The 72089-nt window shown below is 40.4% G+C and overlaps 3 protein-coding genes, 1 long non-coding RNA gene and 2 pseudogenes across 4 annotated transcripts; 5 read left to right on the top strand and 1 right to left on the bottom strand.

The window, feature by feature from the left end:
- Window positions 1-13403: 13403 nt before the first annotated feature.
- Window positions 13404-15789, bottom strand: LOC127753116 (uncharacterized). The gene is made up of 2 exons (XM_052278585.1): window positions 15079-15789; window positions 13404-14306 (listed from the first exon to the last, which is right to left on the bottom strand). The coding sequence occupies exons 1-2, from the start codon at window positions 15299-15301 to the stop codon at window positions 13780-13782; spliced, it is 750 nt and encodes a 249-aa protein (XP_052134545.1). The 5' UTR covers window positions 15302-15789; the 3' UTR covers window positions 13404-13779.
- Window positions 15790-16532: 743 nt separating this feature from the next.
- Window positions 16533-20537, top strand: LOC127752712 (wall-associated receptor kinase 2-like). The gene is made up of 4 exons (XM_052278109.1): window positions 16533-16689; window positions 16766-17467; window positions 19730-19894; window positions 20533-20537. Exons 1-4 carry the CDS (start codon window positions 16533-16535, stop codon window positions 20535-20537), a joined length of 1029 nt encoding a protein of 342 aa, XP_052134069.1.
- A 4088-nt stretch (window positions 20538-24625) lies between these two features.
- Window positions 24626-39313, top strand: LOC127752711 (wall-associated receptor kinase 1-like; annotated as a pseudogene).
- A 2412-nt stretch (window positions 39314-41725) lies between these two features.
- On the top strand, window positions 41726-45656 carry LOC127753420 (uncharacterized). Its single transcript, XR_008012549.1, has 2 exons — window positions 41726-42547; window positions 45480-45656. It is a non-coding gene; the product is annotated as an uncharacterized LOC127753420 (long non-coding RNA).
- Window positions 45657-53126: 7470 nt separating this feature from the next.
- On the top strand, window positions 53127-59353 carry LOC127752708 (wall-associated receptor kinase 5-like). The gene is made up of 3 exons (XM_052278107.1): window positions 53127-53445; window positions 55528-55710; window positions 58329-59353. Exons 1-3 carry the CDS (start codon window positions 53127-53129, stop codon window positions 59351-59353), a joined length of 1527 nt encoding a protein of 508 aa, XP_052134067.1.
- A 10613-nt stretch (window positions 59354-69966) lies between these two features.
- LOC127753402 (uncharacterized) lies at window positions 69967-70868 on the top strand (annotated as a pseudogene).
- The last annotated feature ends 1221 nt before the right edge of the window (window positions 70869-72089 follow it).

Raw genomic sequence — 72089 nt, 5'->3', positions numbered from 1 at the left:
TCACTAATTGTCCCACCAACGGCACATTAAAATCATATATTACACATTAGCGAAGTTGCTGCAGCCTAGGAGCAATAAAAGGTTAACAAAGTGGAAAGTGGAAAATAGAAATTTCACCTTGATAGGCTAGCCAAGATTTGACATGACATATAGCAGTAGGATCAATGTTTTCAGTGGCAACAGTGGCAGCAGAAGTAGATTTTGGTTTTGATTTCCTTTTCAGTTTTCTACAAGAAAATGAAAATAAGTGAAGTTTGTTGGCAAAGGAAATCAACATGAAGATATGGATATAGAAATCACCTTTGTTTAGCCACTAAAGCATAGGCCTCTTTGGCTTTTGGATCTGCTTTCTTTGCAACTTGTCCATCTATGGCCATAATTTTTGCCCTTCTTATTCCCCTCAACCCCACCTTTGTGACTTAAAGTTTTGGGCCTCCCTGCAGATCTCTTCAATATTGGAGGATAAAGAAAGAAATCACGTTTATTCTTTGGCCACTGGGAAATGTCAGTTAGAGCTAGAATGCGGGCTGCATATGTGGCTTTAAATTTGGCCACACTATAGCATTCATCAACATAATCATGCACCTGCACCCCCCCTAATAGATGTGATGAAGCACAAGGCTTTCCAAACACTTGTCACTCTCTACATGTACATGTCTTCTCTTCAAGATCAACTACATGCCTCTTACCACCTTTTGTGAAAATACAATAATAAGATTATGTCGAACAACATTAATAATGGGAATTGCAAGTATAAAAATTCAATACGACATACAACATAACATTACCTAGGTCTTTATCAGTAACCTTGGCAATGAAATCATCACTTCTATCTAGGTCAAAGTTTAGTCCTCTACTTTTCTCAAGAAGCTCCTTCATGACACAAGGTAGAATTATATTACCTTCCAATTTGGCTGCCACCTTCTTCCTCACACGAAATTTATCCATCACCTTTTTTCTGATCTTATCAACCAATTCGTATGGCATAAGACCTTTATGCTTTCTGATCCAATTGTCGAAGCACTCCACTAAATTATTGGTGATGTAATCAACCTTAGAGTGCGTGGAGAACTTGCTTCGCATCCATAACCTACAAAATAAGCAAAGACAAAATATTAAATTCAGCTTCAGTTCACGTACTGAAAAAACAAGTATTCGACTAAAAAAAGATACCTTTTTTGGCGGGTTTTCAAGTATGCTATAGCTTTAGGCTTTACTTCACCTATTGAAGCCATGTGTTCATCGAACTCTGTAGGAGTCCATGCATATGCTGCTGGCCATAAATGTTCCTCAAAAACTTTGCCATGGACTTGAGCTGGAAATTGGACACAAGGTGTCGCATGCATTCCCTATGCTCTGCATAACCAAATACCTCTTCAATAGCATAGTCAATGCATTTTCCTGCATCTGAACAAATTGATAGTCCAGCTGGTTCACCAATAGCTTCATGCAGTTTCTCTATGAACCAAAGCCATGTCTCACTAGTCTCCGAGTCAATAATACCATAGGCCACTGGGTATAGCCTATTGTGTCCATCAATAGCACATGCAGTTGCTAGCTGACCTCTATACTTTCCTGTCAAGTGTGTACTGTCAATTGCTAAGTATGGCCTAAAACCTCCTAAAAAACCTTGAATGCAAGGGTGTAGTGCCACAAATAGCCGTGTGAATCTCTTCTTGTCCTTGAATGTCATTTGGTCAATGGCGACTATACTTCCTGGGGACCTCTTCTCGATATCTGCCTTCCAACCATATAGCTTGTCAAAGCTACTATTCCAGTCACCATACAATTTACTCATAGCTAATTCCCTCCCAGACTGTACTCTCTTGTAGGGGATGGTTACCTTATGTGTGTCCTTTATCTTCCTTTGCAGTTCCATGGCCCCAACACTAGCATCCTCACGTAGCCACCCCATAACCTTATCACAAACCCACGCTCTCTTTGCATTCCTAACCTTCTCGCTTTTTCTAGTACTAAGACAACCATGGTCCATCTCATGGACCTTAATCTAAAAAAGAAAAAAGATGCAATTAGATAAGAAAATAACAAAATATGCAATGTAACACATTAATGTAACACATACCTGCACTGCTGGACCACCATGAATAGTTGATGCATGAAGCCTCCATCCACATACTTCTTTGATACATCTAGCTCTGAATCTATTAGGATCAGTTTTTTCAACAAAAAACTCAAATTCTTTCTTAATGGAATATTGAGCCACAGCCAATCTAAACACACACATTGAAGGATAAATAGTCTCAACAGTCATGGGTGGGTTTTCTTTGTCATATGCAACTTGTGGGATTACTGGATCTGCCTGAGCATCTCGTGCAATCCACTCTTCATCATCACTATCAGTGATACTCAGATCATCTTCCCCTTCTACCTCAGCCACATTATCAGTTTCAGCAATAGAGTCATCACTCTCGGATGAATAGTCATCAGTGTATTGTTTCTCATCATCTACACCTACATGCTCATAGTGCGGGAATGGATTTTCTAGGTATGCATCACTTTTGGATGCCTGACTAGTGCTGCCTTCCAGGGTAAAAAATGCCTGAGAGGGGACTGAAAGTGATGGAGTGCAAGGCACAATAGCTTGGAACAGATTAATTTGGTTTCCCAGAGTGATTACCACTTTACCCCTTTTACTATGATGAAAGCACTCAAACATTGTTGTCAAGTCCTGATCTTTGCATATTGGAATGAGTTCTTTGCTACTAGCATGAATATAATGCAAAGATACAGTTTCATTTAAACCCCATGGATATTTTTCACAAATATCACCCAGAAAATCTTTGAAGTTTGTTACGTCTGCATCAATAGGCCATTTGAAAGAAAAACCACCCGGAAATTCAGGCATACATGTCTTGCCCATTATTCTCACGTCAAGTAAATAAGTAGAAGATGGGTCCATTATGTTGATGAACACATCATCGATGTGTGAGAAGAAAAATGTAACTGCTCTGACTCCCTAATACAAGTATATTACTCATAGGGCATAAGATGAAAGACATACCCATCCGGAATCCAAGATGAATCCATCCCCTCATGTTCATGCTCCCCTTCACTGTGCTCCAATCCATCTATAATTCCACCACAATATCTCATTCACATCATGTAGTACAAATTCTTCAAATGAAACCAAACAAAAGAAGGAAAATGGAACCACCTGAGAGGGATGTGCCACCTACTGGGACTACTATGCCGCTGCCAGTGACCTCCTCGCCGGCCCCTGCGACCACCGTACCAGCGCATGCAGCCCCCGCACCACCCCCTGTGCCGCCGCTTGCCACCTCCTCGCCTCCCGTCGCCTGAGAGCCTACTGCCGACGCGCCGCTGCTTGGAGCCGTTGTGTCGTCGCCTGGGAGCAACACATTGCAGTCGAGGGCCACCGCACTGCCGCCTGGGAGTCACGCACCGTCGCCTGGAGCCGTCGCGCCGTCGCGGGGGCCACCGCATCATCGCCTGAGGGCCGCACGCCGCAGCCGGGGGCCACCACGCCGTCGCCTGGACCCGCCGCGCCATTGCCTGGACCCACCGCGCCGCCGCCTGAGCGCCGCCACGCTGCCACCGCCGGGGACCCCCGCACTGCCGCCCGGGAGCGCCGCCTCGCCGCCTGCGAGCGCTGCCGCGCCGTCACCTGGGGGCACAGCATCATCGCCGTCGTCGCCCCCCATCGGTTAGGTTAGGGTTCCCTCTTTTTTTTCCCCAATTTCTTTTCTTTTACCGCCTCTAGATAGTAAAATTTGGAGCGAGGGTAATCTAGTCATTCCGATAAAAAAATTTTCTAATGGTGTGGACTAAACGGAAAGTTGACTGTATTGGCATTTCGGGGAGAAAAACGCTTGTATGATGACATTTTGAGGAAGTTGCGCTTGTATGATGACATTTTGAGGAAGTTGCGCTTGTCAATGGCATTTCTGGGATTAGAGTGCTTGTCAATGGCATTTCATGGATTTTCTCTTAATTTATTGCGGAAAATGATGAGAGAGAAAATTTGTTTAGGGAAAATTATGTTATTTTTGAATTTAGAAAAATGTGGATAAATATGTTATAAAAGAGATGACAAAGGAAAAATATAGAAAACTAAGATAAAAGAATAGAAACACTAAGTTAATTAATAAAATAGTTAGAGAAAAGTGCAATACATTGAAGATATGATTAGAAATTTAAAAATAATGAAAACATGAATAATACACGATGGTGTATTGCACACACAGCACGGACATTTAACGTGCTTGATTAAAGAAAGAACATAGGCCAAACGAATAAGAACACTACTGGAGAAACGACTATTAACGACCGGAAATTTGGTCGTTAAAAGTCCAAATGTGGTCGTTAAAGGTCATTAACGACTACAGAAGTGTGGTCGTCAGTGGTCGTTAAAGGCTTTGTCGTTAATAGTATTAACGACCGACCGATTTTTTTCCAGTCGTTAATTTTATTAACGACGGTGTTCTTCTGCCATCGTTGTTTTCATTAACGACGGTGATATCCTGCCATCGTTAATCTCATTAATGACCGTGATAATATGCCATCGTTTTTCATTTTTCTTTTAGCGACCGTGCTTTTCTGTCGTCGCTATTTTTATTAACGACCGTGAAACTATACCATTGTTATTTTATAGACTACCGAGAAACTGTAGCCTCCTAATTTTTTTAGTGACCATGATAATGCATCATATAATTATTCACGATGGCATAATGTGTTACCATTAGCAATACATCAATAACACTCACGGATCAGTTTAAACAACCACACCTTGTAATATATTGATTCCCACATTTGTCTAACAGCACAACGAATATAACATTGAGTTGTCCTGTAGCAGCCACGTGTTTACTCGGTGCAAATACAAAATAATAATGTTCACTGCATCCAACTAGATAAATTATTCAGACAGCACCAACATGATGCCTAATTAAACAATCACTAGAACTTATGGTGAACAAAATTTCAATCTGAAATTGGAATTGCAATGGACTATTCCTTCATGTTTTACGAGGAATCAACCCTTCATCAGCAGGTACCATCTTCATTTGCATCATAGTCATTTCTTTCACTGTGGATCCTGCCATGAGCACATATATATTAGATACGCAAGTTAATGAGTACTATATTTCACATATCATATATGAAAGTCATTTTAGGTGCATGAATTTACCTCTCATGACGTCTTTGTGAGCCAGTGTCACTTCTATTTTCACAGTTAGCATAATAGTCTCTCCTCATCTCAGCCCATTCATTCTGCATTTGATTTACAGACTCAACAACCTGACTATTTTCTTCTCGAAGCATTTTGTTTTCCCTCTCTGTTGCTCGAAGTCTAGCATGCAATTCAGCTTTGCTAAGTGCTGGGCCTCGTACATCTCTTGCTTTGACACCACCACCAAATCCAATTAAATGATCACGCCGCTTATTACCGTTGTAACATTTATCCATAACTTCAACATTGGAGAGATTAGGATCTGAGCTAACTACATCCACAAGTTCTGCCTGAAATGAACCAATAATAGTGTTGGACAAATGCTACTGTCAATACCAACTAGAAACCATAATGAAACTATGCATTATCTAAGAGGCGTTCACAGGATAGTTATTCTGCACAAAACCTGAATCTTACATGCATCCTAGAAGATTCAACATCCACCAAAGTGTCTCCCTTCTTGCGAGTCTCAAAGAATAACTCATCCAAAGTTGGTGGTCTGTTTTCCTTTCCTCCCTATTCGAGCAGAGAAATGTATATAGTAGAAAACAAGTGTGATTTAATGAAAAATTATGTACATAATTCTTTTATTTATACCATATTGTAGATTATCTCTCTGAAGGGTTTGCTTCCAGTGCGATGAGGCATTTTTAAGCCTGCTCTGTTCCGAGAGTTTCTAAGGCTCATTGCCTGTATTTAGTTAACAAACGGACTCATTTTGGGCAAATATAAGTCAAGTAAAATGCATAGAACATACTGGAAAGAGAGGGGACATCATCACTTACAATAAAAGCTTTGCTATAAAAATGTTCCTGGACGAGCCATTGCCAATCAGATGGGTCAAAATCCTTTGGCTTATTTTTTATAGCCTGCTGCATAGTTTTTGCCGGTTTCACAAAATGTCGATGCAAATCTCCACGCCAGTTAATCCAAAGAGACTTGGCATGTTCCATTATCTCATCTTTGTATACATCAATTTTAATATCTGGATCTTCATTTTCAAACTTGTCCTGCAAAATTATAAAAACAAATGATTTAGTGCAAGCATAGTTTTATTGAAAACAAGAGAGAACATTTCATAGGAAGACAGATGCGTACCGTAATCGAGGCAAATATGTGTTCCTGCTCTGTGTTACTAATGTCTGACCATTTCTTCACTTTGACCGGAGTAATGTTCCGATCACGAACAATTCTACCCAGATGACGTGAAAAACTATTCGAAAGAGCACGATTGTTGTAAAACTCAACTTTAATTTTTTGGTTCTCCTTGAGTTTGGCAACTTCCTTACATTTATTCTTGCCACGGCCCTTGTGCTGAACCATTTTAGTACCTAGCAAATTAGATAAACATAAAAATATGAACTCTAGATATGAATTAAACAAATGATAGTTGAATTATCGTGCATACCATTTTGTAAGGTACCATTCAAACTCTGCACCTGGACTCGTTCAATTACATCTTGCTCAGTATCTAACAGATATGTCAAGAAAACAACTACTATAGTAAATTTATTTATTGAATGGAAAAACTTGTATTGAATGTTTTAATATACCTATGTCAAGAAAACAACTACTATAGTAAATTTATTTATTGAATGGAAAAACTTGTATTGAATGTTTTAATATACCTTGTTCTGTATCTTGCAAATTAGGTTGAGTAGAACGTCTTCTCTTTGCAGCAAGGATACTGTTATGTGCATCATCCGAAGCATGGGATCCATTATTGCTATTACTAATATCTACATGACACAACAAATTGATACGAGGACAAAATAAGTAACTTAACAATATTTCATTTTGTTACTAGTTTACTCCTTGAGACGATGCAGTCCTCACATTTGTTTTTGCCACAGCTACTGCACTTAACTGATTGAGAACCTAAAACAATTGAAAAACAAATTATACTAAGTACTTTATGTAGAAAATAAAATAAATTCTTGTCGTACCATCACTTGGAGCACGTGAATTAGTTTGCGGACGAAGTCTTCTTTTAGCAGCTTGATTACTATTATGTACGCCATCCTCTTCGGTAGTATCATCATTTGCATCGCCCATGTCTACAATACATGTTAATGCTGTTGATATAAAAATATATATGGCATAAGTAGAGTAGATATTGAGAGGGGAATATTCTAACTTTTGGAATTGTTATATTCCCTAGCTCTCCGAAGCCATGTGTCTATTGACTCTTCGTCTGAATCATCCTCCTCTCCTAAGAAAACAAGAAATTAGTTTTAATAAGCATACTAGCTAGCTATTTGTTCAATATTATCAGAAAAGAAGCATATTAATTCTATTGTTACTTGGTAAATATTATTTAATTTTGAATATACATTCATAAAGGATAATTACCAGGTTGTGGCACAGCAGTGTGTTTCTGGTACTTTAGATTGCTCTGCCTTACATAGACAGGCTTGCTCTTTCCTTCTTGCACAATAGCTGTAGCTGACACCATGTTCTCTGGTGACCCAAATAAATCATCAGCTATTGAAGGTGCTGTCCGTCTTGCAACTTGTTGCTGAAGCAGTCCAGGACTAATGAACTTCGAGTTGTTGTTCTGCAGTGCAGACACTCTATTTCTTCCATACCTTCCAGAAATCATCACAACAACCTACAAGGCTACACTAGTGTTAAAATAATTAACAATTGTTATCTGATAGCGATCAAAAGATAAAATAAAATGTTGATGTTGTATCAATAAAATTTGAAATGATAAAAGGAAATTATCATTATTATGGATCAATATAATTGTCAGATAAGAACACAGAAGGACTGTGAATGTTCCATCTTTATGCAAACAAGGAATGTAAGGACAAGCATCATCATGGTTTTCTCTTTCTTTTTAGTGATGCTGAGGGAGAATCATCTAGTATGTCTTCTTCATTGCCATCATCTTGCTCAACTTCAGTGCTTTCATCATCTGATTCTCCTGCTGGTACTTGGTAAGTGTCACGTGGTTGCATTTTCTCAATCAAGTGCCAACCTTTGATCTGATTGTCTTTCACAAAAAATACTTGAGCAGCTTGACTAGCTAAAACAAATGGCTCGTCTATTTGAAGCAACCGCTGTAGGTTAACACTAGTAAGCCCATATTTATCTATCCGTATTCCATGGTCTTTATTAAATACATCAACCCAGTTGCAGCGAAATAACGGCACCCTCCTTCCACCTAAGTACTAAATCTCAAGTATTTCTGTCAAAACTCCATAATATTCCACATCATCACCAAGAACCATCACACCACTGTTTTGTGTACACCTACGGCTGTCCCGTCTTTCTGTGCGATATCTGAACCCATTCATGTCATATCCAGTAAAGCATGTTATATTCTTCAGCGGACCACGCGACAATGACAAAAGGTCTTCCATGACCTCACTCTTATCATGCTGGTGCTGCTGATATATCTACAGGGCAAAAAGATTATAAAAAATAACATCAACAAATATACATATTTGAAACGGTTTATTCCATATATGTAATTATATAAATATTACCTTCTCTTTAAACCAGTTGATGAATTTTTTGTTCCATGTTGAGGTAAATTGTACCATTGAAGAACGCTCTGTACTGTTGCAGTACTCACTGCAACATTTTAAATTAGAAATTACATAAGCTTGTGAAATGAATCGTAAGAAACATGACATAAATAAGTGCCATTTTTATCAAGGGATACCTGATATATGCTTGGACTTCATCGCAATTCCGCAGAATATAAATATGAGCTTGTTCTGATTCAAGCATATCAAGATCTCGAGTTTTACGAGAACCAATGGGCCTTCCAGCACAGGAGAAGATTGATAAATTAATTTTGTTACCAATAGATGTGTCATGTATTCTTCCTAGACGATTGTGTTTTGTCTCGACATCATCCAAGTACCTAGAGCTTAATGTCATAAACTCATCTGCAATGTATCCCTCAGCAATTGAACCCTCTGGGCGAGCCATATTCCGAACTAGTGATTTTAGGCAGTGAATTTGTCTCTCAAATAAATACATCCATCGATAGATGGTTGGTCCACCAATTAGAGCTTCTCTAGCCAAATGAACAGGCAAATGCATCATGACATCAAAGAAGGATGGTGGAAATTCCTTTTCAAGCTTACAAAGAACTACTGGTATTTGAGCATCCATTTCTTCAAGCTGTTCAACTGACAATGCCTTCGAATTTAATTTCTTAAAGAACTGGGATAGCTCCACAAGTGGTTCATAAATATTTTCAGGGAGCAGTCCACGCAGAGCAAGAGGGAGTATATGATTTAAAATAACATGACAGTCATGGCTCTTCAATCCTGACATTTTCCGCTCTTTCATATTAACGCAACGACTTATATTTGAAGAAAATCCATCAGGAACTTTCAATTCTTTAAAAAAACTAAGCAGTGCTTTTTTTTGGTCTGGAGATAACGTGTAAGGCGTAGGTGGCAAAACCACCTTTCCTCCATCATCTACTGGATGCAAGTCTGGCCTCAGGTTCATGAGTTTTAAGTCACTACGGGTATTAATATTGTCCTTGGTCTTCCCTTTGACATTCATTAGTGTTCCAATAATGCTATCACATATATTTTTTTCTATATGCATCACATCAAGATTATGACGTAGCAATAGAGTTTTAAAATATGGTAAGTCAAAAAAAATGCTCCTTTTCTTCCAGTTATCTCCCCTATCACTGCGTGATACTTTTGTCTTCTTACTTATATCCTTTGACAATATAATTCCCTGTAAATCCTGCACTTGCTTGAGCACATCATCTCCGGATAACTCCTTTGGTGGTCCTCGGCTCTCTTTTGTACCATCAAAAGAAGTTCTGTCATTTCTCCATCTGTGGCTTCTGCGAAGAAAGCGCCGATGACCCATGTAGCAAAACTTCCGACCTTTCTTAAGCCACATTGAATTTGTTTCTTTATGACAAACTGGACATGCCAACTTTCCCTTTGTTCTATGGCCTGATATATTTCCATAAGCAGGGAAGTCATGCACTGTCCAAAGAAGAGCTGCACGTAGCTTGAAATTTGTCTTGGTTGATGAATCATATGTGTCAACTCCATCTTCCCAAAGTTCTATCAGTTCCTCTATCAATGGTTGCAGATAAACATCGATTGCATCCCCAGGACCATCAGGTCCTGGTAGTAGCATTGACAACATTACATTTTGTTGCTTCATGCACATCCAAGGAGCCAAATTAAGAGGAACAAGGAATACAGGCCAGATGGAATAGGAGGTTCGCATGTTAGCAAACGGCTGAAACCCATCGCTAGCAAGACAAAGCCTCACATTCCGAGGTTCAGATGCAAATGATGAATGGATTTTATCAAACTCCTTCCATGCTTTTCAATCAGCAGGATGTCGCATAACTCCATCATCAACCCTACACTCTTTGTGCCACTTAGCATATGCGGCCGTTTTCCTACACATAAATATCCTCTGCAATCTAGGTTTTATAGGAAAGTACCGCATAGTTTTATGTGGAATCTTCTTCCCAGCTGAAGAGTGCTTAATTTCCCCTGTGTGTTTTTCTTCTTTCCACCTAGATGATCCACATACCTTGCAGGATTCAGCATCTATATCTTCTGTCCAGTACAGCATGCAATCATTCTTGCAAGCATCAATTTTTATGTAACTTAGTCCTAGTTCACGAATAGTTTTTTTTTGCTTCATAATAAGAATTTGGCAGTGTAGAGTCATGAGGTAGAAAGTCCTTGCGCAGCAATTCCAACAATGCGGTGAAGGACTTATTACTCCATTTCCCCAAATTCTTAACATGAAGCAAATTAACTAAGGCAGATAATTTAGAGGTTCTGAACCCTTCATACAGTGGTTGGTTGTATTTGTCAAGCAGAGCATAGAACTTGGCCGCATTAGTGTTTGGCTCCTCTTCAGGTCCCTGATCAGTAGATTCATGTGTCACTTCGTCTCCACCAGGGGTGTTGCACTGAGGAAATAAATCTTCCATCAGGTCTTGCATTCCATTATATCCTTCCCCATTAAATTCCTGTGAATCATACTCATCAACTTCTATGTCATTCTCTTGTTCTGCTAAGACTTCACCATGATGGTACCAAAATGTGTAGCTCCTCAGTATTCCATACGCTTTCAGGTGAGAAGACACTATGTGACGAGGCAAAGAATATGTATTGCAGCACTTGATGCATGGGCAACGTATAACCTGGACACCATCTAATTTACTGAATGCATAATCTATGAACTTCTCTACACCCTCTAAGTACTCGTGATTTAGCCGATCATCCACAAGGCCCATCCATGCCTTGCTTGGAGCCATCCCCTCTAATTGCTAGTTGATATTAAGTTTTATATAACCCTGTATATATAATTAATGTCAAAGAAGAGTTACAATACACTGTTAGGTAAAATGTCAAGACTAGATAGATATCATATAAATTATTATTTGGCAATATGATTAATTGCACTGCATTCTGTTTTTAGTTGACTATAGATGAAATAATTCATACACAAAAAAAGTGACAGCCCAGCGCTATAAAATATGTTTGATTCAAAAAACAACAATTCAGAAATGTCTAACAAATGCGGACATGCAACAGATTGATTAAGGATAGAATCCAAACATCATGGATTGATTAAGGATAGAGGACAGGCACCAGATCAGAAACGACATGATTTCAATGCAAAGGGAGAAGTAGTGACCTGTAGTAGAACTTTCTAGGGTTTGATTGAAGAAGCACTCGGACGGGAACCACCGGACCAGTAGCGCGATGAGGCCGTGCGGCACGGTGCCGCGCTGGAGAAGTAGAGGATCAGCCGATCGGCACCAATGATTAGCGCTCCATCCGTGGTTCTCTCAATCTGGTGAGGGAGGGGATGTGAGAGGGGAGAAGATATTGGGTCTATTATGAATGGAGGAGGAGATATGTACATGGACATATGCCTAAAACTCCTCCTTTGAGCGCCAAAAAAAAAAAGGTATGTAATCACCCGCCATAATTTTTTCCATGCATCTGAAATTTTTTTAAAAAGCCACAACTTATTTTCTTTAATGTCCCTGATGTGAAACTGTACTAATAATTTTTTTAGACTCATTTTTTTCATAATCTCACAATACATTTTCTCTGTTCTTTTTAACTCAAAATTCATTTACAATATATATTATTTTAGTACAATATATTTTATTGTGTTTATTCAAAGTTTTATGCACTATATATAATGGCTGTCTTCTTCTATTGTAATAATCTTGTGGGAACAGTCAATCCTCTAACACCTAATGGCTTCTTGAACTATGCCGATATACCCGATGGCGTTGGATCGGTTATGACCTTGTACGAAGGAGTAAACTTTGTAACTATACTCATTTTTGTCATAATCGGACAATACATTTTCTCTGTTCTTTTTTACCTTAAAATTCATTTATAATATACACTATTTTAGTACAATATATTTGACGGCATATATTTTATTGTCTTTTTTGAAAGAAATATAATGGTTGTTTTCTTCTACTATAATAACTAGTTTGAACGGTCGATCCTCTAACGCCTAATGCCTTGATGAACTATGCCGAATATACACCCGATGGTGTTGGATCGGTTATGACCTTATACGAAATAGTACACTTTTATAACTAGACGACAGTGTTGGATTGGTTGTCTAAACCTCTTAACCCAAGAACAAAGATACGCAGGATAGCGACAAATCCATAAACTATACTAAATTTGGTGTTAACATTGTAATTAATAAAAAATATCTTGTTCACATAGCATGATTTTGGAACATATAGTAGATGTATTTTTTTTTAAAAAAAAACGTATGGAAAGGAAAGTAAAATCATTAGAAAAACTTTTGTTCAGGGGACTCGAACCCAGCACCAGCACCTTTCTAACTTAAGGTACAACACAATATCCAATTGGGAAAAGCTAGTTTGATGTTTATTTTATTGTATTCTACTTTATACATATACTAACTGAAATAAAAGGACGACCAAAAAATCGAACACATCATGTTTAGAGCAGAAAAAAAAGGTAAGATGCATTTTTTGAGCTGTAAAGCATAGCTCATGTACAAAAATATTTCGATGTTATGCTTATAGATTTACAGGCTTACAGCATTAGCATACCCTTGAAATACACATAGCAGTGTACAGGCTGCACTTAAATCATGTACAACTTCCTTGAACAAATCGAGCACCCTTCATCTAGACCTGTACTTGAATACTTTACAACTTTGTTGAACAAATCATATTGCACTGTACAATGGATACAAAGTTTAAAAGGGATAGAACAAACAAATCATTGGCAGAGTCCCAGTCCGTGTGGTGTCCAGCATAACTTAAAGTTCCAGTTGAAGTGAAACTTTCAGACTATATATTGTCCAGCAAAGTACTATCTTACTGCTGCAGAGAATGATACTATAAACTGAAACAATAATGCACACAGTGAACATAGATCAATCAAGTCAGACCCCACAATAAGACAATATATAGTCTTCATTGAAGATACTAAAGTGATAGCAGAGTTACAGATGCATGAGTTATTCTTTGCTAACAAATAACTGGCCATGAACTGGATGCTGATCGAATTTATATATTATCTATCTAACTGAATTTACTTTTTTCTTAGAGTAAAATACAAAGGGACATAAATTTTCAAAAATTCATCTCTAATCTCTTCAAGTGATTTTTCATAACGAGCTTCAGCTTCTTTTCTTTCCAAGGCATTTGCCTCATCTCTAGCGAAGATTAATGCACCCTTTTCATATTCTGCCTTCAAGTATTCATCTTCATCACTCTCTTCCATGGTGTCTGTTACCAAGGAGTCTTCTACAACCTGCTGGTCCATAATGTCTGCTCCTACTTGCTGATCCATGGTGTCCTCAACAACTGAAGCTAAGGAGTACCAACCCATATGGTCATCTTCATTAATCTCTTTCTCTTTCATGGTGTCTTCAACAACGTTTGCCATCAAATTAACCTTGGAGTCTCTAAGTAATTCCTTTGGTTCATCTTCCTTTACAACTTGGTACATCTTGTCCTCGACAGCATCACCCATAGTGTCCTCAACAACTGAAACAAAGGAGTAGCTATGGTCTTTGGACCCAACTGAATCCAAGGAGAAGCTATGGTCTTCAGACCCTTCAATTGAAGTATGTATAGAGTTAGCTGGATGCAGAACTCAATTTTAAGTAAATAGAAATAACTTGTATTGCTAGCATTATAGCAGAGGTGAAAACAAGAGATTTACACCATTTAAGTAAAGCACTGCTGATACTATAATTATTTCAAATTACAATTAAAATCAACAAACTAGTAGTACCATCATGAAAAACAGTCTAGGAGAAGAATATATGTCAAATTAGGAAGAACTAATGCACATGTAACTATAATTGTTAATTGCACAGAAGTCACACCTAATGTTTCTGTTTATAAAATATAATTATGAATTCATTCTATGAATAAAGCTAGAACACTTGCTGTTCTTGCCTACAAACAAACAAATTGCCTACATTCCTCTATTACTAAGGCTGTGTTTAGATCCAAAATTTGGATCCAAACTTCAGTCCTTTTCCATCACATCAACATGTCATACACACAACTTTTCAGTCACATCATCTCCAATTTCAACCAAAATCCAAACTTTGGATCCAACTAAACACAGTCTAATGCTAATGAAAGTGCCATAGCTACCACAAAAATAAATTGTCAGGACCATATCAAACATTTCAGGTTGAGGGCAGCATAGAAATAATCAGTATCCACCTAGCAAACTTTGCAGCTTTTATTAGTTTCGAAGAGGACAATACAACCAACACTTTAACCTGGCAAGATTTAACATTTAACCTAGCACATAATTCAATATGTTTCACAAATCATATGCAAATGTTTACATTAGGAGATTGGAGAATACCTGTTGTGACTATTTTCGTCGATTGATGAGTCCCAAGTGAACTGGAACAAATAACAGAGTGGCTGGGCAGATCAGGTGGAGAGATGTACTTATGGAGGAGCTTGGCATCAAGATGTTCAGTGGTGGGGAGGATTGACATTCGGGAGCACTGAGGAGACCATGTAGGCCATTCGATGCAGCCCCTAGTTGTCACCTCCGGTGATAAACTGCGGCTGTGAGACATGGCGGTGAATCAACACTCCTCTCATCTCTCAACCTCATGATTTATACTCATTTGGGGCGAAATATGTGGGGGTAGCAGAGGGGATCTCGGATTTGGAATCAAAAACTGTTGATTCATATTGATTTGGGGCGAAATATGTTTGGGGAAAAGAGGGGATTTCGGAATTGGAAGGGAGCAGCGGATTGGAGGGGATCTGATAGACTTTTCCTATGCCAATGATGGGGATTCTTCCTCCCGCTGTGCCGCTACCTCCTTTGTGTGGCAAAGAGCAGCAAAGAGCAAAGTTATAGGGAGCATCGGCAGCAGCTGCAGGCTTGCAGCTGTGGAGCGAATCGAAGGCGGTGGCCGAAGCCGAGGGCGGCGGCGGCGGCAGTGGCCGGAGAGCTGAGGACACAGGTCGCTGAGTAATAACGACCATTTGCAATTGCCCATCTAACCTGAGTAAATAACAACAACGACCGCAGCCCACTACGCATTAGCGACCACAAAAAACTAGCGTCGTCGGATACCAGAAATCGGCCCAAAGCAGTATGAACGACCAAGATTATGCAGCCGTCGTTAGTTTTTGGTCGTTGACATTCACTATTCTAGTAGTGGAAGATGGTTAAATAATAAGCGCATGTCAGATTAGGGAACCATAGAATGTCATGGTTGCTATACAGTATTGCTCTGACCAAGCATAGAATGTTATGGTTGCTATACAGTATTGCGGTTGACCTAGCTATAGCTCCTATCTGCGTTGACGTTCGATTAACTTGCAGTCAACATGTAGTATATATTCACACTTAATTTAGCGAAGCCATGATGCCAATGGGCATTTTGATCTGGAAGAGAAAAAAAAAAAGATATATTCCTCTTGTCTTGCTTCCAAAGATGTCCCGACAAATTCATAGTTTTTTGTTCGTTTGCATCGAAATACTGTGGGCACACAGAGGGTACGGTTAAGTTTGTATCAACTATGGGCCGGATGGAACTTCACTCCAAAAAATATGTTGTCGCTCGGCCTGATAAGTGATAACTCACTTGCACACACAAAATTATAATAATAATAAATGTGCAAAATGATGATGTCTCAGCGCCTGCAAAGACATGTATATATATATAAGAGAGGTGAGAGAGGGTTTCATAACATATATACGAGAAGACATTAACACACACCCATCCCCTATAGATGGCCTGCAGTATGATCCTGGTATTACTGATGCTCCTCAGCCTAGGCTGCATAGCAGCCATGGCCGAGCAGCAACCGGCGGCACTCCCGGGGTGTCCGGACAAGTGCGGCGACATCACCATACCCTATCCCTTCGGCATCAAACCTGGCTGCTACCTCGCCGGCTTCGAGGTCATCTGCAACCAAACGTTCAACCCGCCGCGCGCCTTCCTCGCAGGCGACCCGCCATTGTTCGGCGACAAGTGGCCGCCGGACATTCATGTTGACGGGCAACTTCTACTACTCCGGCACAGACGCAGGCATGCCCAGCAAAATCGTCAACTACACCCGAGCGCCGCTCGAGCTCCTCGATGTGTTGGTTAATCAGAGCAAGGTACGTGTTTACGCGGCCATCAGCTCCGACTGCAGTACGAACGGAACAAACCACGTCCTTTTTGAGCAGTCAATCAAGCTTCAGCCGTCAGGTCCATTCACCCTGTCGGCGAATGAGAATACCCTTGTTGGCGTCGGCCAGAACGTTGTCGCAACGTTCGCGGGTTCCTTCACCGGAGAAGAATACTCCAACATCTGCCTGTCTTTCCTCAGTTCAGTGTCCAAGGCGAGGAATGGATCGTGCGAGGATGCCACGGGGCTTGGTTGCTGCCAGCAGACACTGCCTCCCGGCATCAACACGACTCTTGTGACATTCCAGCACAAGAACAACAGCAAATGGGAAACCTATCCATGCTCCTACGCCATGCTGGTGGAGAAGTCATGGTACAATTTCTCTACGGAAGATCTGTACGGGCACCTTGGCTTGCCCAAGAAGTACAATAGGGGTGTACCTCTTGTGCTTGACTTTGCTATCAGGAATGGGTCTTGCCCACAGGAAAATGGTAGCCATGCTTGTGTCAACGGCAACAGAACCTGCGTCAACGCAGGAAACGACCAAGGGTATAAATGCAATTGCATGGAAGGCTACGACGGCAATCCTTACATTGTTAATGGATGCCAAGGTATGCATACAACTACCCTACACTCTTCTAATTAATACCTTAATTACCCGTGACAGCTAACTCATGAGATGCATGGTTATTTTTAAAAACCATATGTACTTAAGGCATCGTTCAAGAAAATTACTAGACGATACACCGCACTTTGCTGTGGAATGAATGGATGAATATATGTAAATATTACATATAGAAATGATGAATGTTGAAATATTGTGAAAATGATACGAGGAACATGATTTGACATATTTATAGGAAACTATTTTAATCCCTCGAAGGGATATCCCCTCGTTCTTTGCATGTCACTCAAATGGTTGTGAAAAAAATTGCAAAAAAATTGAGAAGGACTATTAACATGTGATGTAACACTCCACAAACATGCAAGTTCAAATTCAATTTCGACATCTCGAAATGAAAAAAACGAATTAAACCGCATCTAGTTAACGTATATTCAGAGTCAAATTTGTTTTTTTCGTTGCAAGATGTAGAAGTTAATTTTTTTACTTGCATATTTGTGGAGTGATATATCACATGTTAATACAACTTTTCAATTTTTTTCAATTTTTTCATAACCATTTGAGTGACATGCAAAGAACGATCAAAATCCTCTTCCCATATTTATACGCTGAACTCTACAATATTATATTCTAGATGATGTGTTATGCTTGGCTGTCATTTAAGATGTTCTACAATAGTAATTGCTATTAGGTAATGTAGTATACTTGCTTGTTGAGCTTTAGCATCTAATAATTGCTAGTGGGTAGATGTGTTATGCTTACATGTGATTTAAGTTGCTCTATGGTATTAACCTTCTATATACTTCCCAGATTTAAGTTGCTGATTATATAGAAGGTTAATCGTATATGATAATCTGGCATGTCTATTGACACTGCATTTATTTAAACCATCTGTGATGGACATTCTTCACAGATTGTTTTTGCAAACCATTTATGATGGATCACATACGATTCAAAATTAAAACAGTCTATAGTACTTGCTCGTAGGTGTTTTTTACCTTGAGCTTTAAGATATAGTAATATTTTTAGCCTTCTTTGTTTCTTCAAACACGCAAAAAGAATTCCATTTAAGATACAGTACTCCCTCCGTTTCTAAATATTTGACACCGTTGACTTTTTAGCATATCTTTAACCATTTGTCTTATTCAAAAACTTTTGTGAAATATGTAAAACTATATGTATACATAAAAGTATATTTAACAATTAATCAAATGATAGGAAAAGAATTAATAATTACTTAATTTTTTTTAATAAGACAAACGATCAAATATGTTTAAAAAAATCAACGGCGTGAAATATTTAGAAACGAAGGGAGCAATATTTTTAGCTTTCTTTGTTTCTTCAAACACGCAAAAAGAATTCCATGTCATTCCATTGGGCAAGAGTTTGCACGAACACACAACCAGCAGGGACGCCTGTCAGGGGTAGGTGGGATCGAGGGATGCTACTATTAGTTTATTGATATAATTCCCAAAGGAAGAAGGAGAAAGAAAGCTATGGCCGTGTTTAGTTCATTGTCAAAATTTGGACTACCAAATATAAAGATTACTCACCATGCCAAATATCAATTGCGTGCATCTCACAGAATTTGCCTTTGAAATAGATGCCAGAAGCCATGGCCTCTTCTCGCTCTCATAACCTAAGTAATTAATCTCGTCTTCTCTCAAACCACAACTTACTCAGTCGTCTCTCGGTAAGCATGGCTGTCTTGCCCTGTGGCTGTTAGCGGCTTCCTGACTTCAATGTCGTCTTAATTAATTTGCTTCTGGAAGCGCAACGCGCAATGACCTCATGCCAGACGGCTGGTGGTGACAGAAATCGTATCGCGAGCCCTATAGAGGCCGATATATATACACTTCTCATAATAACCAAAACAAAAAAAATATATCTCCTAGTATATCGTACGTGTTATTACACACAGGATTAATCCTAATTAACCATATACTCTAGAATTCCTCGCAGTCTAATGGTGAGCAACGTTAATAATTAGATGCTATTAGCTAGTGATAAGTACGCACTAACAAAGATACTGCAATGAAGTAAGCTTGATTGATGTTTTTGAACTTTCTGAATTTCATGGGTTTATTCGGTAGTAGTAGTGAGAATAGCTTAATTAGCCACATTAGAGGTTAAATGATATCTTCAAAAACCAAAGAACATATTATTCGATTGGTTCCTTTTTCAAAAAAAATTAAATTGTCCGTTTCATATGATTCATTTTATACTAATAAGTTTAGATCAAACTTTGCAGATATAGATGAGTGTGCTCTCCGGAGTAAGAATAATTGCTCCAGCAATAGCGTATGCATCAACACCGCAGGGAGCTATAATTGTCGTTGCAAACGAGGAATGACAGGCGATGGCAAAATAGGACCATGCACTGAGAAGTTCCCCCCGGCAGCAAAAGCCGCTGTAGGTAAGCTACCTGGCAGCCTGCCACGCATTTAATTAAATTTGTATTGAGCTAATAATAAGTCATCAACACATTCCTTCCTAGGCTACAATTGTTTTATAATACTATGTCGAAATCTAGCACGTTACCGACATAATTTAATATGATAACAATAAGTAAGAATAATATATAAAACATCTATACAATATTAGCTTATATAAGTTGACGTGGTTTCTGATAATTTAAATTTAAATATTATATAGAGTGATGATTTAAATGTGAAAGTAAGGTGATTCGGCTTTATAAGAGAAAAAAATGAGAAGATAATTTGGAACATAGATTAGTTATTAAGAGCTAAAAATAATTGAGATGATATGGCTTAATAGAAGAAAGGAAATGAGATAATTTGGACCATACATTAATCATCTAAGAACTTCAAATAGTTGATGTGACATGGCTTAATGATAAAAGAGAAAAATAATATTAACTAAGTGAGGATGAACTATATAGGTATATAAATAAAGAGATATATTAAAATATTGTGTGAATTATGTGGGATAATGATTTAACATTCTTGCATTTCAAAAATTTAATAAATTATAAAATTATAGATAATATAGCATGCTTTGTATGATGTTTAAATGTAATAATTGTTAATGCAGGATGATATGTCATATTTGGATGTTGAACTTTAGAATTTAGTAGGTTAACTTTATAGTAAGATATGATTTGTTTGCTCCAATTCATAGTTAAAAAATGGTGATATCAAATTCGGATGATGATTAATTGTTATCAGTCTTTTTCCAGATTCCAATCTTGAATTTCAAAATTTTAAATTGTAAGCCAAGACCTAGTCATTATATATTTCCAAACAAATTACCTGTGTGAGGTAATTGACAACTTAACCCTTTCAGCAAACAATTTGGAATTCTTATATATTCTCGTAATATGGACTACGACCCCGATGTGCAATTTAAAATCCTACAGGAAGCAGAAATATATATATAAGTGATGCCTCTTTTATTCCTCATGTGGATTCTAAAAAAAGTTCAACGCAGAGCTAATGTCATGTTGCTATATACGAGTATTATCTTAAACAGACTCATAGATCAAAGAACATTAGAACATAATTGTTCTCCTTTTGCTCCTCTTTTTGTCCCCCTGTACCTCCTGAACTTTTTCTATCCTCTAATGAAATTCCGGCAGAGCTCCTGCCGTCGTTCCCTAAAAAAAAAAAAACTGTTCCTTATCTAGTAAGGATTCCTGAACTGTTAACATAATTGTTTAATTAAAGAGAGAATCTATTATATACCACTGTTATATATCACCGAGTTTATTATATACCACTGTTATATATCACCGAGTTTATCATAGGTCAACGATTTTCGATTGACTTTGCCATGTTTTTTTTTACAATATGTCATCGACTTTTGCTTAACTTCTGGATCTGGAGTCGGTGCCATCGCCATCATTGACGAATGAAGCAGCGGGGGCCAAGGCCATGGTCGGCCGCTGTTGTGTCACCGGTAGAGGCGGGATGCTGCTTTCACATCACCGTGGAGAAGATATGTCACTGTCACATGGCTAGGCCGTCGTTGTCGCGTCACCGGGGAGAGGCAGGCCGCCACCATCATGTTGTTGTGGAGAGGAGGGCCACTGCTGTCGCGTCGTTAGGGGTGGGCTAACCGCCACCTTTTCGTCGCCTGGTGGGCTTGGAGAGGCAAGAGAGATGGGGGAGGAAATAAGGTTAGTGAGAGAGAGAGGAGGGGGGTTAGAAAATATCGTCAGGTGATCAGAGAAGGATAGAAGAGGAGATAAGTTTGGGCCGACTCGGGCACTCTGCAAGTGGGGTCATAGGTTTCTTTATTTGTACCAGTTTATTAAAAACCAATAAAAACGGGTGTTATATGTACAGGTTTTAAATTGAGCCCCATTTTGCAGCTATAGAAGACGAAAAATGCACGTTATATTAACTAACTGGCACATATCATACATCAGCTATTAGCTATTAGGATTCTGATTCTAAGATAGAAACCATGTACTATTAGAAAATGCTTCACGTTCGATGCCCGGTAAATGCATAAAGGTTAGGCACCCTCTCCTCTCGCATCCTCCGCTCTCTGTTTTTTTCTTCTTGGCAAAATTTGCTACATGTCAGCCAAAATTTGTGTAATTTGCTGGTAGATATCGTGAAAACGTGTTGCGGCTGAAAGATACTCTAAAAAAAATAGTAATTTGCTAGAGGACACTTCCGACTCAATCGGAGAGAGAAATTTTTTAAAAAGACAATAATGACCCTAGGGTCAAAAGCTTTTTGGGCCGAGACTAGAGTGAAAATGAAATATGGTGTATGCTAGTGATGCACTTTGGGCTATGGCAAATGTAGGGTTGCATAATTTTCAAATTTTTACTCTAACACCATGTTTGAAGCATGTGGCCAAAGGGGCATTCTCGTCTTTTTTAGGAATCTATCTCTTCAATTGAGCCAAAAGTATCCTCTAGCAAATTACCAGTTTTTTAGAATGTCTTTCAGCCATGACACTTTTTTCGATGTCTATCAGCAAATTACACAAATTTTGAGTGTCCTGTAGCAAAATTTGCCCTTCTTCTATATGCATTACTCGTTTGCATGAATGTTATCATGGACGTTATATTTTTTTCTCTTAAATTACTTATTTAATCTGCGATTCAATTATATCATTGTATTCATTATAATTTACCCTTTACTAATGAGATTATACTATGATGAAATAAGAATATATGTTCGAACCATTAATATTCTAGATTATTGAGTATAAATATGTGTATGTAAGATTATTGATGTATGATCTGTATTGATTATTGTAATATTGGATCTCCCTGTAAGGCTGACTTCAATGTCTGTGGATGCATGAAATCTATAAATGGTTATATTATTTTTTGGGAAGAAATTAAATGGCTTACAGTGCCAGTTCCCTGGCCTATCATGTAGCCCTTCCACGAGGCTGTGCTTGACTGCCTATCACAAAACAGTGCTGATTTAACAATTGCACTGATGGCGCCGTTCCTGGGAGGGGTAGTGTTTATCAATCGTTCTCACTAATCTTATATGTAGTGGAATCTTTCGATATAAAAAGGTTGTCAGTGTTATGTGTTCAATTTTTTTAATTCGTTGAGTTCTTGCCACGTCCCTGATGTACCCTTAATTTTTTTTTTGTCTTAAAGTTATGGTTTCATACTTTCACTCCATTGGTAAACAAGCGCATGTTCTCCAATCTGTCTTGGAGGAACCTTTTTTCAGTTATACATAAGAAACTCCAGATATCCTAGGACAATGCGATTTTTGGCAATGCAGAAGCATGTCTGCTAGACCCAAAAGTCATTTGCTGCCAATGCTACTCCGGCTAGCCGCCGTTGCCATTCTGACCATGGCCGCCGTCGGCGCCAACCAACAGCGGCCGATCACTCTCCCTGGATGCCCAGACAGGTGCGGCAACATCAGCATCCCCTACCCATTCGGCGTCAAGGAAGGCTGCTACTTCGACGGCAGCTTCTCCGTCATCTGCGACGAGCGCACCGCGTTCCAGGCCACCCTCGGCGTGCCGCAGGTGTACAACATGACCGGCTACTACCTCGGCAACAGCGACGACCCGGCGGTGGGCATCGTGACGAACAAGACGTGGTCGACGGTCGACCTCGTCGACATCGACGTCGCGGGCGGCGAGGCCCGGGTGTCCATGCCGGTGAGCTCCGACTGCAGCGCCAACGACACCTACCACGCGCTCAGCATCTTCGTCATGACCGTCAACTTCACCGACACGTTCCTCTTCTCGTCGACGCGGAACGCGCTGGTCGGCGTTGGCCAGAGCGTCCAGGCGCGCAGGGGTGGAGCTAGAGAAATATGAAGGGGGTTCCTAAGAGCAAGCAACACTAGGCTAGCTCTGGCTGGGGCATGCAATTGTGGGGTCCACGCGAGCTGGCGTGATGCAGAAATGGCGGGACGAAACAACAGCAACAAGATTAAAAAATTAGATAGGAAAGCTAGCTAAAGATTAAAAAATTAGATAATAGTCCATGTAAGGCTGATGTGATCATTTTTGCAGCCATTAGCGGGCGGCACTATTGACCTTGCTCTAACTTTCTTTAAGTAATACTAACATGCATAGTTCTAGAACGATATTATACTAAATAGTTGCATACACAATACATATAAGCATCATCTCTCTAATTGAAGGCAATATACAATAAGAAAGTGCATGGAAAAATTAAAAAAATGCGTACCATAAAACCATGCCGGATTGAATTTTACAAGATCATGTGGTTGGCAAGGTCCATTCTCTAAGTACTTTCTTCTTACCTTGTCTTTTTGGTTGGGATGATAATCATCAATTTCTTTCCGTAAGCCTGGATCATATTCGATCGTCTCTTGGCATCATCTAGTCGAAGGGATGAACTCCCTACATTGTTGGTATCATCCAGTGCTTTTCTTTTAAGAAATTTCTCCATAGAAGCAAACAACAAACAATAACCTAATCATTGGTAGACTTGCAAAATTAAAAGAAGGGAGCAGCAGGGTGCAACCACGCAAGACTTACCGGCCGGCCGGCGTTGGAGACTTGGAGTTGGGCTGCTTCTGCTTCACTCACTGCTTGGGCTGGTCGGCAACAGCAAGGTGCCAAGGCTGCAAGGGCAAGGCAGCCACCAGCCGGGCAGGGCTCAGGCTAGGCAGCTGGCCGCCGGCCGGCCGCCAGTGTCCGGCACGGCCGGATTGGCGCAATGCTGTGCCGCAGTGGGCTGGGCAGAACGGGAAGACGGGCAGACGGCGTCACAGCGATAGAACGAGAGGTGAGAAACAATAGCGATTTTTGATTTTTGGAAGAGGAAACGTCGAACTCGAAACGGTGCCGCCCTGTCGCCTTGATTCCCGTCGCCGCGCAGGTTACGTGTGACTTCTCGTATCCTCCTCTCAGTTGGGCCTTGTAGAGTTATAATTTTGGGCCAGAGTTTTGGGCCTTTGAAGGAAGGGGGTTCCTTGGTTTGGGCTTGGGGGTGTCTATATGGTGAAAATATGAGGGTAATAAGCTATTTAGAATTTTGGGCCGGGTTCCTGGACACCCCCCCTGGCCCATTGGGCTCCGCCCCTGCAGGCGCGTGTCGAGGGCGGCCTGACCAGCAACAACTACTCCGCGTCGTGCACCTCGCTCTTCGACTCGCCGTCGGCGGCGCGGAACGGCTCGTGCTCGGGGCTCGGCTGCTGCGAGGCCGACTTCCCGCCGGGGCTCAGCGAACTCGGCGTCGGCGTGAGGCGGCAGAGGAACACCATGTGGGAGACGTTCCCGTGCACCTACGCCATGGCCGTGGACAGGTCGTGGTACAACTTCTCGTTGCAGGACATCTACGGCCAACGCGATTACCACAAGTTTCCACGCGGCGTCCCCATCGTGCTCGACTTCGCCATCAGGAATGATTCGTGTCCGGCGGATGGGAAGACGTTGCCGACGGCTTGCCGCAGCGGCAACAGCCGTTGTGTCAATGCCACCTATGGCCCGGGATACCTCTGCAAGTGCAAGGATGGTTTCGACGGCAACCCTTACCTCCCTGATGGATGCCAAGGTACGAACATGTTATTGAAAAGAATGTGGCGGGAAACTGTTATTGAAAGGAATTATAGCAGGATATCTTTTCTTCAATTTGGTAAAAAATTTACGCTAAAAAAATTCGGTACCTCTTTGTATAGAACGGTAGCGTCTAGTACCTCGTTCCGTCTGAGATGCACCTCGATCTAGTACTCGCTTGGTCCCGTATTAAATTAATCTAGTACGGATATATGTAACATATCAGTACTACGATCTTATCTAAAGAGATTATAACATAATTCACAGTGCTGATATATTATATCTCTTACTAGATTAACTTACATTAGTGGAGAACTGATTTTTAACACCGGTTACGAACCCATTTTAGTACCGGTTGTAGCAAATCTAGTACCGGTTAAAATCGAGATTAAAGCTCAAGATCTTTAGTACCGGTTGAAATAACTAATACTAAAGATGCAAACGAAGTAAAAAAAAATCTGTGGGATGTGGGATTGGAAATCAAGATCTCTCACCTCATTAATTTCTCACATCTAACTTGGATAGATATGCTTTCTGTCGACGTTTGATGTCACGATTCCGGTATTTGCATAGTATGGGGATCGTTGGTACTAGGATATATGTGAGATTGTAGTAAAACAGATGAAGACGAGGATTTTTATACAGGTTCTCGGTGAGTTCAGGGATAACGTTAGACTTCCCTTATCAGCCTCGTGCGGGCACCTATAGGATTTGTCTGAGTCAATCTCCGACGTCAACCAAGAAAGTACAGAGCATACGACTAAGTCTTCCGTCTTGCTGTAATCGAGAATTTGGATTGAAGTCAAGAAAATTTATCTCAACGGGTACACCATCTCTTCATTCCGTATTCCTTGTCGAGATCCACCAACCGTTCTCGAGTGATCGAGAAAGCGCAGAGTCTATGACGGAGCCTTGTTAACATTTGTCGTACTTGCCTTAGTCGATCTTGGTGTAGAACCATAAAGACATGGAGTCTTCGACAATGTCGAATAGAATTTTCCTGAAATCAATACTCAGAAAAGAATATTAGATAGAAATAGCCCCCGAACGAATGCTCAAAGGGTGACATGTTATAATATGTATGGAAAACTGAAAATGAATTAAATTTACAGGCTAATGTTTTGTATATGAGCGTCTTCTCTTTTACCGACTTCGATCAGTTTGTTGAGTCATACACTCTCCCTAGCCCCCAGCCTTGTCGTCGGAGAATCGTTCTCGGAGGATAAGGCTCTTGGACCCTTGACCTGCCTTGGTTGAAAAAGCACTGATCCTAGCCCCCAGCCGTGAAGTTGGAAAACTCAATTTCCGATTACACGGCTTGCTTAATACGCACGGCGAGAACTCTTACATGACCAGATCTTACATGGTCGTTTGTCTCTACATGATCCAACAAGGCCTTATCCACTATGGGCGTCCCCAGCCGAAGTTCCCTTAGGTTTCTCGGAGGCCTTGCCAGGACGGCGTAAAGGGACATAAGGATAGTTTTCAACTCTAGGTGTTGTCGTGGTAAGGGATCTCTAGGTAAAACTCTTGGCGATATTGTGTACCTGATATCAACTTTGTTGGAGTAGAGGTAGTGGGAGAATCGCTACACCACTGGTCGAGGACCAGGTAGTAGTCGTAATTCGACCACTTGAAGAAGAAATAGTGGAAGAATCACTACACCACTGGTTGAGGACCAGGTAGTAGTCATAACTCGACCACTTGAAGTGGAAATAGTGGGAGAATCGCTACACCGCTGGTCTAGAACCAGGTAGTAGTCGTAACTCGACCACTTAAAATGGAAATAGTGGGAAAATCGCTACACCGCTGGTTGAGAACCAGGTGTTGCCTTAACTCGACCACTAGAAGTAAATGTACGAGAGATCGCTACGATTGACTGGTTGAGAACCAGTGAGTAGATGTCTCTCGACCATTTGAAGTTGTGGTACGAGAGCCGCTATGCTACCAGTCGAAGACCAGTCATAGCAGTTCCTCAACCATCTGAAGTCATCTGAAGTCGTGATGCGAGGACCGCTACACTATTGCCGTAGTCGTACCTCAACCATCTGAAGTTAAGGCGCGAGAGATTGCTACGATTTACTGGTTCGAGAACCAGCGAGTAGAATAATCTCTTGAACGCCAATGGAAGTTGTGATGCGAGAAATTGCTACAGTTTACTGGTTCAAGAACCAGCAAGTAGAATTATCTCTTGAACACCAATGGAAGTTGTGGTGCGAGGGATTGCTACGGTTTACTGGTTTGAGAACTAGCGAGCGAGTAGAATTATCTCTCGAACACCAATGGAGGTTGCGGTGCGAGAGATTGCTACAGTTTACTAGTTCGAGAACCAGCGAGTAGAATTATCTCTCGAACACCAATAGAGGTTGCGGTGCGAGAGATTGCTACAGTTTACTGGTTCGAGAACCAGCGAGTAGAATTATCTCTCAAACACCAATGGAAGTTGCGGTGCGAGGGATTGCTACGGTTTACTGGTTAGAGGACCAGCGAGCGAGTAGAATTCTCTCGAACACCAATGGAGGTTGCGGTGCGAGAGATTGCTACAGTTTACTAGTTCGAGAACCAGCGAGTAGAATTATCTCTCGAACACAAATGGAGGTTGCGGTGCGAGAGATTGCTACCGTTTACTGGTTCAAGAACTAGCGAGTAGAATTATCTCTCAAATACCAATGGAAGTTGCAGTGCGAGGGATTGCTACGGTTTACTGGTTCGAGAACCAGCGAGTAGAATTATCTCTCGAACACCAATGGGGGCGCTAGAGTTGGTTTATTACATGTGCATTTCATGTGGCCAGCATGACTCACATACCCAACTTATAGCATATCCGGATGTCCATTCGCAATCATGTCGGGTGATCAAGCCGACGACGTTCGCGAGGAATTATCCGTTAACAACCTTTTCTCGAGTAGTCCAGCCATGGCCGGTGTTATGAGATAGGTCGTCGGTCTTCGTTGGCAGGTTGGGCGCGACGACTCTGCATTTGTGTCAATAATGGGGTGTACTTGACCACAACCTACTCGAGTGCTCAATTGTTCCTGAAAAATATTTTCTAGAAGGCAAGACATATAGCAAATAATATCGAGTCTGTACTCAAAAAATTGCATGGATCTTCTAGTATTATCAGGATATAACGAGCAGATGTAAATATCAGGCATTATGTAGACCGTAAACAAGCATGATTTATACAGAAGAAAATAGAGCGAGTCCCCAGCGTTAGACCGTAGTCGATTTAACATCGGGGACACTCGCGCAATAGATATTGTATAAAAATATGCTCTAGGTAAACATAATGAATTATAGATCTGACAATATCGTATAGATTGGAAAAATAGTTACGATAAATTGTATATAAATTACAGCGTACCTGTGTAGATATATGCCGGATATATCTACGGAATTAGTAGATTAATTAAAAATCAATCTTACTAATTAGCTTAGTCTCCCTGTCTCATGGAAGAATTTTGGAAGCAAGCAGATAGTTGCTTTTGGTACTTTGGGAATCACGATAATCACATAGTGCATGTCCAGAGCAGTGCTATCCGATTCATGTAGCTATGCCGGCTGCTGGTCTCATGATCGATTCGAACTCTAGGTCTCTGCATAAGGTGGTGCTTGGATCCAGGGACTTAACTTTAGTCCCTGTATTTAGACACTAATTTAGAGTATTAAATATAGAGTACTTACAAAACTAATTACATAAATAAAAGCTAATTCGCGAGACAAATTTTTTAAGCCTAATTAATTTATAATTAGAGAATGTTTACTGTAGCATCACATAGGCTAATCATGGATTAATTATGCTCAAAAGATTCGTCTCGCGAATTAGTCCAAGATTATGAATTGGTTTTATTAATAGTCTACGTTTAATATTTATAATTAGTGTCCAAACATCCGATATGATAGGGACATAAAAGTTTTAGTCCCATCTAAACAGGGCCTAACTCCGTGCGCTGTGCAGTCCTCCCGTCATCATGTCCGAGTAGGTAGGATGTGGGAAAGGTGGAGCACAGCTTAGTCAGAGTTTGTAGAGGCGCGCATTGTCTGAGTAGGACTCAGCCGAGAAGGTACGTACGCTGTGTTTAGATCCAAAGTTTGGATCCAAACTTCAGTCCTTTTCCATTATATCAACCTGTCATACACACATAACTTTTTAGTCACATCATCTCCAATTTTAACTAAAATCCAAACTTTACGCTGAACTAAACACAGCCGTAGTACATGCAAAGAAAGGCACATATCGATTACTCTATGATTACCAATCTATAGGAGTAGTAAACAAGAATAATATATTCACAAAAATTTAGGACAGCTAACCTGATGCCGTTGCAGATCGGTACCGCGTTTCATCGTGGTCATCCGGTTTGATCCAGTTAGAATTCCGGCGGAGGAAATCCGGATGTTGTCGGAGAGTCCATCTCTTAAACCCATCTCGTCGAAATCCTTGTTATGAAAATAGATGCACAATGGAGATACGAATTTTACGTGGAAAACCCTTGCGGGAAAAAACCACGGGCATCGACCGGCAATGATCACTATAGAGGAATTGGATACAAACACAGGGGATACATTGGGCTGTCGCACCCTCCTCATGCGGCTTACAAGGGATATATATAGGAGAAAACTAGGAGTCCTAATAGGAAACTAATCCTATAAAGTAGTCCTATTAGATAACTAATCCGAATATACTGTGGGCCCAAAATTCGGATCACATATTTAACAATCTCCACCTTGATACGAATTTCTCTTGTAACATAAAAAATCTTCAATCTCCAAAGAACCTCGTGATGATAAAATCAATGTGTGCCAAATAGTCACTTGGACTATAATCCATAACACCCTTGATCCAGAAGAGGTAGACCATTCTTCAAACTCGCTATTGGGAACAAATCCTGAATCTGCTAGTATGATATTGTGGAACCTAGCAGAGACGTGAAACTGATGCACAAACTTCAAACTCGCCATGGGAATAAAATCCTGAATCTGCTGGCATTAATTTCTGGAATCCAAACAGAAACACGAAAAATTCTTGTGCACAAAACGAAGTACTTAGATCCCCTGATAACCTCCTGGTATGTTAGGTACAATGGTAGCAAAATTCGCAGGACAATTTGATCACCTTGTGATCTAGACAGGAGCGAGGCTCCCTCTCGACAACTTGAATGTACCTTTTTTTTTAATCTCAGGTGCATAACTTATCCTCCTTGATACATGCGCCAACTTGCATCTTCACTTGCCATAACGAGATTGCATCTCAATCCAGGAGCGGTAGATCAAACTTCTAACTCACCTTGGGAATAAAATCCTGAATCTGCTAGTACAATTTGTCAAACCCTAGCAGAAACGCGAAACACTCCAGTTGCATAAAACGAAGTATTTGATCTCCGTAGAAAACCTCCTGGTAAACTGGCACGTGAGCATAGCAAATTGAACGTGAATTTGTATTCCCTGAAGAGAACCAGAACAATGCAAGGCTTGAATCCCTGGTGCGAAGGGCGTGTGCACGCAGCAATTTCCAACCATGAAATAAATTCACGTGAACAGAACCGAGGCTTGGCTGCTGAAGGCTTGGACTTTTTTCCTTCCTCGGGATGCGTGGGGAATAGATCAATGGCTTCAACCATGCTGCTGCTTCTGATTTTCTCTGCATTGCTTGATGGACGTGATTCAGATCGATGTGTTGGAGTACCTGCTTAAATCGATCTGGTCGACACCGCTTCGGGTTTGCTTCACCAGTGATTCAATCTCACCGAATTGATTTCTGCGACGATGACGACGCGTTGCTACTGCGGCCGATTCTCCGCGACGTGCGCTGCTGCTCCTTCCCCGGCGGCATCGACGACGAGGCCAATCATATCGATACTCCGATCCGAAAAATCACACCGGTGGCTGTGTGATTAGTAGATCGATCTCCAATGCTCTGATACCACTTGTTATGAAAATAGATGCACAACGGAGATACGAATTTTACGTGGAAAACCCTTGCGGAAAAAAACCACGGGCGCCGACCGGCAATGAACACTATAAAGGAATTGGATACAAACGCAGGGGATACATTGGGCTGTCGCACCCTCCCCGTGCGGTTTACAAGGGATATATATAGGAGAAAACTAGGAGTCCTAATAGGAAACTAATCCTATAAAGTAGAGTCCTATTAGATAACTAATCCGAATATACTGTAGGCCCAAAATTCGGATCACATATTTAACAATCCTGAAGCACCAAAAAGTCCCCTACCTGGTGCGCCACTGTCGACGTTTGATGTCGCGATTCCGGTATTTGCATAGTATGGGGATCGTTGGTACTAGGATATATGCAAGATTGTAGTAAAACAGATGGAGACGAGGATTTTTATAGAGATTCGGGCCCCTGAATTGTCAGGTTCCTACATCCTGTTGGCCGAAGCCGGTCGTTACTCTTATTCATCATAATCACACCAGTACAATATTTGGGGTAGCCTATCTAACTGTTGTCGATATGGCGGTCTGAAGGTCTGACTCGTAGTCGACAACAGGGTAGCCTTCCTCCTCGAATACGCATCCGGCAAGATCAGAGACAGCGCTATATCTCTCCTGACGGTATCCGTAGTCACCGTAGGGGACTAGCCATGCCTATCTCTGAAGTCGATATCCGGCGTCTTGTCTTGGCGTATGTTGGCTTGTATGTTGTGGCTTTTGTTGTTCCATGTCTCCTCTTCTCCTAGGGGGTCTTGTATTTATACCCATAGATGTCCCCTTGTCCAAGTAGAACTAGGAAAACCAATATGGATACAATTCGAGTAGTTCTTGTTGTTTCCATGTAGAACTCTAGTCATCCTTCCTTATGCGGAACTCCTCCTATATCCGAAGGTTGTTTCCGTATAAGACATGGTATGTGGTGGGTCCTGCCGAGATTTTGTCAACTACTATTAAATATGTGGTATCCATAACCCTGACACTTTCTTTTTTGCGCTAACCCTGGAGACATCTAACAGTAACCGGTACTAAAAATATCTTTTGTCCGGATTAGTGTTACGAACCGATATAAAAACCAACCGGGACTAAAGAACCTCCATCTTTAGTCTCGGTTGGTGTTACCAGCCGGTACAAAAGATATTTATGTTTTTATGTTTTGGTTACCACGATAATATGAGATGGATAAAGTATATAAGTGTGTAATCATGGACACCAACATTTGAGCCCGTTCTACGAAGTCATGAATCCGCAGCTCCAACACCACGACAGTCAACCATGATACTTCTAACTTATTCCTGTCAACTATAATTTAATTGTTTTATATGCCTAGATAATTCCTTATCATTCACAATTTTGTCAAACAGGGGACCAGTTAACCTGAGAGATGGTATCAACTAGACATAGGCAGTATACTTACATACGAACGTACGGTGTGCTCCTTATCACCAGTTCAAACATAGAAACATAGAGAGTCCACCATGAATTAATACGTAGTTGGCACCCCGCGCCTTGTCATGGGATTTGCTAGTTTTATCATCGAATAAAATCAATATTTTAAATGATTAGATGCAACTCTTTGTATATACAAAATATATATGATAATGCGGCTTTATATATAGCTTCTGTTATCACAATACAATTAATGTTTTATTTTTTGAAACGTCATTGTGTATTGTTATGATATATGAAAGTTATTTTCATGCACAATCTAGATATCGTCACAATTAGGTAGTGTAGCATTTCTTTCCTTCATCTCAAGCATATTTCAAAAATGAGTTTGGATTAATGATACCTAAATATTGTATGTTATCCAATTGTTTATAACAAAAACAAAGCTCACATCTTATGTAATAATTGGAGTTGTATTTAGAAAAAAATATTAGTATTATCTTTGAGGATTTGGATGTGCAGAATGGATAACAATGTCACGCGTGATTATGAGGTAAAGAGAGGTGAATGCATGAGTAATCAATGATTAAATTAGATGGATGAGTAGCTAGCTTCTTGATCCAACGGTTGATAACTCTATACTAATGCGATCCGATGGCTTAAAATTCTTGATGATGTGGCTTCTTGCATGTCTTGCTTTATAGGAGTAAATGGCTCTTAATGGTGGGTACCAACTGATCTCGCTCCAATTTCGGACTATAATATTTCTAGAAACAAAGATTTCAACCCAGGTGGGGGAAGTTCGATACACATGACAGTAACATACACCATCTCATCACTAAAACTTTCCTAATTTCTTTCAATCAACTTTCACCAAATTTAGAGATATATCAAAGCATGAAGGTGTGAAATTACTCAAGTAACATAAACTTTATGTACTTTCACCTGAATTTAAAAAAAATTATTTTTTGTTTTTGATTTAATTTCCATGAAAGTTAGCGAAAGTTTTGAATTTAATTAAAATTTAACTTTTGCAGATTTTCATAAATGTACATAACGGTATAAAATTTGGTAACTTCTGAGTTTTGTACTAGCTAGGGATTTTCTGTTGTCCCTAAATATTCTATCCATCCTAAAATAAAATATAAAGAGAATACTCCATCTAGTTTCAATATATGATGCCATCGATTGTTTTCATATGTTTGTTCTTAGCTTATTCAAAACAATTTGTGCAAGTACGAAAAATGTAGGTTAGGAAAAAGTCCATATATCTCCTAAACTTTGGGTGAAAATCCATTCAGCATGCTGAACTTTAAAACCGTACATCTAACGTGCTAAACTTTAGAATATCATTGGAAAAAGTACAAATAAGTGCCTAAACTTTGATTCAAAACTAGACATTGAGTCCCCTAAACTATATAGTATCAATTGCTACCCTATAATTGATAGTACGTAAATATATTGTATTAGTTATTTAAAGCCGCCTGTTTAAGATCCCAAGTATGCAAATGTAATATCCCGTGTTCTAGAGTATGATTGGGCGAATTCGAGGGCAAATTCGATCGAAGGGGGGAAGAATGTAATACCCCGAGTTTTAAATTAATATATCTCGCGGAATATTAGAGCAAACGCGCAAAAGTTCAACTTTTAAACCATTGTTCGTATAGGCGATCGGGAACCGTGGATGCATAGAGCTCGCCGACTAGTGCAAAATAGACTAATTTATAGTAATCGGAGTCCGAACGAAATCCCGAGGATTGAATAGATGTGAGCCGTTAGATCTTATTTAGTCTCTTTATATAACCAACCAAAAAAAACAAACGAAAAAAAAAAGAAACAAGAGCGATTCTCCTGTAGCCCTAGCCGCCGCACCTCCTGCGCTCTGCCGCCGCCGCTGCTGTTCCTCTCTTCGCCGGCGCCGCCGCTAGTGCAGCCGTTGCCGGTCGCCACAGCCGTCGTCGTCCATAGCTGGTCGTTGGTGAGCTACTGTTGCTTCTGTTAATTTCCCTGCTGCTGCCGAACCCTGCTGTTGCCGATCTGATCTCTTCCTTGCTGGTGGTGCACGGCTTGCTGTTGCTGCCGATATTCGTTTCTGCTGCTGCTGCTGTTGGCCTGCAACGAACAGGAAGGAGGGAGAGAAGGCAGAGAAGAACAGGAAGGAAGGAAAGAAGGGGAAATTTGATAGAAGGGAAATTTGGGGAATTTGGTGAATATTTCCAAATTCCTTGTTTTTCTTATACATTGGTACTGCTAGGTAATCCGTTTTAGTCTATAGTTGTTTCTAATTTATATTTAAGACGATCTGTTTCCGGTTTTTTCGAATTTATTTTATATCGAACGCTAGGCTGAAACCGTATTTTCAAATCTTGTATTAAACCATCAGGAATCAGGTTAGTTGTCCTAAATAAAGTTTGTAGTCATTGTCAATATCTTTCCAACGGTGCTAGTTTCACTCGATTCCGATAAACGGTTTAGGAGAAACAGCAAAAACAGTACTGCTGACCGGGTCCGGAAATCAGGACAGCAGTTCGTTTTTCCTTAATCTGGGATTTTCAGAGGCATAATCTGATTTTGTGCTCAACATGAAAGTTGTAGACAATTTTGTCTAGATGTCCAAAGTTGTATTATTTGCTAGTTTCCGTTAGACGGTTTGTGAGTTACTCATAAAACAGTAATGGAACAGCTATAGGTTATTTAATACAAATCGGTAAAAGGTTTATATGTTCTAGGTTTCGATTTTAGTAAATATCCCTTGTAACCATCGTTAGTTGAATATAGTGGTTTATGCGTAGTTTAGCTCCACAGGTGTGGAGGGTTCCAACGTTGGAGGAGTTGAGTCGGAGTATCGAATGAGTTAAGGCAAGTACAAGACGGACTTATGTGATGGACAAAACTGAGTTGTTTTGTTTGGCTTTACTTGCATAATTATTATTCAATTGCTTGTTATTACTGATTGTATGGCTATGACGTTATGCTACTTATTCGTGTTTCGACCCATATTCAAATTCATGACGTTATTCATATTTCATTATTCCGGATGTTCTGTTTACATTATTCAAGAACCATGCGTAGCCATGGGAGTACAATTTGGATCTTTATTCATGATCCTTGAGAAGCGCTGATCACACTTGCTCGGCTTACTGGTAATGCTAAGAGGATATTCACACCTGCCCGGGAGGGAACTACTATCTTTTGACTTCTTTGGTTTAAAAATAAAGTAAATCCAACCCTTCATGTTGGTTTCTTAATGCATAAATCATGCGTATGTTTTACTAGTTCAAGATTGTACTTGCTGAGTATTCTTTACTCACTCTTGTGTTTAATTTGGTTTTTAGGTACCTAATGACATCGATCGGCATGGGGCGGGAGTAGCACCCTTGGACTACACATTATTATTGCACACAATTGAAATTAGTTTTAGACTATAATTTTTGCTCAGCATAAGTTTTGCATAGAACTTGTAAAGGTCATTTAAGGTTCTGATCCTTATTTTTCACGTGGGATTTGTGGAGCTAGGATGGTTTGGATTGTGTGGTTTATATCGGTATTGACCTTTCTTATAACTGTCTGTCGTGATGTCCGTATTTTTAGGGGAGACTCTACCGAAATTTCTAATAATTTTAGGACTTAGTTTTTGAGTGTATTTTGGTGTGGCATTCTAGGTACGTGGTTACTTGGGGTGTTACAGCAAAACCACTATATAAAACCACCTTAAGGAGTAATATGAATGGTATTGTAAAATTCTGGAGTTGGATGTTCGGTTTAATATATTTATAGTGCCAAATGGACTTCCATCTAAAGTTTAGGGGGTGTATTTGGAACTTTTTAGAATACCTTCTATATTAACCTCAAAGGTGGCATTAGGCGATGGTGTGGCATATGTGGAAGCTTAAATGAGTGGTTTTCAATAACTAATAAAGCATATTTATATATTGTCAGTTCTTAATTTATACTCTGGAATGATGTCATGCATGGTAATATTATGTTGATATTCATTTGTTAATGCGAGCAAAAGGGGTTAAAAAGAAATATTTGGGTGATGATTTTAACACATATGTACAATGCATATGTCACTTAGTCAAACTCATTCTACGTATATACAAACAAGATATGAAACTACTTAACAAAACCACCATTGGGGTTATATAAATTGTATTGTAAAGTTCGGAAGTTGAATGTCTGTTTTTAAAGTTTAGGTGCTATTATATACTTTCAATCAATATTTAGGGCATTATTTGGATGGTTTCTTGTAAGTTATGCTTAAACTGCCTTTAGTGATAAAGTAAATTATAACAAAATAAATTATAATTACATAATTAATTTTGGTGAATAAGATAAATGGTCGACCTTATATTCAAAACTCAATGACAGCTACTTGAAAAACTGGTTCAAAATTCGAATTAGATTAGATCTAATTTGAATTAATCTAATTCGAATTTTGGACCAGTTCACTATCAGGTGAGTTTTCTCTCTGCTGTGCCATTAATTAATTAGTGTACATACAGATATCGACGAATGTGTTCTTCGAGATAAACAACCAGAGTTACAAGATATATATCCTTGCCATGGGAAATGCAAGAATAAGATAGGGGGCTACGATTGTCACTGCAAATTTGGCACAAAAGGTGATGCAAAAATTGGAACATGCACACAGGTGTTTCCCCTCCTGGCAGTTGTCACTACAGTCGGTAAGCAGCTTGTTTTAATTTTGCCATACAAGAATTCTGATGCTTCGTAGATTTAGTAATTAAGTTTTCATAAAATTATTATTGTTGTTACTAAGTACCCGTAGTTTTCTAAAATTTACTAAAATATTACGTAGAAGCATATGACAAAATGATACTACCTCCGTCTCTTATTATAAGTCGTATAATTTGACTCTTTTCTTAATTATTTTTTTTTAGATTTGATCAAGTTTATATAAAAGTTTAGCTAGGATGTTGAAAATATTGGTATATTATTTTCTATAAATTTGATCAAACTATAAAAAGTTTTATTATGAAATAATTCAAAGTGACTTATGATATGAAATGGAGGGAGTATTTTAGTTCCATAATCCTATTGCTCTAATGTGTTCACTTTATTATCTAGGTGCCCGTAATGACATACGCGACCAACAACTAAAATTCAATAGTACCAGTGCAACACTTATTATTCAAATAAAGTACTCTTGTAATTTTCTATACTACTTCCCAAATATATGCTGAGCATTAAATTTAGATTACTAAAATACTTTATTCATATATTTTCCTAGTCCGTATAATAATAAGTCCAGATCTGGTAACATATATTTCAGGTGTACGTAGTTGGGCTGGCGTCCATCACTGTTATTATAGTCTTGTTCAATCTTCTACTGGCAGAGAAAAGAAAGACCCGAGAGTTTTTCCTAAAAAATGGTGGTCCGATACTTGAACATGTTAATAATATTAAGTTATTCAAAAAAGAGGAGCTTAAGCCAATAATACAGAAGTGTAATGTAATTGGAAAAGGTGGATTTGGAGAGGTTTACAAGGGTCTGCTTGATAATCAAGTTGTTGCAATAAAGAAATCCATCAGTGTGGACAAATTTCAGGAACAGCAGTTTGCAAATGAAATCATAATCCAGTCACTAGTCATCCACAAGAACATTGTCGAGCTCATTGGTTGTTGTCTAGAGGTTGATGTTCCACTGTTGGTCTACGAATTTGTTCCACAGGGAAGCCTTCACGACATTTTACATGGAAGCAATAAAATGAGTCTTAATTTAGACAAACGTTTAAACATGCCGCAGGAGCAGCAGAAGGGTTAGCTTATATGCACTCGAAGACTTCTTCCACTATTTTGCACGGTGATATCAAACCTGGTAATATTCTTTTGGATTCCAACTTTGATCCAAAAATTTCTGACTTTGGAATCTCAAGGCTGATTGCAATAGATAAAACACACACTACACGTGTCGCAGGAGACATATGCTATATGGACCCAATATTTCTTCAGTCAGGCCTGTTAACAAAGTAGAGTGATGTATACAGTTTTGGTGTTATGCTCTTGGAACTCCTAACAAGACGAAAGGCAGCTACCGGTGAAAACAGCAGGCTCGTTAAAATGTTTCTTGATACATATTCAGATGGGGAAGCAGCAATAATTCAATTACTTGACAAGGACATTGCAGTGGAAAGGGATACGGAATTACTTCACAAACTTGTCAGGGTCATCGTTCAATGTCTAAAACTCGAAGTGGACAAAAGGCCAGAGATGACAGAAATAGCAGAATGTCTTCAAGGCATGAAGAGATCACAAATAAAACACCCTGATGCGTGAGCTGTGTCAATACATCGCATATAGTAGAAAAGTATCCTTTGTCCATTCAACCCATGTTTTCTGTGTTGTTGAATAAAATGGTTATATATCATTGCGATTATGCGTTGATTCTAATCAAAGAGTGCTTGCCAATAAGAACTCCACATTTTAGTGATAGGACTGGGCATTACATAGGAAACAAGGAATGTATCGCAAAGTGTAAATTGTCAATCGTGATGAATTATGAATGATTCAGAATAAATATTATGTGTGAGGAATAACACTTGACAGTAGGATTGTAACACAATAACCATGCCTATCAGAGGGGATTGAGTGGAAAAACACCACAAACCAAGTCCATCTATGGAACAAAAAGAAACAATCAAACCTCAATGAACTCTGGTCTGACCGCTGATGATGGTCGTTATAGACCAATTTCGACCGTCAATATAACTACAATAAAGGAGAATTAGCTATGCATTGCTATGCTTGCAATGCATATTTGTTTTAGAATAATCTATTTCTACTTGTACTTGGATTCTATCTGTCTATAGATAAAGAGATACAATATGGAGGAGAACCGACAGCAAAACACCCGAAAAATCAATTAGACACTGTCGAGAATCAGACTTGTGGAGAAATGGGCAAGAAACTCAGAATTTACATGATCAAATGGGCCCATAATTCACTGATCTGAGTCTAGAAGCAGAAGAGGAGACGGCCTGCTGAGTACTAGGCTGGTTGGCCTAGCCCAGGGTTCGGCCGAACCTGTCCTAGCGCCGTTGATCCAGGCCTTTGATCAGACGGTGGGAATTCACTCCCAATGGCGGTTGGAGGGTATTACCGACCTTTCCAACCGCCATAAACCGTCGTTGTTCATGCTATAAAGGGCTCTCACCTCCTCCACTCCTTCATACACCCAAGCAAGCTCGAGATATCTCTTCTACACTTTAGTTTAGTATCATAGTGCTAAGTGGAGTAGAATAGAATAGCTCTCGGAGTCCTCGTAGTATTCAGAGGAATTTCGATATGGTTTTAGTAGTTTTCCTTCTTTCTTTTATAAGACTTTCAGAATTAATGAAGTACTACTCTTTATATACTTTCGATACTTTAGTATACCTAAGTATCGTCTTTACTTCGCATCTGTATCGGTACAGTCGTGTACAGTTAGCCTACCAGAGAAGTGCAGTGGTGTGGGTTTAATGTCCGATTACTCGGTTGCTCTATGTCCTCTCGAGGGATGTGGAGTAGTATTTAATAATATAGACGTGGTGTCTAGATTATTAAGTATCATTATCTAGGCATATATGCTACGGGTCAGTCGAGGTGGGCCGCTGATGGCGACAGCTCAGGACGGGTATTCCTCCACGATACTATATATTCCTAAGAAACTTTCCTAAGGAGGGTACTGCTCCGTATTTAGCTCCGGTTAGACGGTCATAACAGAGTTTAAAGCATAATTATTCCTTTTATATATATGCTCAGAGAAAACTAAGAGCATATATAAAAGGAATAATTAAAGCAAAACCCTAAGAGCATAATTAATCATGAATAATTTAACAAGATTAAATCCAGCCATGCTTTAATTTAGAATTTTTTTCCCACATTTAATTTAACTAGAAAAAATGCCTGTGCGTTGCAATGGGTGAACACTATTTTAGTTTTATTATTATTGTTATACAGTTTAGGTATGGTGAAAATCATTGCGGGCATTCGTTTGGATATTTTTTTTAGAAAATCATCATGAGTTGTAATTAGGAGTCCAACTATTATCTTAAGTTAGCATGCGGTTTTTTTAATGATTTATTATACAACTTATTTTATATTTTTAAAAGCGTCCCAAGTTAGCATGCGAGTTTTTTTAAAAGAGTTATCTTATAAGACGTCTTTTGTATTTCCAAATGCGAACGGACTTAAAACCGTCTCAAACACTTCTAAAAGCGAACAAACTTAAAACTGACTCAAACACGGATGACCTAACAAAGATATCTTATTATATATAAAATAAGATATATAATAACCAACTATATGGAAAAAAAATCATCCGTTTAAAAATGCCCTTTAATAACTCAACTATATGGGTCTTTCTATTTGAAAAAAAATGCCGTTATTTTACAAAGGGCGAAAAGCAGGCACGATTGCAGTCCCATAAGGTCCTTGACCAGACTAGTGAAGAGAAAGCTGAGCAGAATTCCTCCTCACGAGATCGACTTGTCTACTTACGAGAATATGCATTTCGAAATGAAAAGCTATCCCCAGAAAACTAAGAAAAGGAATAGGGGCGTAGCGAAGGCGCGTAGCGATGATAATGTTAACAATCTTCTGGATGAGCTCATTGCTCGGACTCGCATATACTTGTTCTATGCTCTACAGGCTAATCTGAGTAAAGAGGAGGCGTGAATCATGCCAAAAAAGAAAATGCCCCGTAAAAAAACGCAAAAGAAAAACAATGAACAAAGTCCGATTCGTATCGGAACGAAAAAAAAGTGGCGAAAAAAGCTGGGAAAAAAATCGACCGTAAAAAAAATTAAAAAATCGATGACTATAAAATAAAAAAAAGTCATGCGGAATTGGTATCTGTCCGTTTCTTTTAGGAACTGTTTGCTTTATTTTTTCCGCATTTCTTTTTTTTTTCCATCCGTTTTTTTTCCATGCGTCTATTTTTTTCGCCGTTCTTATGAAGATGCGATTGCAACACGGGCCGTTAATTTCTGTGGCCCAAAGACGAAGGCGGCCCGATGCGGGAAAGAGGATGGCCGTCCGATCCAATGGACGTCCGAGATCGCAGCCGCTCCACTGAAATTACCGTCTAATGAGAGGGGAAACCCTAGCCCAGATTTTTCTCGATCCCCTCTCGATCCCCTTTCTCCCCGACGATGAGCGAGCGAGAGAGAGGAAATGGCGATGGTGGCGATGACGGCGTTCCGGCGAGGTGGCGTCCGCGGGGCAGGGAATCCGTCGCGCAGCTCCAGCCTTGTGCCATTTGCTGAGGTACGGAACCCTAATCCCGTTCTCTTCTATTCTCACTGATCCGCTTTTCTCCGGCGGCAAGCAAGCAGCGGCGACGGTGGCGACGGCGGTCCGGCGAGGTGGTGCGCGCCCGGTGGGGAATCCGTCGTGCGGCTCCAGCTCTTCGCCGGTTGGGGTGCGTTGCGGAGAACGGCTCCAAGCCGTGCCTCTTCCCGGCAGCAAGCGAGCAGCGGCGATGCCACCGGCGGTCCGGCGAGGTGGCACACGCATGGCGGGGAATCTGTTGTGCGGCTCCAGCTCTCCACCGGCTGGGGGGCGTTGCGGAGAACGGCGCCAAGCCATGCCGCTTCCCGTCCTTCACGCGACAATGGTGCGCTAGGCCGCCGTCTGTGACCATCCGTGGGGAGATGTCATCGAGCTTCCGCCGCTCGCCGTAGCCGTGCACTGCCGTTTGGAGCTCGATACCGCAAGTAAAAGCCGTCCCCTGAAATCAGGTTAGGTCTCTCACCATTGCTTCGTGTCTTCTCGATTGGTTGTTGTAGCAATCTTGTGGAATCCTTCTTGTATTTATAGAGTTGATTTTACCCCTTTTAGTCCAAATCGAATCCGCATCTCTTTCGTGTTTAACATGGTGTTTCTGAAGAAAAAAAATATTGGGAGCGATCAGTCGGACAGAAAAAATCGCTACGGATGCGATCTAAAAAATTGGCCGTAGCGATCTGGAGGGAGTCGGACAAAGAAACATGCCTTTGGGGGGGGGGGGGGGGGGGGGGGGCGACGTACGAAAATTACCGGCAAAAACACCTTTAACTTTTATAATAGGTACGTACGAAAATTACCGGCAAAAACACCTTGAACTTTTATAGTAGGTAAAAAATAATTTATAAATCCCTGAAATAAAAATCAGCGTGTCACATTAACACCTCGATTTGCAAGTAAGTTGTGCGATTCATCTGGTGGTGCATGTCTCTCAGCTTCGCAAGGCATCATCGCTAGGTGTTGAAGAGGCGGTGCACGAACCACCAGAAGCTGATCAAGAACCCCCCCCCCCCCCCCCCCCCCCCCCCCCGGTGCCTGTTCAAGTGATTGCTCATCGGGCGTCCAAGTAAGGTGCGAGTACACTAGGGCAAATCAAGGTCCGGTGGGCAGGGCAAACATCGTCGGAAGCAACTTGGGAGGATGCTGTTGTACTTCGAGATTGTTTCCCTAAAGCTTTGGCTTGGGGGCAAACCGTTTCTGAATACGCGGGGGATGTTAGGGCTACTGTTCACCATCAGACAAACACGAATCCTGTGAAGCAGAGGGCAATGCTCCACACGCGCAAGGCGGTTGAATGTCCGCACCGCTGGACCCGAGTGGCCTGTGTCACACGTCTCCTCTGTTCTTCCCAATTACTCTGCTTCCTCTCGACTAGAATCCCTAATCTTCCCTATCCGTAGCACCTATATAGTATTTAGTTTTGTACTGGGCTCTTCAAAACTCAGGACTAGCCAGTCATCATGTCCAGTGTCGTTGTTAGTAGTTAGGACGTTGGGCCTCGACGGAGTCCAGTGGCCGGTACTAGACGGCTTGGATGGCCCTGATTTGGGAGGCGACGATGATCATGGAAACTAGGAGTAACGATGCCAGCACAGACGATCAGATTGTGCTCCCGTTCGTGGACCGCCTCGCGGCAGTTCTCCTCTAGCATTCAGGCCAAGTTGGCGATGGCGCTGCCATCCTAGCTATTTCCCCATCTGACAGATTTAAAATATGTGGTCTACGCATGGAGAAAATAAAAATGCCAGCCCACATATATTATTACAAATATATAACATGCGACTGCCGCTAAGATCGTAACATTGATAGATTAAACATAGCAGCAAAAACTAGCTGAGAACAGTGTTTCGGAGAGTCAACTGTTAGTGCAGTAATTAAGGGCCTGTTTAGTTCGCGAAAAGAAAATTTTTGGGTGTCACATCGAACGTTTGACCGGATGTCGGAAAGGGTTTTCGGACACGAATAAAAAAACTAATTTCATAACTCACCTGGAAACCGCGAGACGAATCTTTTGAGCCTAATTAATCCGTCATTAGTACATGTGGGTTACTGTAGTACTTATGGCTAATCATGGACTAATTAGACTCAAAAGATTCGTCTCGCGATTTCCTTACTAACTGTGTAATTAGTTTTTTAAAAAATATATATTTAATTATCTGTACAACCAGGCTGCCCAACGCAATTATCGGCCCGGCGCCTGCCCAGCCCTCAGTGCACGACAAGTCCAAAGGTTCCTGCACTACTAAAAAAACAATTTTCCTGCAAGCCCCTCGTTAGATTATAGATGATCCATAACCCACCGCCTCTGAAAAAATCATCCTTCCATTTTTACATGCGAACCCTTAAGAAGACCGCACGCAAAAATCGATTTTTGCGTACGGGCCTTTTAAAGGTCCGCACACCAAAATTAAACCTATTTTTGCGTGTGGGCTCTTAAGGATCATCACAAAGAAATAGATTTTCGCATACGGACATCTTAAGAGCACCACACGCGAAAATACTCTCCCTCAGGCATTTTTCCCTCTCAAACACTTCAAAAAATTTTTATCTTATCCTCAACACTTACCCATCCTTATCCTCATATTTCCCTTTCTTCTCTCTCGTCTATCGTCTCACGAGTGGCATGTGCGCAGGTTCCTTGGGCGACGGGCGCGGGGTGGCCGGCGACGGACGACGGCGGCGACGGCGGTGGTAGCGCAGCCTTGCGTGCGTGTGGCGGCTGGGAGCGGCGGCACCGGCGGGCGATGGCAGCGTGGCCTCACGCGTGCTCCTCGGCGGTGGCGCCCCTCGCCCGACCGGATCTAGAGGCAGCGCCCCTCTCCCGCTCAGATCCGGCAGTGGACGACATCGATGCGGCCGGGAGCGATGGTGGGCTCGGGAGCGGCGGCGGGCTCGGGAGCCGGCCGTTGCGGGCGGTCACGGCGGAAGGCGGCGACGCCGATGCCAACGACGGCGAAGCATGACGACGACGACGACGACCGCGACGGCAGAGCATGACCACGAGGAGGACGGCGACGAGCGTTTGCTAGGGTTATGGTTTGGATTTTTTTTAGGGGGGTTTTTTCCGTGCGGGTGACATAAGCCACCGCAGGTCGAAGATCCGCACACGGAAACCCTTTTCGACCGTACGGAAAAATCATTTTCATAGTAGCACTGTGCTTTTTTTTCCATTATATATAAATAAATAATAACAATGTTCCTCCACGTAATGTTAGTGGATGGCTGCAATAATAAATTTCTAAAATAATATTCCTAGAAATCTGGAAAAGGAAAAATTATGCATGAACGTCAACGACAACTAGTCTTAGTTTCGTATGGTACACATACACTGGTACTTTGACAGCTGTTTCGATATATAACTCCATTGGAATTGTATTTTTTATGCAGGTCATCCATACGTTGATCAAGTACTCCCTCCGTCTCGAAAGCGTTGTTAATTTTGTACGAGATTAAATTGAATTCATGGTATAACAATTTGACAGTTGGATCTAATTTGATGCAAGAACTCCTAATGTAAGAACTTGACAAGTGAGTGTAATTTAATTTAAGATAAAAACATTACCAGTGAGCGTATGAGGGTAACAACTTACAAAATAGGAGTGATTTTGATACAATAAGTTAAGTTACAAAGTGATGCGATAGCTTAATCGTTCCGAACTTTTTTATATATATATAGATTCATTTTAAGTACCAATACACTAGCACGAATTTGTATACTGAATTCAAATTTTCATTCTAATAACTGAAAAAGTTACTATATAGAAAATATTATATTTCGGTTTAGATTTGAGAAGGTGAAGTCAGAAGAATATAGACTATAAGCTAGGTAATATCTATAGGATTGCTATGTTATGGCACATTGACATCATAAAAAAAAAATCACCTAGCACTCATTAACCAAAACAACGCACATTTAGTGAAGTTATTGCATCAAAAATACCAAATTGTTAAATTATTATAATAGAACTCACCCACTTCCAAAATCGCTGCGATTGCGATGGCGTTCGCCGCTTTTCTGAAGAAGTATGAGACGGGAAGAAAAATCGATGGTTGTGGATGTGTCTGTAAATGTACTATGAGATGAGACATGAAATTACCAGTCTAACGCGGGGAAACACCTTTTATCATTAAGGCGTACGTTCACTCTTCATTACACGTCAACTAAATAACTAAATGAATAAATATTTTAAAAGGTTGATACGATAAATTAGTTATTTTTATTTACAACTTGTAAAAATGAAATTTAAATAAATGCTATATTACATCTTGATCTATCTTATTTTTTATGCACCTTTAAATCAAATTTGTTATTTTCTTATGCATCTTGATCTAATATATCACCCTACAAATATGCACCAGGAAATCAAATTTGTTATTTTTTACAACATGTAAAAATCAAATTTAAATAAATGCTATATTACATCTTGATCTATGTTAGTTTCTCATGAATATTAAATTTACAATACAATGGATGTTTACCGGCTCATGAAGTATCCCTGCCCCTCTTATGCGAGAAACGCTGGGAGAGGTGGGAGCCACGGTGTATCGGTTATTCGGATAGGGTCTCTGCAAGGCGCTCTACTACGCGCTACACGTTCTATGGAGTAATATAGATGTTTACCTAAAGAGAAATATATCTGGTCTATGCATGGACAAAATAAAAATGCCAGCCACATATATTATTACAACTTATAACATGCGACTGCCGGTAAGCCCGTAAAATTGATAGATTAAACATAGCAACAAAAACAAGCTGATAACAGAAAAACCATTCGGAGAGTCAACTGTTAGTGCTGTAATTAAGGTAGTTAGCAAAATATATAATTGGAGAAAGATAATCTATGAAACCAGGCTGCCCAACGCATTTATCGGGCCGGCGCCTGGCCGGCCCTCAGTTCACGACAGGTCCAAAGATTCCTGGCATTTTTTTCCATTTTATATAAATATAAATAATAAGTTAATAACAATGTTCCTCCACGTTACGTTAGCTGATGGCTGCAATAATAAATTTTTAAAAGAAGCTTCCTAGAAATCTGGAAAAATGAAAAATTATGCATGAACGTCAAAGACAGCAAGTCCCTAGTTTCATATGGAAAGACAAATGCCTAGTACACTAGTACTTTGACAGCGGTTCCCGTATATAACACCATTGAAGTTTTATTTTTTATCCAGGTCATCCACACGTGGATCAAGTCACTACTAGATAGCTGATCTTTCCACCTGATACCTAAAATCACAAATAACTTGGATATTATAAAAACTGATACTAAAGATGCTTAGTACCAGCTCTAAAAGTCGTCCAAATATCTAGAAACATCTTTAGTCCCGATGAGACTAAGATAGAAGAACTTTAGTCCAGGTTGGTGTTACCGACCGATACTAAAGATATCTCCAGGGTTACTTTAAAAAAAACATCTCTATTTAAATTAGATATGTGTAATAGGTGGATGGTTACGCACGTAAGAGCCAAGATGAGATATCTTGACTTTAAATCCCACATTTTTTTCACTTGCTATATATGTATCTTTAGTACTGGTAGTAAAAATCGATATCGCTCGTCTCGGTCGCTACAACCAGTAGTAAAGGGCTTGGAAGCATCGTATAATTGTTTCCCATGTAGTGAGTACTCCCTCTGTCTTGGAAGCATTGTATAATTTTGTATGCGAGTAAATGTTCATGGTATAACAACTTGATAGTTAGGTCTAATTTGATGCAAGAACTCCTAAGTTCACAACTTCACAGGCGAGGTGAGTGTAATTTACATCGTCCGTACAACAACCTAGGTCAAATATAAATTAATTGAAACAGATGGACCTTCATTACATTAAAAATAATTTACAGCATGATGGTTGACCTCACGAACTTTCTCCTAATGAATGTTCATTCGCTATGATCCAAGCGTGAGTAAGATGTGACCTCATTTGATTGGAGGATGCGGATCAACCGTCACCGTGAACGGAGGTTGCCCGTCAAACTGATTATAATCTTTGTCAGTCTTATCCTCGACTCCGACAATTTTCCTTTTTCTTTCTCCACGTGGCGCTTTGGCTCATCGAGCCCTTTCCCCTTCTTTAGTTTGCTAGACATGTGCCCACAAGACACAACCCCACAACACGTTGCCATGCACCTCAATACCACCACAGTACCTTGGAAAGGAGCTGTGACAATACCCTCCACATAACACAATTCACAGCAGTGCACCGTTCCTGGATCATAATCACCCCCTTATAAACCAAGGTATGGACTCCCCAGCGACCCTCGTGGGCTTATCTCCGCCACTTCACAGTCTGGTGCCCCACAATGAACCACACTATACAGAAGGTAAAGCCGTTGCCCATGCTAGCTTGTGGTTGGTATGGTTAATGTTTCACAACAATAGCTCGCGAACTGGTCCATAATTGTCATGAGCACAACCATCCAAAACCATGTGCTCATAAGCCACCATTATCAAGTTTTAGTTGACAACTAATTAACTAATCACGATTGATCATCGTGAGCTACCATTAAATATCCATCATTAGGTAATAGGGAAGCTTTAGTTATCCCAATAGTGTGCTAATGTTTCTAAGCATAACTGAGCAATTACATCTAATATCTAGTTGAACCAATATATAAGGGTCAAGCTAGTCAAATTATAACCCATAGGAAAATAAAATTATCTTTGGCCATAATAAGGGGAAAAGGCTCACACCACCTAATGATATTCGAAAATAAATGCATATTTGAATGAAATAGAGAATTTAAATATAGATTCAGTATACTCAAAGGATGGTGTTTGAGATCTGTGTGACTTGCCTTGCAATAATTGGTCTTGAATTAATCTTATGGAACACTTCCGACGCACTCATGAACCTTTGAAAATGACGAAAACAACAAACTAAAACACAAAACGAGGAAAAACACTAATAAAAATCATAAACAACACATAAAAAGTAAACAAAGATGTTGATTATGATTAAGATGAATTATAAGACTTGAATAGCCTCATTCTGACTTCATATAATTTAGTTATGAATTTTACAAGATTTAATCGAACTAAAGCCTATTTAAAAGGATTAAATAAATTTTTAACACAATTTATAGATAATTTTAATATAAAGATCTTTATTTTATACAACTTTTGCAACTTGAACCACATAATCCGAGTTATGATTTAATTATGAATTTTCTAAGGTTAAACAACTTTTAACCATTAACAGGAATTATATTAGAATTATGACACAATAAAGAATTAATTTTAAAAGGAAAAGAGAATTATTGCGTCATCAAGGATCGGTCCACCATAAAACGGGTTCACAGAGGTGGTCCACGGAACCGATGGCCAGGATCTATTAGACCTAATATTGACCGGATCGGATGGCCGAGATTGATCCGATCTACCACGTGGCGGTGGCTGGCAGGATGCTGACATCAGCAATGACATTATCACTGGTGGGGCGGCTCTGGACCCTATGGTCGTTGGCGATCTAGGGAACAGCGGTGCTATCCGAGGGCACCATCACGATGAGCGCAACGTGGGGAACTCACTGGTGCACGGCCCGACGATGGACGGCGACAATAGCGAGGTTAAAACAGCGGCCTGGCTCGGGTTGACAGCGGCGGCGGCACTCTGGCGGGTTGCGGCGGTGGCAAAGGGGCAGACGAGGCTCATCTCTTCCTCGTGATCCCGGTAATGGCGACGGCGAACGGAGGCGGCGACTATAGCAGTGGCGCGGCGCGGCGTGGCTGGAACGACGGTGGCGGCGGCGACGCTAGGGCAGAGGCGGCCAGGGCGCTACGGGCGTTTGCGGCGGACGGGACTTGAGGAGAAATATAGAGGACGGCTTGGGGATGCTTTATATAGGCACGGGAGAGAGAGATTGATCTCACAACAAGAGGATTCGGCACCATAATCAACTAGGGTTTAGTTGGAGAGATAAACTCGAACCCGAGATTGATTTGGATAAACCACGCGGAATTGGACTCCGATTCTTGGGGGAGGAGATAGAGGAGCATAAGGGGATGATTTCCCTTCATCCAATCGGAGTCGTGGGGCTACCGGTGGCGGCGGATTCGGCGTGGAGGCGACGGCAGTCGGGCTCGGCCGGGTGGCTGGAGGTTGAAGAAAGGCCCGACATGTGGGGCCCACATGTCGGCGAGAAGGGGAGAGAGAGGGGGCAGCACGGCTGGCCCTGCTGGGCTGCACAGCGCGCACGCGAGAGGGAAGAGTTGGGACGACAATCGGCCCAACAGCTTAGGAGAGGGTTTTTAAAACCTTTTTAATTAAAATAATTCACGAAATGCTATTTCGTTTATTAAAAATACTTATGGCTCAAATAATTCCAAGAAACATTCAGGAAGTAAATAAACAAGCAAAGTATTTAACTAAATTATCAATAGATCATTTAATAATTAATTTATTGACTAAATAATTACTAAAATGTTCTTAGTCTTATTAAATTATTAATTCAGCTCTGAAAAATCCGAGAAAATTCTAGAGAGTAGGGATGGCAACGGGGGCGGTGCGGGGCCGGGTTGGGCTGGAACGCCCCCACACCTGACCCACTACTTCAACCCCCACCCCTGGCCCCGACCACTAATGCGGGTTAAAAACAAAACCCGCTGCCGGTCCCCGGTCGACCCCTCGGGTCCTTGCAACCCGACCGGGGACCGGAATTGGGTAGCATCTCCATCCAATCAGCGCAAAAAATACAACACAATCATTCACAAATCACAATATAGAGGCAGCAGTCATGGGCACAGTTTCATTCACAAATCACAAGGCACAATTAGAGATGGAGCAATACCTCTCACTCTCTGTGAATACCTTTGCGTAGGTGAAGCTGGCCATGAATCGCCGGCCACCGCCGCGCCTGTCCCCTCGCCACGACCTCGCCGGCCGCCGCAACCTCACCGCACCCTTGCTTGTCTCGCCGACCACCGCACCCTGTGCACCGCCGCCGCCCCTTGCTGACTCCGAAGGGAGAGGTGGAGCCATGGAGGGGACGGAACTCGTGAGGTCACCGCCGGACGCCGGAGGGGAGATTGGAGAGGAGGGGAGGGGAGAGGGTGGCCACCGCCTGTTTGTCTCACTCACGGGAGGGGAGGGGATATAGGGAGAGACTGAGAGATAAGGCAGAGGCTAGGGTTTCTCAGATTTTTTGGTGGGTTGGGCTTTTTGGGCCTTCCATGGGCTATTATTTGAGGGTTTATATACACCCCCAGGGCCCCGCGGGTGAAATGTGTCCCCCGTTCCCTCCCCACCCAAATGCGGGGCCCCATCCCCGACGCTCCCGCGGTCGAAAATCACCCCCCCCCCCCCGCGCCCCCATAGGGGCGGGTCCCCGCCGGGGACCCGGCCCTGCGGGGAAATTGCCATCCCTACCGAAGAGTATAATTAATCATGGAGAATTTAATAAGAATTAAATCTAGCCATACCTTATATATAGGATATTTTATTTCCCATATTTAGTTTCACTTGTAAATTAATGAACATTTAATATAAATTCTAGAAATAATTTATAAATCCTAAAACGAAAATCGGGATGTGACATATAAAAAGGTAGGGATCTTTAGTCCCGGTTTGTAACACCAACCGGGACTAAAGATCTAAATAACCTTTAGTCTCGGTTGGTGTTAATAACCGGGACTAAAGTGGAGATCTTCAGTCCCGGTTGGTGTTATAATCTGGGACTAAAAATCCCTGGCCCCTTGACAGGTCCTGTCAGGGGACGAACGGATCTTAGTCCCCTTGGAATTTTACACCAGGATTTAAAAAACATTTTTAGTCCCGGTAATTTTTAGAACCGAGGCTATTGTGGTTTTTGGCCGACTCAACAAAGATCAGTTCTCCAGGAGTGAGTAATATCTCTCCATGTGTACTATGTTCCATTGAAATCGCACGACATCGTGCAAACAAAAACTCTACAATATTATTCATGAATAAAAATAATTACGAAATGAGCACAGATGCATTAGAGAAGGATGATAGTGATATCTGAGCAAACTATAGACTTATGTGGAAGAGAGTGATAAATATAATTAGGGAGTGTTAGCTCTCATGCAAAACTCAGCTCTACGAAATATGCATTAAATTCATAGTAAGAGAAATAAAGTAGGAAAAAAAATGTAGCTAACCTTATAACTAACGCACTATATATGTTTACTTGACAAGTAGTGGGGCTCTGCAGCCTCTGCTGTTAAACTTGCTCTTACCGCACATACAGAACAGAACCGGGGCCAACTGGAAGGAGCAGACGGGAGAGAAATTCATGGTCATCTCCTCTCGGCAGAGAGCTCGTTAGGTGCATATTTTTGTGTTTACTGTGTGGTATGGGTCCCACTTAGTACGCCGTGTATTTATAAACGATCACATACATGGAAGGCCAAGCAATAAGCGTAGCCATTTCATTACCAACAAACACTAGCGTGAGGATGTTTCCAATGCTGCTCCATCTCCACCTCCGCGTGGTTACCGTCCTGATGGTCATGCAGGCCATGTCACCGGTGAAGACAGTGGCAGCGGCGGCAGAGCGTCCGATCACGCTGCCCGGATGCCCCGACAAGTGCGGCAACATCAGCATCCCCTACCCGTTCGGCACCACGCCTCCCGCCATGTTCTATGCACCGCTCGTGCTGCAGGCGAACGGCCACTACTTCGAGGGCCAGAAAAACCTGGAGGGCATCAGGCCGAACATGGACGGAACGTCAGACGAACTCCTCGACATCGACATTGCGCGAGGCGAGGTGCGGGTGACCATGCCAATCAGCTCCGACTGCAGCATGAACGAGAGCTACCACGAGGTCAATTTCTCCAGCATAAGTTCATCTCTTTCGGGGGCGTTGCTCTTCTCCTCGACGAAGAATGTGCTTCTGGGCATCGGCCAAAGATTCATCGCCGTGATCGATGGCGAGACTCAGACGAGCGCCACCAACTACTCCGCCTCCTGCAGCTCGCTGTTCGACGCGCCGGAGACGGCGCAGAACGGGGCGTGCATGGGGCTCGGCTGCTGCGAGGCGGAGCTCGCGCCTGGGCTGGGTCCCATCAGGGTCTCGATGTACAGACAGAGCAGCAACAGCATGTGGAAGACATTCCCCTGCAGCTACTCCATGATCGTCGAGAAGTCGTGGTACAACTTCTCCTTGCAGGATCTCTACGGATATGGCGCTCTTAAAAGGAAATTTCCCCGCGGCGTCCCGCTCGTGCTCGACTTCGCCATCAGGAATGATTCCTGTCCGGCGGATGGGATGACACTGCCGACGGCTTGCCGCAGCGACAACAGCCGTTGTGTCAACGCCACCTATGGCTCTGGATATCTCTGCAAGTGCAAGGATGGTTTCGATGGCAACCCTTACATCCCTGATGGATGCCAAGGTACTGCATTCATTTTCTTTTCAGAAACTAATACTAAAAACTTTTTGAGTGAAAACTTTTAAATGTATAAAATGCAATAAATTATAACGTTAACATAAGTAGCTAGATTTAAACAGCACTCCATTAATACAGGATACATTTTATATTCTAAACCAAAATGTTGCAGTAGTCTTTCTTCTATTCTTGCACTTAATAAAGTAAATATTCCTGCGATTAAACCAAGAAGAAATATTATTATGAGGCCAAACATTCAAAACTTCTTTGTTGCATATTAAACATATATTTTTCTACTTGTACTAATAATGGGATGCTATCTTATATGCCCTGATCTCCTTAATTGTAGGAGATCAGTTTTAATTTAACACCTTAAAGAAAACCAACTTAGTTCCCGATCCAAACCTCTTATATGTGTCAACTTTAATTAGAACTAGCACCAATAAAATAGCAGTGGTGAGTCATGGTTATTTGTGTCAGTTACAAAATCAACACGTGTACCCTTATATTCAATCCCTCCATTTCTAAAATAGTGTAGTTTGAGCTAGTCAGAGAAATATTAAGCAAGTGGTTAAATAAAAGACATCTATGGTCTTCGTTAATATGGAGAGAAAAAGAGGAGGCGGGAGAAAACGAGGACGAGAGAGTATAGTATTGCTTCAATGGATAGAACGAGAAGAAAAAGACGAATTAGCATTTAAAAGTACAATATTTTAGAGACAAATTATGGTGCTAAAACTACTCTTTTAAGAACGGATGGAATAGAATGTTACACCATTTTTTTTTATTTTCTAGGCTCGACATAAGCTCTTAAAAATCATCAGTGGCAAAATCTGTGGCTTCAGTTGTTGCATCTTCTCTATGATCCCCTCATGCCTCCTTACCAATGCAGCTTGCTCTTCCTCCTTAAGCAGGAAGCTTCATTTCTGTACAAATGACATAGATTTATAAACAACTTGCAAAGGGTAATTAACAAGAGTATTTTCAAAGACCCAATCATTCCTAATAAGCCACAAAGCCCAACAAAAAGGGGTGTGGCTAATGGGCGATCGAAGGAGCGATCCCCATGCCCCCTGTACACACTTCTCCTCTTCTCCCCTTATTCTCTTCCTACTACACTATAAATTTTTAAAAAATAAAAAAACAAAGTTGGAAAAATTATGTATAGAAATACTTATATAAAAAATATTTGAATTCAAATTTAAATTTGAAACGGATATGTAAACTTTTGACTTATAAACTTTGGGTCTAGAAACTAATATTTGAATTCAAATTCAAATATGAATCGTGTATGTAAACTTTTGACTTATAAACTTTGGGTCTATAAACTTTAGGTGTATAAACTTTAGATGTATAGAAATACTATATATATATATATATATATATATATATATATATATATATAATATTTGAATTCAAATTCAAATTTGAATCGTTTATAATTCAAATTCAAATTTGAATCGGGTATGTAAACTTTTGACTTATAAACTTTGGGTCTATAAACTTTAGATGTATAGAAATACTGTATATAAAAAATATTTGAATTCAAATTTAAATTTGAACCGGATATAATTCAAATTCAAATTTGAATCGGGTATATAAACTTTGGACTTATAAACTTTAGGTCTATAAACTTTAGATGTATAGAAATACTATATATAAAAAATATTTGAATTCAAATTCAAATTTGAATCGGATATATAAACTTTTGATTTATAAACTTTGGGTCTATAAACTTTAGATGTGTAAACTTGAGGTGTATAAACTTTATGTGTATAAATTTACTAAAATAGGAAAATAACGCGGTGAAAAAAAGAAACCACGTGGAGGAGGGGGGTGGGAACCGATAGCTCTGGCGATCAATCGCCAACTAGGAGTTTCGAACAAAAAGTGGCTACCAGCACAACCCAAACCCTATAGCTAGCTTTCCCCTTACCCCTCGCTAACCCCATGCACTCCCAGAATTAAAGTTGCAGGCAGGTTTTTGCAGAGCCAAATTAAGCTTCCTTAACTGGATATTTATGTCATTAATCCGCACCTAGCCTGTATTATGTCATTAACTGTATATTTAACATGTTATTCGTGTAGACATTAATGAGTGTGAACTTCGAGATGAACAACCTGCGCTGCGAGATCAGTACCGATGCTACGGGATTTGCATGAACACGATTGGGGGCTATGACTGTCGCTGCAAATTTGGAACGGAAGGTGATGCCAAAACTGGAACATGCACGCCGATGTTTCCGCTCGCTGCAATGGTGGCTACAGTTGGTAAGCAAAAATGCAACATTTTAATTGGCTCTGAATTCCAAAATGGATGATGTACCATGTTATTTTCAGGTGGGTAATATTTTAGTTCCAAATATTAGTATTTTGTCACTACAACATAATCGTCGTGGCCAAAATAGATTGTGGTAGGCCAGCCTGCACCTAGGTATCTGTGAAAATCTGTATTTTTGCATGTGGGTAGCGCAACCGCTTGCGAAAATACAAGTTTCGCAAGTAGACGCTTAAACTGTCCGTCTGCCAAAAAATTTCACGAAAAAAATTAAAATTCCAGAAACTCTAGATCCAAAAATCCGAAAATTCAACAATCTTCCACCACCGCCACGTCTAGATCCGCTGCCGTCATCATCGTGCCAAAGCCGACATGGTCTTGGCGTTGGGATCCGCTACCATGGTTGTCGCTCAGAGTCGCCATCGTCTTCATCATCGCTCGAAGTCTCTAGATCCGCCTCTCCTGTCATGCCGTCGTCGCTCGAACCCACTGTTGCCTCGTCGTCAATGTCGCTCGAAGTCACCGGATCTGCCTGTCCCGTCGGCGGATCCGTGCACGAGAGGGGGTGGAGAAGTCGCGGCATCCGCACAAGAGGGGGAGGGGCTGCTAGATCCGTCCTTCCTATTGACTACGGCCGATTTGCGCTAGTGGGGGCGAAAAGGAGGCAGGATCCGCGTGGGAAGGAGTGAGGTCACTGGATCCGCACCTCTTGTCACCGCCGCTGATGGATCCGCGCACGTGTGGGCAGAGAGGCGGCTAGATCCATGTGGGATGGGGAGGGGACGCTAGATCTACCCCTCCCAACGTCGCGCCGGCAGGATCCGGGCGGTCCTAGGCCGCCGCCGCTGCGGTAGAGACTTTGGAGAGAGAGAGAGGAGGGGAGAAAAATGAATAGGGAGAGAGAGGAGGCGGAGAGAAAAGAGTAGAGAGAGGGGGGGATTTTTGTAGACGCACACCACGGTAGAGAATTTACATCCGACTGTGAAAACTCATTTTAGCATGCCGATCTCTTAAGATACAAGCATGCGAAAATGAGTTTCCGTAACTACCCTTGACCCACCCTAGGAAATTGAGTTTTGCATGCGGATGCCATTACGGTCCGCATGGAGCTTCCTGGGGCTCGTCCATGAAAATCACTTATGTAGTACTATGTATCCCCAATTATTTCCAAATATATGCTTATTGGGTACTGTTGTCGAATGACAACTGCGTCACGTCGAAGAACGTGGAACTCGGATGTTTGCAACAGTAAAGTAGTGTATTGATTAATGGAATTTTTTTGGGATCCCCCTATTACATGGTCCTAGGGGGCTATTTATAGCCTTAGTACAGGCTTACACCTTCTAGGGTTTAGGTTGTAACGGGAATTTACATGGATACCCTTATTATAGGGACATTACCATGGTTGCACAGTGTCTTTTACATTTACGGGCTCCAATGGGCCACCTAGGTCGGTTTACCCCATGGCGAACGGGGTCCCCATGGGCCTGTCGGCCCTGCAGCTCTCCTTTATATATGCTCTAGCTCGGGCGAAGCCCTTGTGCCTCGCCACATGGCCTTCGCCGTTCGCCTTTTGCCCATATGATCCTCTACACCGCGAGGCTCGGAGCCAGGCTTTTAGTCTTCGCCCGCACGCTTCGCCACATGGCCTTCGCCATGTATCTTTGCCTTGGTCGAAGCCGACGCCTTTGGCTCGATTCCTCGTTGGGTGGATGGTTTCGGCGGGGTTGGTCGAAGGGTCTCATATCATGCCTCCAAGAAGTACCATAAGAAAAATGCATGTCCTTTTGTATTTGTATTGATTGCAACATATATATCAGTTCAGCTAGCTCCTTAATATCCTATCCATAGTTCAATTTGGGAGCTTCAAGAGGTGTGGTGAGTGGAGGCACACACTTAATGCATGTTCAAGAGACAAGACACTTAATGCTTACAGCAGTAGTGCTTATAGTAGCTTGTCAACGAGTACCTTGATGCATATCCTTAACACTTATGAATGTAGACACACACTACTACTGTAAGTACGTTCAAGAGACTGGCTTCTATGTTTCAAGGTTGATGAAATAAGATGATTTATCGTTGACAGCATATATACCACTGAAAAAATAATTAGTAAATAATTAACCATAAATACGAATACTGGTGCCAAAGTCTATGACTGAAACATAGGTAGGCGGGTTCCACCAAAAGAATCTAACTAGCTGAGCTAAGGTCAGTTCACTTGCTAATTTGAGGTTATCAGTAGGAGCAGTTGCATTATCTTTGGAAGTAACTCCACTTAAAACTGTTTGTGTACTTATTCATATATGATCTTGATGTGGGTATATTGTAAATTCTGTCAACATCCTTTTCTTCCATCTAGATAATGTGATTTTGTATTTTTGTTTAATAACATAGAACTTACAAATCATTTATTTAGTTATTTGCGCCGAAAGGTAGCAAGTGCAATATATATTTGTCCCAATAAGTTTCGCTTGGAATTTTCTTTCACCTTTGGTGTGATGTTTTTAAAATTTAAACTTTCATCAATATAATTTTCTCTTACATTGCGAATGATAAGCAAATCGTAAATGCAGTATACTTTTTATTAATTGTCAATTTGTCCCTGCAGGAATAATTGGTGTCACATTCATCGTAGTTACGGTACTACTGTTTAAGCTTCTGTTTGAGGAGAGGAGAAAGACAAAAGAGTTTTTCGTTAAGAATGGTGGCCCCATACTAGAAAAGGTTGACAACATTAAGATGTTCAAAAAAGAAGAACTTAAGCCAATAATACAGTCATGTAATGTGATAGGAAAAGGTGGATTTGGGGAGGTTTACAAAGGGCTTCTTGATAATAAACTTGTTGCAATTAAGAAATCCATTAATGTAGACAAGTTGCAAGAGAAGCAGTTCACAAATGAAATTATTATCCAGTCAAAAGTCATCCATAAGAACATCATAAAACTCGTAGGTTGTTGTCTAGAGGTTGACATTCCAATGCTGGTCTACGAGTTTGTTCCACGGGGAAGCCTCCACAACATACTACATGGCAGTACAAAGGAGTGTCTCCCCTTACAGAAACGTTTGAATATTGCAGCAGGAGCAGCAGAAGGATTAGCTTATATGCATTCAAAAACCTCTACAACTATTTTGCATGGTGATATCAAACCTGGCAATATACTTTTGGACGACAACTTTGATCCAAAAATCTCTGACTTTGGAATATCAAGGTTGATTGCTATAGATAAAACCCATACTAAATGTGTGATTGGAGATATGTGTTATATGGATCCAGTATATCTTCAATCAGGCTTGTTGACGAAGAAGAGCGATGTATATAGTTTTGGAGTGGTGCTCTTAGAACTTCTTACGAGGCAAAAGGCAAGTTCTAGCGAAGATACTAGACTGGTTAAGAGGTTTCTGGATGCATATACAGAAGATCATAAGGGCGCTATCGATCTTTTTGACAGAGAATTTTTATTGGAGGGCGACACGGAAGTATTCCACAATCTTGCCATCCTAGTTGTGGAATGTCTGAAGTTCGAAGTGGAAACAAGGGCAGAAATGATAGATGTAGAAGAACGACTTCAAACCATGAAGAGATCTTATGTGCCAAAAAGCATATCTGATGCTAGCAGCAGTATTGATACATAATTGCTTATTATTTGGGGAGAGTTATAGCAACAAAACATCTCAATGTTGTAAAGGTTTGTTATGTTTCTTAACTATGGATGTCTCCTTATGTAATAATATTTTTCTCTGTTCAGCATTGTTTTAGTTTTCTTTGTATCTCTTCTCAATTCATCCAATATACATAGTGGCAAATAAACCATTCAATTAAAACCATGCTTGCATCCCGTGCATGGGTGTATTACATTTTAGGATACTAATTGATGGTCTGTTGTAGAGCACCCGAAAATTATACTGTTCAATGTCATCTGTGACCACCACATAATTTTGGATCAGTGGGATTCATACACACACAATTGGATACTCATACGTTAATGTGCTCCTAATCACAAATCGACACCATTCGATATAAAATCCACAATGCACAATAATGAGCAAAGGAGATATTGCTGGGACTTCGCGTGCTAGTCAACTTCAGCCTGAGACGCGCCCGTCAAACAACGTGAAGGTGGCAACTAGATGTGTTACAGATCCTAGAATACTTGACTCAATTTGCTAGAGCTCTACAATATCTCAATTGCTCATAATTTATACTCATGAGTAGCTAGTCACGGGAATGTTGCTAGCCTCTCAATTTCATCCCAGCTAGTATATCAAAACATAAAGGCATAATGTATAACTTAGGACCAACTAAAAACTTATTTAGCTAAGTTACTTACCTACGGCCAACCGACCAAATAGATATAGTTCTTCAGAAGCATGTCTACCCATATTCCCACGAGCAACCATCGAGCGGTAGGCCCCTAATGAACCATCTTGAATAGATCAACAAAACCCGCAACACTCAACTACCTGCAACACAACTAAAATAATACTACCACGAAAGAAAGTAAGTGTCAATACATTAACTGTGTTATTGTACTGGCGAGGCAATACAATTCTACATACAAGCAAGCTCTAAATATCAAAGAATGGTTATTTGTGGTTTCATAATTGCATAAAGCTAAATTTGTTTCACAAACATTTTGAAACGGAATTTTAGATAAATTTTTGCAAGTGTATAGCATACGTAACATGGCATGGCATTATATATAGCATCATAAATCAATTTCAGCCCACACCAAGCATAATCATCATTTCAAGTATATAAGTCAAGTTCAAAAGCATTCGTAAAACATAAAGCTCTACCCATGACACACACTATGTCGCTCATGACCGTGAGCACAACTAATCGATTAGTTTTGCGAGCTTTACAGAGTTTGTACAGTGTTAACCACATGATGTGAATCGCTCTAGTTTGTCCGGTACCCATCGGTACCACCACACTCTATACGTTTAATGTGATCTGGAGGACACAACGTAGCCTTTACATTATCTAATGCCTAGCCTTGCATCAATGACGGGAAGTGTGACTCCACCCTATGAATGACCTTGAGCTGTCAATGTTGAATAGTCCCACATTGGTTGTGGAAGGGCAAAGGACCTAAGATATAAGTGGGGGAGCCCCTCACCTCAATGGCTAGCTTTTGGGGGTGGGAAAGGACCTTTACGATTCTACAATTGGTATCAAAGCCAGGCTAGTTTACCATCTCTGGCCCGATGGACATAGGGTGTGAAGGCCTGATGGACCGTGGGTGCCTGCGGGGCCCGTATACCTGAGGAACCGTGGTGAAACGGTGAAGGGGCTATGAAGGGCTGAGGGACACCAATGTGTGAAGGGGGAGATTGTTGAATAGTCCCACATTAGTTGTGGAAGGGCAAAGGACCTAAGATATAAGTGGGGGAGCCCCTCACCTCAATGGCTAGCTTTTGGGGTGGTAAAGGCCCTTTATGATCCTACAGTTAGGTGGCAGCCTAAACCTAACGTCGTGGCGGCGAACACATCTGTTCCCTCACGAGGCATTGTACCGTTAAATTAGACAGACTTGGATGCCTAAACTACCCATATACAAAGTTGGTAAATGGTGTATAACAACGACGCTTGCACGCACACCTCGTGAAAACCATTACAAAGATCTCTCTCACACGGTGTCCATCCACCATGTACCATCTCATATACAGCATCATCACCCGACATTTTTGATCGTCTAGACCTCAACTCCTCTCTGAGTCTAATCCCGATCCCACCGTTGACCGAAGTTGATCTTCAAGAATCCTGACTCTATTCAACTTCTCACATGGTATCCTGATCATACTAGACATCTGCTCCTCCCTGAGCATAGTCCAGTCCTCTTTGCTGATCTCAAGTCACTTGCACATAATCAGATAAAACAACCGTTTTCGGACACAGATATTACAATCTAACCCATATTAGTATATGTGCGCAGCTATTCAATTTGGTTACGATTGATTTCCAGATCGTTTTGATATGTCGCGTACATAGTTTTCCAAATCGCTTTATTTGGAGTATGCAATATGTCATGCTTTATTTAATTTAATGCATCAACTTACACTACTAGAGAACCAATCTTTTATTGTGTACCACAAACATAAAAATCTCGGTTAGATTAAGAACCAGTTCTAAAGATATTTTTAGTAATGGTTCTAAAAGTCCAAGTCTAAAAAACATCTTTAGTTCCGTTGGTGTTACCCACCGGTTGGTAATACCAACCCGGACTAAATAAAGATATCTTTAGTCCGCGTTAGTCTTACCAATTAGTGTTAAAGATGCCTCCAGTGTTAATTCAAGAAAAAAAACATCTCTATCCAAGTTACATATGTGGAGTTGGTGGGATTGTTACACATGTGAGGGCTGAGACGAGAGGTCTTGAGTTCGAATCCCTATTCCCCCACATATTTTTTGACTTAATATGGATCTTTAGTATCGGTAATTTAACCGGTACTAAAGATGTCTCGATTTGTTGGTTACGATTGCTACCACCGGTACTAAAGGGGTTCTCAATTTGTTGGTCATGGTTGCTACAACCGATACTTAAGGGGGTTACAAACTAGTGTAAAACATCATTAATACTAATTAATACTTAATTAGTACGAATATAGATAGATAAATATAGATATACTAGAAAAAATGACCGTGCATTACAATGGGTAAAGACCTTTTTTTTAGTGATACAACCGCTATTAAGAGCCAAGGAATAAATTGAAACATTCAGTATCGCTATACATTATAATTGGTATCGTTGTACATTATAATTTTTTTTCGACCTAGAAAACTGCCAGGGCTTTGCCTAGCAGTGTATATCGCTATACATTATTATTGAAAAAGCGTTGCCTCATACCTCCCTTTGCTCTGCTGGCCTCTCTTTAACTTCCAGAAGACAATTCTGTGCCCGTACAATGCTGGAGCCAATCATCCCCATCAAATCTAGCCGAATCTTTCTCGATCTCCCAAAATTAATTGAGGGCTTTTGATCCACTTGATCTCTTCTTTCAGTTTTTTCACGTCTAGGGGAAGATCACCGGCCAACGAAGATTAAATCTTGTGAATTAAAGCCGAATTGAAAAGGAAAATCATGGGGAAACGATGAATGTTAAATGGTAATTAAACCCGGTGAAGTAAAGCCAAATTGTAAGAGGAAATCAAATGATGAGGGAGTAGTGGGGAATTAATTTTTGTATTCAACTAGAGTAGGAAACACATGGGAGACAGCTCAATGTAGTGGCGGCGCTAGGGTTTGGCCAGGGCAACCGCTTGAGATTAAATCCCAGCGACGAAAAAAAACCACGTGGATTAAAAATCGAATCCTCACCGCGTGCCAAAAAATATGACCTAAAAAATAGTTACGGAAAAAAAAGTAGATGAAGAAACCCGAAAAAAGGCGAAAAAAACGTGCAAAAAATCGCTACTTAAAAATGGCAAAAAAGGGGGAAAAGGACAAAAAAAGCGAAGAAATGGCGTTGAAAAAAAGTGGATGAAAAAAGGAAAAACGGCGGAAAAGTGGGACGAATGGAAAAAAAAAGAAAAAAAGAGTAAATTTCAAAAAACTGCAACTTTAGTGACAAAACTATCAGTGTGCTGCAACATTAGCGACATGTTTCAGTTTGCTGCAACAATAGCGTGTGAAATTATCACAAAGCTGCAACTTTTACGTTATATGCTACTACAGTACATATAGGTGACAACTGTAACAACATATAACGTAAAAGTTGCAGTTTTGTGATAATTTCCCACGCTATTGTTGCAGCAAACTGAAACATGTCGCTAATGTTGCAGCAAACTGATAGTTTTGTCACTAAAGTTGTAGTTTTCTGAAATTTACTCGAAAAAAAGGGCGAAAGAAAAAGACCAGAAGGAAAAAATATTGAGCGAAAAAAACTACGAACAAAAATATCAAGGAAGCCTTAAAATTTTTTAATTAGGAATAGGTATATATATATAGATTTTTTTAATACTCATGCGCGTTGGAAGAATTTTTTTGGTGATGGACGAAAATTCTCTATGGAAATCTTACAATTTCTAATACTCACGCGCGTTGGTAGAATTTTTTTGGGGACGACGAAAATTCTCTACGTAAGTCTTAAGAATTTTTTAATTGGGTATAGATATAGATAGGAATAGGTATAGATGTGGAAGCTAGCTGAAGTGCGTATTTAACGCAAACATATCATCCATAGTTCTATGCAGCCATCCATGTACACCCCCCACATCACTACACCACATACGATGGAAGGGAAAGGAATTAGTAACTGCGACGCGGACGGCGACGGTAGCTGGAGAGGACGGACGGCGGAAGCACCTCCCCCTGGACCCGACAACGTACACTCTGCACAACCGCGACAAGATCTGTCGCAAGATTTGCCGGCTGGCTACCTCCTTCGAGCGATCGACGCTAGCTGATGCTGATCAGGCTAGTAAATCCGCAACTAAATTAACTAACCGCATGTGCCGCTAACCAACAGCACGAGGTTTTATGGGCTCGAGGAGCCTGTCCAAAATGTAGTGCTTGGCCGGTCCATTTGATTTAGAGAGTATATATATATACCACTGTGCTTGGCATGTTGGGCACTGAATTTGATATATATGCGTGGAGTATATATAGTAAATTGATTGAAAGTTAAGGATTGTGCCGCACGATATATTTATAATCGATTTGTTCTAGCAGTGCGTCAAATAACGTACATGGAGTTCATGTACGTTACTCAATTTTTTAAGCCCTAAACTGAACATTAGTTTATATTAATTCTCACGTAATTGAGCGATTAATAATATTTAACGATATATTTCGAACAGTTGAATGAATAATCATGGATCTAGCTGATACATCACACGATCGGAGTGATAATACCTACTCCCCTGAAATACGGAACGTCCAATAATAATACATATATGTAGAGTGTACATCCGAGGAGACGAGAGAAATTTCTGAAGTAGTAACCCCTCCATCTAACATTTAAACTTTTTTACTAACTATGAAGGTAGCCCGCACGATGCGCGGGCATGTATTATAGATTATGTCTGAAATAAACTTAAAATGACAGAATATCGACCATATAACATTTGCCATTTCAAAAGTATTGTTTATCTATAACTTATCGTCATTAGTATTGCTTAGATAATTTTTTCAATCTATTTGTTAGCATTTAAAATATATAATATTTAATACGTTCCTATAAACAATTATCTATGATCTCTTCATTATCTACAAAGGAGTTAGATTTAATTTGTTTGGAAACATGTGGTATTTTGTGTTGTTTAATAAAATGTTTAGGGGCTTTTTTTTTAGCAAATCCTAAATAACTATTATTGTTAATGAATATGTTTTATTTGTACTACCAAGTTAGTCCTCCTAGTTGGTTTACATTGACGCAATTTGTTACTTATTTACATATAAATTTCTAAAGATATTTCATAGACATCCCACCCCTGATATATGCGTGATCTATAGTGTCTTTTTTTTAAAAAAAAATAGAGAGAATACCTAGTCAACATGAGTCCGAACATTTTAATTTAATAATTACAAAAATAACTTCTCAACCAACTATAAACGGCTAACTTTGTGTGGCTTATATATGCAATATATATTCAGAGGAACTCATAATGTCTTGAAAGCCAAAGCCAGTAATATCTAAGTACTTAAAAAATGATATGCAATGGAACATCCGAACATGCAATAGATGTTCCAATTTTAGTGAAAAAAGGAACCAATATTCCTACTGATATTTTATATTTCTTGTTTTATTTTATACCACTCTTATTAAATAAGTTCAAAACATAGACGTTATGGATCTTTAAATTGTTGGTTTAATTATGAATAGAGCAATTTATATTAGAAATAAGATGTGTGGCTTAAAAAGTATGTATGTTTTAGTATTATTGATTATTTCTCCTTTTAGTTTGATAGCTATAAAAATATCAAGAAAGGGTAGAGGGAAAAGTGTGAGCCGAGGAGTGAGGGGACGGGTAGTGTTGTGTTTGCGCATGTTAGGAGGAGGGCGAAGTTTAGGAGGGGGGGAGTTTTTTCTTTCCTATTTTTTTATAAATGATTGAAGTGAAAACATATGATGTATTGTTTTGTTCCTAAAATTTTGAATAACTTTCTTCTAATTATTAAGATGCAACACCTAGTGGCTTAAGATTTTTTTTAAAAGTATATCTAATGGTTGAAAATAATGGATCTACTGATTTAAGTCGAAACCAGTGGTCAAATGTATTTTCTTATAATTTCAAAGATTTTATTATTAAATTTAAGACGTAACATGTGACACTGTAAGTGCTCTATTGAGAATGCACGATGATTTAAGGTGATATAGTAATTATTATTAATTTTTTATTGTTCTATTTTTTAATTTGGTTGACACGCATAGGTGTCTACAAATGACGTATTATTTACAGTGAAATATGGGTAATATGGATATTGAATTATTTATTTACTTTGAAATAAAACAATAGTTCAAACAAACTTAAAAACCAGATATAACTTAAGAATTACAATCATTTAGCTTTCTAATTGTTGTTTGTTTTTAATTAATTTTTTAATTAGTTAAAAATTAGAAGAATGAAAAATTGAATGATAGAGGAGAGGAGGAGAGAGAGTCTGCATGTATATAATTAGAATATTTATGTTACAAGTTTAATATGTTTTAGTTACTATTGCTTTATTATATAAAAATAGAACAAATGCTTTATTGATCGATTAAGATGTATCTTTTTTAGTTATTTTTTCATAAATATGTACGCTAAAAATCTAATAATATTATTTTGACTTATTATAATGTTAGAATGAGAGGAGTATTTTTGGGAACATTACCCAGAGTTAGGTTCATTTAGTTTTTTCATCGTATATCTAATTTAATTATTCTTAAGTTATATACAGTGATAAAATCTTTATCATTATTTTTCCATAATTTTATAATTTTTTGAATTGGACACTAAGGTCGGAAAATATAACCAAAAGTTACATATTGTTTTTCAAAGTTGAATTATAGTGAATGTGGTCCCTTAAATATAAAATAATATAAAGAATGCGGTACGTACGTAGGCATGGACATTTTGTGATTAAAATAAAATTATTTATATGATTTAGATGTCATAGTTTCTTAAATTTTTAGTACAAATTTTGATTTCTAACTAATATATTTTGGGAACATTACTTCTGTTTTCTTTGCTTTAAGTTCCCAACTCATCCGTTTTTTTTCACTTGCTTTTCAAACTGCTAAACTGTATGTTTTTTTCAAAAGATATTCTATACGAAAGTTGCTTTAAAAAATCATATTAATCCATTTTTTTTAAAAAAATGCTAATATTGAATTAATCATGTGCTAATGAGTCGCTTCGTTCTGCGTACTCGAGAGATTAGGTCCCAACCCCATGGAATGAACACAGCCAAGTTAGGTTCATTTTACTTTTAGAACTGTAGATCTAAATTAATTATCGTAAAGTTATGTAGGATGATAAAATATATATTATTATTGTTTTTCATATTCCTTCTAATTGTTTGAAATGCATGCCAAAGTCAGAAAATAGATCCCAAAAGTAATATATTTCTTTTCAAATTTTAGTTATAGTGAAATTTGTTCTTTAACCGTGAATTTGGTCATAAACAATCTAATGATATCGATGGATAAAAAAATTTATATGATTTAGATATCGTAGTTACTTAATTTTTTAACAAATAAAGCACGAAAATAGGAGAAAGAATTTATGGAAAAGAGAAAGAGCGAACCGGAGGGCGTACCTACGTAATTTACATTACGTGCGTAATGCTCGGGTGGGTTGGGTCCAGGAGATGATTTTTATTTTATAAAAAATAAATCTAATGTTTTAAATAATGGGTCCACTATATAATAATAAACAACCGTTATTTGTTAGAGTGCCATGTGGCGGTTTAGGAGCGTTTATAGGATGCCACGTGGCGATTTAGGAGTGTTTGTAGAAAGTTTAATGGACTTTTAGTATATAATAGATTCTCATATTTTTATCAAAATGTTCGTCATTCTTATATTGACATCCAAAGAATTTTTATTTTAAGGCTTCCATATCTACCCTCCATCGATACATATGTGCACAAATATTAATTGGAGTTGATCCTGCTTCCAGTAACGATTGGTATATAGTTAGCGAGGATAACTATGTAAATTTTTACATCTCCTTATTTAGCGTGAAATCTGCTAGATTGACTGAAACGGAGGGTATAATTAAGGATCTAATGCAGCACCTGCGTGCATCAGGACCGGATGAAAGACTACTCTGTCTAATTGCTGGGTTGCAATGGCAAGCCATGTGCACACTGATACGCACGTACTCCATGCTCCTTGCGTCAAAAAAATATTTTCACCCATTTCACAAGTATCAATAAAAACAACAAACATTAAAAATATTCCTATTTTATTAAATCCCAATACAATTACTGTTTTACTTTATTATTCTAAATATAGTTATCTCCTGCGTTCATAAACTTCGATACAATGGACGGGAGAGTTAAAAAAAAGATTTTATTCTAAGACGGATGGAGTATTATAAAATAGAGTCCATGGTCAGGCCAGAGCTTGGTTGTTTGCCTGTATGGCCTTAAACCGGCACAAAGCTGCTAAAGAATGATGCACACCTCGTATACCTGCCCACAATACTGGGATAATACTTTAAGATTACTTCTATGCACTACGTGTACAGTCTCAACTCGCACCTGCCTTAAGCTAGATCTATCTCTGCGGCATGCCCATGCATGTTACCATGGGTAGATATATTGCTTGTTAATCTGAACACTTTGTCCAGTTCTATCGAGAGGACAAATGCAAGGTACTCTAGCTGAGTTGATGATGGACATAAAATCATAAACCTTGGAACTTGTACTTTGTCTTACCCAATTGGGTGTAGATTATGTATGTTGGAAGCATCCTTGCTAGTTTCCCGGTGGATTATGAAAGAGGAGAAGACCTGGGGACAGGTGAGCCCCCCTGAATTTTTTGTAATGGACGGCTTGATTATCATTTCGGGCCCAATATCTGAGCATATGGATAGGCAGTAGGAGCCAATCACGATTTCTGCAATGCTCTGCATACTTTAAACATGATGAATATCTATGACGATATTCGCGTGGATTCTATGGTGTTTTGTGCATGGGTGCCATAGCATTATTTTTAATTAATGGACGGTTGGTACGCAAGATCATATATAGTATAGCAGCAGTGCGTCCAACGTACGGTTTATATATCTGAACCGATGGTAATTATACAGGGGTAATTAATCTACTCTCTCCAGGTAGAAAAGAAATTAAGCCACTTCTGACTTAACAAAGTCAGAAATATAAAAAATATTGACATTTCAAGATCATAATTTTTTTTTTGTTGTTTAGTGATCGGTCGTGGGAAGCTAAGATTTTCGCATGTGGCCAGTAGCCCAGTACTAAAGTATTTTCCTCCATACAAAAATTTGTTGACGTTTTTCACAGATTTTTATTGTAATCTTGTATCAAAGAGCACAAGTTAAATCTAAACTTCTTCACATTATCCTAGCTTGAACTACCACACACAGCCGTCCACTTTTCAACCCTATGTCGGATTTATACAGTAGCATTGGATGATATCGCACTGGTGTGGCAACATGCACAAATATCAAAACATATATTTTAAATTTTCCATATGCATATTACTAAGTGCTTTTAAATATTTTGCACAATTTTGGACAAGACGCGCACAACACTTGTAAGTGTGTATCATCCTAAGTACACACTTAAGAGAAGCTCAAACAATAAGTAAATCCCTAATAACAATAAAATCTGTTAAAAATGCAATCACGTTTGCATAATTTTGGACACATGATTTGAAAAACTGTAATGTGGTTTTAACAAAGATCATTACAATTTTGTCAATAAATAAAATTGTTGGATACCCAGTTTGTCCAAATGAAAGTTGCAACACTACATGTTATTCCATCTTTACAGGGTGCCACCCCATGTTGCTCATAACAACACAAACCGACAAGCCAGCAGTCTAAGCGACAATCCTAACCCCGAAATTCACTAACAAACGATGCTTAAAGTAAACCAAGCAATCACCACGTAAATCGAGCCTAAACCACCATCACACAGGGAATATTAAACAAAATTGTAGCCAGAAACGACACTGAACTCTACTTCTAAACGACCCTATATATGTGGCTATATATAATCATACGCTACCCCATATCGCGGTGCAGTAATCACACACTAATCACTAATCACTCAGTCACTCACTCTCACTCCAGTCTAGCTCTAGTAAAGCAGCTAGCTAGCTCGTAGCTCGCAATGCGAAGCAACAGCATGAAGGCGGCGACCACGGCGTGCATGCCGCGGCTGGTGCGCGGCGGCTGCCGCGCGTCGACGGCGCGGCCGGCGGCGTCGGTGTCGCTGCTGGAGCGCATCCGCGACGTCGTGCTCCGCCTCATCATGCTCTCCGCCGTCTCCAAGGCGTCGGTCAAGCGCACCGGCGGCGGCAAGGCGTCGTCGTCGTCCTCCTCGCCGCGCGCCGCGCCGCCGCCGCCGGTGATGACGTCGTGCCGCCGCGACGACTCGATCAGGAACGAGGCCGTCGAGGACTGCATCGAGTTCCTGAAGCGGTCGTCGGCCGAGGGCGACGCGGCCAAGCTGTCGAGCGTGACCGCCGCCGAGACGGTGGCCGTAGCGCGCGATCTGGCCACCACCAAGCCGTCGTCGTCGCCGTCGAGCGTGATCACCACCGACGACGCCCCGGCGAAGCAGCCTACCATTGGCGAGCACCTCGCCGCATCTTCGCCAGCCTCGCCTGTTACCGCCGGCGCCGTCGAGGTTGGCATGCGCCGTTCGACCTCGCCGGCGGCAGCCTCTTCCAGTCCTAGGTTGGTGTAGAGAATCGATCAACCTAGGACATGAACAGGTCGCTGGAATTGTTTAACGAATTAAACCATTTCATAATTTGTTATATCATCTTTCGTCGCCTTTTGTGAATGCTTTTTCATTTTGATTGGATGCAAATTAAATTAAGAATCAACAAGTGCTCGACGCACACTCGAGAGCAAAGTGGAGTGGTTAATGAGTGTGCCTGAAGACGTACGGGTCACTCCTTTAATCAAATCCCTTTTTGATTTTTAATTTTCACCTCTGTTTTTGGGGTTTGAGCTGGAAAGATTGGGGGCAAAGGGACGGTGAATCGAATTAACAATTGGAAATTGGACGGTGCAAAGAGACTAAACTGCTGTTGCCTGCTTAATTGTCGCGTAGCATGTGCCGCTCGTATGCACTTGTCGGGAATATTCACGTGCACCCAGCACTGACATTTGCTGCTACTGATAGGATGTCTAGAGTGGATTATTAGTGATATACTCCTACTAGATACTCAGTTTCAAGTTATGGAGAAACTAAATATAATCTCTCCGTTATATTAATAAATTTCAAAAACGGTTTTGCTAAATGTGTATCAGTGTGTGGCGACATATTTTGGGGCTGATTACATTCAGATTTTTTGGCGTGAGATCAAAGCTATCCGAAAGCGCGACTAACTGACACACCTTATCAAGCTCCAACGCCTCTATGCTCATTAGCACTTTGTGGACTCGTACAATTGATAATAAGTTCAAGTAATTTTACCATCTTTAAAAAGATGCTTGTTGATAACTCCGGGTATTTTCTCAAGGACCATAAATTTTCTCATGAGTTCATCTTTTCTTCTCCTATTATGTGTCCACAACCAGTTCCAAAGTTGAATAACATTGTAAATCACTACTGGAGAAACCATCTTTGGTCGGTTGCTCAAAATCCACAATAGTCCCGGTTCAACTAAAAACTATTTTTAGTCCCGGTTTAAAAGTGCATGGGGACTTCATAATCTTTAGTCCCGGTTGGTGTCATCTTTAGTCCCGGTTCTATTTGTGTCAGACGATGTTAAGGTATGGACTAAAAATAAATCCTTAGTCCCGGTTGATATCACCAACTGGGACTAAATATCTCCCTCCCACGTCTTAAATGGATCAAACCACCACAGACTTGACCTCCTCATCCTTATCTCTCCACTATCTCTTTTTCCTCTAACTATCCTTATCTCTTTCCTTCCTATAACTCCTTATATATTTTCTCTATCTTTTCTCAGCGCAGGAGCGAGCGAGCGCACGATAAGTCGAGGAGGACGCCGGGCAGCCGGCAGCGGAGGGCTAGCTGGCCGGGCAGCGGCCGGGCTGGGTGCAGCCAGGTGGCGGCCGACCTGGGTGCAACCGGATTTTAGGATTTGTGATGATTTGTTTTTGAGAATTTGTGATGTACTCCCTCCATCCCATAATATAAGGGATTTTGATATTTTGTTTGCACTGTTTGACCACTCGTCTTATTCAAAATATTTGTGCAAATATAAAAAA

The sequence above is a fragment of the Oryza glaberrima genome, chromosome 10 (genome assembly GCF_000147395.1).
Source record: "Oryza glaberrima chromosome 10, OglaRS2, whole genome shotgun sequence".
In the NCBI taxonomy this organism is placed as follows: Eukaryota; Viridiplantae; Streptophyta; class Magnoliopsida; order Poales; family Poaceae; genus Oryza; species Oryza glaberrima.
The sequence above is the reverse complement of the archived record's forward strand: the minus strand, read 5'-3'. Positions and strand labels throughout refer to the sequence as shown.

Coding starts and splice junctions, on each gene's coding strand:
- LOC127753116 (XM_052278585.1), bottom strand. CDS start 15,301: ATGTCTCACAGCCGCAGTTTATCACCGGAGGTGACAACTAGGGGCTGC. Junction 14,307..15,078: donor GACGAAAATAGTCACAACAG/GTATTCTCCAAT, acceptor CTTCAATTGAAG/GGTCTGAAGACCATAGCTTC.
- LOC127752712 (XM_052278109.1), top strand. CDS start 16,533: ATGGCCGAGCAGCAACCGGCGGCACTCCCGGGGTGTCCGGACAAGTGC. Junction 16,690..16,765: donor GCCGCGCGCCTTCCTCGCAG/GCGACCCGCCAT, acceptor ACTCCGGCACAG/ACGCAGGCATGCCCAGCAAA. Junction 17,468..19,729: donor CATTGTTAATGGATGCCAAG/GTATGCATACAA, acceptor CAAACTTTGCAG/ATATAGATGAGTGTGCTCTC.
- LOC127752708 (XM_052278107.1), top strand. CDS start 53,127: ATGTACAGACAGAGCAGCAACAGCATGTGGAAGACATTCCCCTGCAGC. Junction 53,446..55,527: donor CATCCCTGATGGATGCCAAG/GTACTGCATTCA, acceptor TTATTCGTGTAG/ACATTAATGAGTGTGAACTT. Junction 55,711..58,328: donor TGCAATGGTGGCTACAGTTG/GTAAGCAAAAAT, acceptor TTGTCCCTGCAG/GAATAATTGGTGTCACATTC.